This window comes from Mercenaria mercenaria, chromosome 9 (assembly GCF_021730395.1).
Source record: "Mercenaria mercenaria strain notata chromosome 9, MADL_Memer_1, whole genome shotgun sequence".
Lineage (NCBI taxonomy): Eukaryota > Metazoa > Mollusca > Bivalvia > Venerida > Veneridae > Mercenaria > Mercenaria mercenaria.
In genome coordinates, this window is record NC_069369.1 from 74,979,399 (window position 1) to 75,051,487 (window position 72,089).

The window sequence follows — 72,089 nt, forward strand, 5'->3', positions numbered from 1 at the left end:
AAATCTTTTATCAGTTGAGTAGTAACCATCCAAATAGATAGATAGATAGATAGATAGATAGACTGACGGACGGATAGATTAAGATTAGATGGATGGATAGATTAGATTAGATTAGATTAGATTAAATTAGATTAGATTAGATTTGATTTTTGCAATAATGATTTAGTCTATTAGAGCTGTTGTATTTCGATCTCTTTAAATCGTTCAGCACGACATTTTTGCTGTATAAGTGTACTATTTATTTTTTCAGCTTGAACATTTTGGACTTGGTGGTTCCAATACTCCCGCTTTAACAGCTTTGGGTATTGTTACCCCCATTGGATATGGTGCCTGCTTTGTTATTTTGTCTTTTGATAGTTTCTGTGATATGCAAATAAATCGGTTGCATGTGTTTTTCAACAGATATTGATAGTAGTTACTCAACATTGTTGTTACCATGTGATATGAGTAACTAATGTAAAATCGAACTCCAATAAACGTCAGATTTTGTTTTAAAAATAGATATCCTAAAAGAATACGTGATCGCAATCACGCTATTTTCAGAGTTACTTCTAACATTAATTACAATCTTCCAGTAGTATATTTCTAGGAAAAGTCAGATATTCTGGTTGTATATACATAAATAGAAGGGTCAAGTCGGATGAAAGTAGTTAGATAAAGACTATCACAACTGGAATTGAGAAACTGATTGACACACACACACATAAGCCTTTATTCTTACCGTATCGTATACATTTTATACGATATTCTTACCATATTAGTTTTTGAGGAAGAAAGATATAAAACAAAAATTGATAAAAATGAAGTTATCATTCCCATTCAAGTTTGGGCAATAGTTAAGCTCTCCTCAATTTACTTACAAAATATGTTCGAAAATGTAACTATTGTCATAATGTCCTATCAATGTGTACAGCAGTTAGAAATATTAGGAGACAAGTTTTCTTATTTCGTAAATTATATCAGAAAATAATCAATGATACATGTTTAAGAAAGCAAATCCTGTTAAGTTTTGTTCACAGAGAGAGTGTATCATTTTATTTTCAATATACGAAGCTTTCAGATATATTTCAAGGTAATTTAAGGTATATAAGAAGTTGATGTGTGAGTTTTACCATGTATTTATGTATAAGATATAATCGTTTTGTTTTAACAGTAGACTTAAAAGCTCTCTATAGCGTGCGCCAGGCAAGTCCCAACACCACACCTTTTATTGAGTTTTTTTATCCTCTAACATGTTTCAGGATTATGGGTGCATGGATGACAGTCATTTAAAATTACAGATATTAGGCAAATCAGATATTAAATATAAATAAATCATCGGTTAAGACAGGTTGCATACAGACTATTGATTAGGGAATTCATCATAGTCTATTTTTATCTCAATCAGAATCAAGCCTTGGTTCCAAAATAAAGTTGTGTAATATTGTACTTATACTTGATTTATATGCTTGTGATGGTTAATTGTTGATGAAATACATTCTGTTCTATTCTCCACTCCACTCCTACCGCTCCACTCAGTACCATCTAGGCTGTTTATCAGCCAACGGATGTAAGAACTGAATCTTCACTTTTTAAAGTCAGATATTGGGACTGGCTCTCATATTTTGCATGCAAAATACGGTATCTATTAAATTTGGAAAACGAATGGATTGCATATTCTTACATTACCAAACACCCCCAAAACAAAGAATATTACATGTTTTCAAAGGACAGTCACTGCTCAACACATAGTGGCGAACTATACCTTATAGCACTGTAGTTGTAATTTCCAAAATTGACAAAATCAAACTCATTTACACTAATACTAAAATGAATATTAAACTGTAAAGACATATATCCGAAAGGGTGTTTTGTCAAAACTAATCGCAGCTAAGTCAGTTTGTAACTATGGCAATTATGTGAAGATACACGAATTCTTCAAGAAGACCTAACCATAAACTGTTAACTAAGTATTTCAATGCCACAAACGGGGAGGTGGTCGCACTCTTTACTTACTGAAATATAATACATGTAACATATGAATAATACTTAATAAAATCTTAAAGGCAAACTGGTAATCATCACGTATTGTGGTATTTACGAGAATTCATTTACTATATGCTTATAGATATATCTCATGAAATACATTAGTGAAATATTTTGAGACCGTTTTGTTATTTATATTATTTATATTGATTTCATTGTAATGCGTATTTTATTGGTAGAATAACAGGAATATATTTTTCATATATCTGAAAGAATATTTGTTTATCAAATAATATTTTAAGGTGCTGATTTTTTCCCCTGATTTCATTGTAATGCGAATATTATTGGCAGAATAACAGGAATAACGGAATATATTTTTCATATATCTGAAAGAATATTTGTTAATCAAATAATATTTTAAGGTGCTGATTTTTTTTCTGTATAAAGTCATACATGCTATTTGCACTTCTTGTCAAGAGTTTTCTTTTTTTTTGCCTTTCATTAAAACACATATTCTGCGTAACTGACCTACCTTATTTAGTTTGTGGTGGTCTTGAGAGGAAACAAACAATTCGTGGTGAAATTCATTTGGCAAGTGTCGATAGCCAGATTGCTCTGTAATCAATATGAGGATTATGTCAACCAGAGAAAAATGACTGTAACGAAATGATATCTCAGCCTAATAATCCAAGTCCGGACTCGTAACGCATTATTGTATTTTGGCTGTGGCTGATGTTTCCAAATATCAGACTGGTCACCACAAATAAGTTAAAACGAAATATAAATCATTAAATTACGAAAAAAATCTAAAGGTGACCACTATTATTGCCAGTGATTCTATTTTGCAAACAACAACAGCAAAAAGAGCATTTATTTATTTTGTTTTGTTTTTGTTCGGTTTACGTCACAACAACACGATTATACGTCATATTGCAACTTTCAAGCTTTCCATAGTGGAGGAAGACCCCAAGTGTCCTCCATGCATTATTTCATCATGGGCGGGTACCTTGCTACCATTGACCTTCTGTAATCCAGCTGGATGACTTCCTCACATGAATATTTCAACTCCCCGAGTGAGGCGCAAACCCACATCTATGAGGGGCAAGTGATTCGACCTAATCCACTCGGTCACAGAGGCCCCGAGAACTTTTATAATAAACGATATAAATATAAGCCAATGCGATCATAGGTTATCCGTTCGTCGTAAACTTTTGCAAAAACATTATCTCAAATATCACTTGACCATTTTGTCTGAAACTTCACCAGATTAATACCTCGGTATTTATAAAATAAGATCTAACAGAAGGAAGTATGCATGAAAACAAAATTCAATACTTTTCAACATTGTTATTACTTGAAACATACCTAGGGTTAGAAAACTTGTAACAAAATGGATGAAATGTATGTTTAATCTTTAGATTATAAAGACATGTGGCAGTTTATCATTAATTTGTCGAAGAATTTACGAGTTTACCCCTCAGTTTAATTCTAAATCTAAGGAACACAGCAGGGCACACCGTTGGAAAAGTCAGTTGCAAAAACAACGCTTGAGAAGTTCAAGTTAGTTTACTGGCGTCGAACCCTAACTATGTAACTCCTTTACAAGATAGTGTTAGTTACGCTCAAAACGATGGCACTCTTACATCATTCACAGTAACCACATGGATGCTAAGGCTGTTTTAAATCATAAACAGGCTCATGTGAAGATAAAGAAATCAAACCCCGTACACCAGTAAACATATGTACTCAGTGATTTAACAAAAGCCATTGTATCAACTGAAACACCATTAAGGGCACGAAGATGCAGGACAAAACAAATAATCAAGCCGCCCCACATCGGGAATTTTAGAGATAATTTCAGAGATAATTGGCACGGAGACCCCGTCCAGACTCTCACCGCACCGTCTTAGTGGAAAGGGTAGTCAGCAACTGTAAAAGTGTTAAACACTTGACATTCAGTGTGTCTGAGAAAAATAAAATGGATTATCAATTTGAAAAATAATTGTCAGAAATTACTATGCCCGTGGACTTCACGAAGTTTGTAAATCAGATCTCATAAATGTTTTTGATTGATTGCGTTTATCAAATTAAGAGAAAGCTTTGCTAGTTTTACAGGAAGCGTTTTAAAATCATTATTTTACGATGGTAAAACTCAATCATGACGACAGGCTCTGGCCAATCTTATTAGCTGTGAAATCCCATAAGATACTTTGCATGGATATATCTAGCAATTGAGCATAAAAATTAGTCTTCTCTCTTGTCGTATATTTTGAACGAGGCGAAAAATCCCAAGGGTGGAAGTCCAATGCTTTAACCACTGAGCCAAAGGGTCGACTTTCTGATGCAGTTTTAGATTGGTTTTAAACTTACAAACTATGCGTAAGCGATCGTAACACCGTAAGGAAGAAATACTGGTATTTCTGTAATATATATTAGCCACCATTGAAACAAAATACGGTTTATCCACGTGTAAATAATCGTCCAGATAGTGTGAAGCGTTGATACACGTACATTGTATTGATGTCGTCTGTCTGCATACCTGGCGATAAGCCACGCTGTATCCGTTCTAAATATTGCTTGTTTTTCATATTAACTAACACAACATGATAAAACTGTGTCCATAACGCTGAAACATTGATCACTACAAAGCCTGATAAGGAAAATGCGCATTAAAAAAAATCCAACCATTATTGAGCTCATACATATTTCTGTATATATAAGGCCGTGGGGAAACGCAGTGGAACTAGAACAGCCATAAATTGTTGGACAAAGTATTGCAAATTGTCAGAATGATATATGGCTGTATAAAGAAATTGTTTATGTCATGTAATATAACGAGGTTTAGGGAAGCCTATGTGTAGGAAAAATGGAGAAGACAATTTTATTATATGCTAGGATAAAATCCGTGAGGAGTAATAAATTTGTTGATGTTTTATATACCTATGTTATATGTTTCCGACAGTTTAATAAATAATAAATCAATGTTGTGTCTTTCTAATGTAAAAGTTATTGTTTTCAATCAAATCAATAATAATAATTTTTGACGTGTCAGTAATAAAACAATTACAGGAGAGTATGTGCCATTTGTACACACAAACACAAATACATGCGCACGCGCGCAACATGAAAACAAAACAAATATTTGTAACAAAATAGGATGAAATTGCAATTTTATTGTCTATCATATTGCACATATCAAAACCAAAATGGGATCTGAAAAAAAGTCGAATTGAAATGGATGTTCGTGTGGGCAGGTAGGGTGTTTGAGATTGATTTTTGTGCGGGAAAAGAAGAAAAAATGACTGGAAAAAGACCCCCCCCCCCTTTAAATCGGGGGTGTTTTATGGGTGTGAAGGTTCATTTTTTGGTGCACATTTGTTGCTGCAGATGTTGTCATAATGAAAGTGAGATGGAGTTGGAAATAACGGGTGTAAAACCTGGCAGACGTGTTGAGTTCCAGGATAACTTTGGTCCTAATATTTCTATATGAATGAACTTTAACCCAACGTTAAATGTTACTAGGGACTGGTAATATGAATGATTTTATCAAAATGTCGGATGGCTTCAATTTCCATATCCTTGTGACTTAATGATACCAATTTTTGAATTTTTATCTTCTCTGTGACTTACCATGTAATGATAATCATCCTATTGCCATCCCAAACATATAAATTAATCATACTGTGGTTTCATGGCAGTGACTACGCAAATATACGCGTAAAGAAGAATATTCATCTGTTCAGTACGGAAATAAGAGGTAAAATATTTTAGTATTTCAGGCATGGGTGGAAATCTGAGTAGAACCACCTACCACAGTGAAGGACTTCCTTACATTGAGAATTCTATACGTTAAGCGAGGTTTGGAGGGGCAACCTTACCTACTAGATCACTTATAGGTCCTTTATCAATGTATAATCACAAATTTGATTTCACATGTAACTTTTCATGCATTTATGAAATACGGTTCTGCAAAATGCAGATAAACCTAACCCTAAATTTCTTGGATTCTGCACATTATATACTTTTTTTACTATTTTTATACTATTGCGTACTTCAGACTTACAAACAGAGCAAGCTTTGAGTCGTTGTAAGATATGTTTTTCCTTTATACCCCAGTCACACATACGGCGCGGATAGCTACGTCCAGCCACGGATAGAAACGTAGTAATCCGTATCGATCCGTACCTGAGCCGTACCTTAAAGTAGTAACCCGTATCAATCCGTACGGCTCAGGTACGGATCGGTACGAATTACTACGTTTCTATCCGTAGCTAAACGTAGCTATCCGCGCCGTATGTGTGACTGTGGTAATACAGAAAAAAGTGTGATTTACATATATAAACATGACTATCGTACAGAGAAAATCACATTTTCTTTCCTTATCAGAAATAATCGGAGATATTTAAACACATTTATATTCATGGAAGTCACGGCATTGTTATTTGATAAAAATATGAATACTTTCTACACAAATGCAATTACAGATAGGAATCTTTAATGTCATTTTTTTCACGAATTGAGATAATTCCGACTGGCATTGAACAGAAACTTTTCATTTAAATGCAATCATTACTAGTACGTCGGCACGAACGTGAATCCTTCAAATTTACATGGCATTTGATGAAACACCATACAACATATCATTAAACTTCATATAATCATACTTCATGTAATCGTACTACATGTAGTCATACTACATGTAATCGTACTACATGTAATCATACTGCATTTAATCGCACTACATGTAATCATACTTCATGTAATCGTACTACATGTAATCATACTACATGTAATCGCACTACATGTAATCATACTTCATGTAATCGTACTACATGCAGTCATACTATATGTAAGCCTACTCGAAGTAATTATACTACATTTGATCATATTTTATGTTATTACACTATTTGTAATATGTAATATTACTACATTTTATTAATTAATTAATGCAATTATACTTCATGTTATTATACTACATGCAATTTTAGTTCATGTAATAATACTGCATTGAATCGTACAAAATCTAATTATACTACTTCTGGAATTTCACCACATGTAATTATACTAGATGTTTCAAGAAACATAGAGATGGTTTATACACATATTTCTGTCTTGTAACCAAAACTAACTATTTAAAGACTTATTAGAACACACTGTGTGCACAAAATAAGGTGTTGTAATTTCACATCTTATTTTTTTTTCATCCTAACAGTACTTTTGTTAGACTGAATAATTGCTGTATTGTAATTTTACCTGACGTAGTGTGAATTGTACACTGCTTTTACATAGAGGATATTGCACGAGTTCATACTGACGTCAAACATGTGATAAATGGCGCTTTTCCTTGTTCCTCTCATTCGAATAATTTATTCGTGAAATAAAATAACCCTGATCCAATGATATAGGATTGATTTCCAAGATGTCTACTTCAATTATTTAAACACGTATAAAATGTTGCGTGCCAACTTAACACCTAATTGCAAACCCAAGGGATCATGACTGTGTTACACATTGTTGCTTGTCTATATCAAACTATTATGAAAAAGTTTAATGCACATTATACCCCGCTAACAACAGTATCATCTGCATACTTTATTAAGTCCTATCCTTAAATCAGTCCCTACTAACCATAAATACATTAATATATCAGATTCTTTAAATTGAATACGATATCTGATTTAGACGGACGCCTCTATTGCTTATTAATTATCTTTAATGGCTATGAGAAATGAGAGACAATAGAATAACTCCCGTGTGTACATTTAAATGACAAAAACAAATTATACACAAAGAGTCTGAAGGTTTACCTGATACATGTATCATGATTAAAAAAAATGCAAACTCATTTCAGTAACCTCTATTTGATTTTAAAGGTCAGAGAGAACTTTGAATGAAGATAACAACCTCGGCAATCAGTTACAACATGCCTAAGCGCAGCCATTAGACAAATGTTTTCGTGGGAGGCTTTGGAATAGGACAAAAATATAAAGAGCCTTTTCATATGACAACTGCGGTACTGTTTCTGCAGATATTATCCATATAAATATTGATTTTAGGTTTTACATTTTCCGTTTTGGTGTATCTTTAAACTGCAATCATTGCAAAGATCCTTTGTTGGGTTTAGAGTGACATCAATTTGACTTAGTAAGCACGGAGACTTTTAAAGCTTTTAGTGATGGATACCAAGTTCTCCCCTCCAGCCATTGTTTCATGCATGGGTGTGCACCTTGTTTGAACTCCCGACCTTCCGTAAACCAGATACTAGTAGATGGCTTCCTCACATGGAGAATTCTAAACCGAAAGCGAGGTTTCGAACCTATATCGGTAAAGGGCATTGTCACATAGTAAAATGACCTGACACAGATTCATTTATCCATATAATTCATTTTACATCTGTAAACATGAATCGATTTACATTTGCTAATTAGCTGACATAATATATAATTTATAAGGATAAGGATGCTTTAATCTAAATCATATAGTTACACGGCAATCGGTAACACCCATGGATGCTCCCCGAAACTACAGTAGCATAAGGGATTTTTCAGTCAAGGAGGTTGTGTTAAGGAGAAATGAAATAAAGTGTCAAGTCAGTACATTACATTGTATGGACAAGGGTTTCAAAAAAGGGAAATAATTAAAAAAAATTCGTTATCACTGCACTTCCTCTCAATGAGCTCTATCATTGTATAAATTTACAAGTATGTACCTTTATTACTTTGCACCCCCCACCCCCCCCCCCCCCCCCCCCCCCCCCCTCTTCGGGCAGCATAAAAACATTAATATGTAAATCTGTATGCTTGGAAGTTTGCTTACAGCGAACCGTTAATAGTTCAAAAGAGAATTGTTGTTTTGAATCATATCGGTGTCTATATGTCTTTAAATTGTTTCATTTTCAGCATTCGCATCATTTCGATAACTTTGTCATTTACTCATACTTTACTTGTAAATTAGAATAAATGTTCACGACTGTTTTTCTTTGTCTCGTTATAACACACACATCACGTATGCAATAGGACGAGAGTCTCTAGCACGAAAGAAATTCTCTGTTAAAGACATACATTCAATGTGTTGATTTTGTAGAAAGTATGTAAGTAATGAAAATAAACAGCTTTGTTTCGCTAAATAAAACTGAAAGCTTGTGAGGTTTTGGAAAACTATGTGTTGTTTGTTAAAAGAAAAATATATTAAAGCAGCATGCCTCCAGATTTAGCTAAAAAGTAATCTTTCTTTCAAATTGAAGTTTGGTCATATTATGAACATTAGAATATGAATTTTTGTTTCTAAAATATTTTAAAAGTTCCAAATCAAGAGAAAAAATCGCGTCGGGAATCGAACCCCGGACCGCCGCGGCAATAAAGACATTTTCTCGTCGTCGTAACCAATATTGCTATAGCTGAAGTAGTGAATAATGACTTCAAAATATAGATATTTATAATCGAGACAGTTTACCTGCAGTAAAAGCGTGACAAACGCTCTTCGATTTTCACCGTAAAAAGCAGTAAAAACAGCAAATTCTTATGTGTGTCCGTAACATAAAGTTTGTCAGTAATTAAGTTTTAAAGCCTTCTAAAGAAATATAGCATTTATTTCAAGATATCTAAAAAAATTATTTATTTTTTATTGCTTTAAAGCACGTACGTTTGTTTCACAAATTCACAAAACAATGTTACAGAAATGCAGTATTTAAGCAAACAAGACCCATTCGTTAGACAGCAGTCTTGTTGTCATGCTCAATTTCTTTAAGTGTCTGTCCTTTTGCCATCACTATTGAAATTACTACTAGCAAAATGATATAAAGCTATTATCAGTAGTTTTAAATTTCTAGATGTTCTAATGTATTTTCGACGTTTTGAAAATGGAGTGAAGTCGTAAAATAAATAAATTTATAAGATGTATGTGATTTTTTTTTATTTTGTTGAACTTTTGAAATGTTATCAACATCCTACTATTCTAAGCGCAAAATAATGTTTAAGGAGATTAAGAAATGATGGGTGAGCTTTTTTTGTGTTGAAAAGATTCGACATCTACGCGAAATAACTTTACAAAATTTGATTTGTCAAATTGAAAATTGAGAAATATGAGCAATCGAAGCTACTGCTCATTGTATCGAGAAAATGCCCTGCTCGTAATTTCTACAAACTAAATCATTAGAGAATATAGCATGGAACATTGTATTAGGTATGTTTAGAATGTAATATTTAACATATATAGACAACAGACCCATTACAATGTATCAATGAAATAAAATCTGAAAAGTAAATCCCTCGGAAGCATCGAGAACAAGGCAAACAGTGAAAATTACAGACTCTGTTTGATTGAGTCTGTTCATGAGCAGTAATGGAAAATGCAACACTGCCCACGCCCCCTAGCACCGGCTTAAGCAGTATTCAGTCTTCAAATCAAAGAGTTGAATTCAATGATTCCGAAGGACAAGAAAATATAACAACACTGAGATGAAGTCGGAACCCTTGGATGGTTTACTCTGACTTGAAATGAGAACTCTTACGTGGCAATCTGTTTAGGTCCATCAATAAATAAATATGAGCTACATAAAATTAAACATTCTAATCATTTTATTATACGCCCATTTGAAAAACGGGACGTATAATGGGAACGCCCCTGGCGGGTGGGCGGGCGGTCAAGGTCACACTTAGAGGTCAAAGGTCAAATTCAAGAATGTCTTTGTCCGGAGCATATCTTTTTCATGCATGGAGGGATTTTGATGTAACTTGGCACAATTATTCACAATCATGAGACAGAGTGTTATGCGCAAAATTCAGGTCCCTAGGTAGAAGGTCAAGGTCACACTTAGAGGTCAAAGGATACAAGAATGAAAACTTTGTCCGGAGCATTTCTTCTTCTAGCATGGAGGGATTTTGATATAACATGGCACAAAAGTGGAATCTGTCTTGCATCTAGCTTGGTCGTGCCCTAAAACCGTTGACTTCAGACAAGTTGTTGAGTACACTGTTGTACTGAAATATCAACCAAATCTATACGTCTTATTTATCCTTGTTTTTACTTCATACATCCTGAAATTTTGTCACTAATATTAAAGCTTTACACAGCGGGGAATCATTTTATATAAACTGTCTTGTCTCACTCGTTGCAAATTGTGTACGTGCAAGGTTGGCATAACTAAAACCTCGAAGTATATTTTCCACTACAGTTTTAATTCTCGCCTCGCAAACATTGCATTGCCTCAAATTATATATATATATATTATATATGCGGGATTTAACGATGCTCGCGAGGTTTTAAGGGCGATAATTATCGTCTTAATTATCGCATGTCTTTCTAGATTGTTAAATCTTGCATGTATATATGTTTTCGGACAAAGCGACAATGCATTGTCGTGTGTTGGTGAGGCAAGAATTAAAGTGGCACGAACAGGATTCCGTAGATAGGCCTGCTTGGCGATGTGTTGCTCTGGCTTCGTTTGCTGTGCAAGGTGATTCAAGGAAATCTAACCTTTCAATTCAGTTTTAGACTAGCTACACATCTTTACATAAAGAAATGCAATTTAGTTTCAAAGCAGATTTACCTTTTTTATATCATTCGATCCGGTACCTACTAATCGTTTCTATTATGTTTTAGTGCACATAACAAAAAGTTCTTACTGTATATTTAAGTAAACACAAAGTCAGTCTCTAATACAGTATTCTAAATGCTGTGTTCTTCATGCATTCATATATTTTTTATATGTTTTTGACGTTTAACCTACATCAAACTATTTGACAATAAGTACGACATCTTAACCGGATGCAAAACAGACAAATATAATAAGGCACGCATCCAAAGTTTCTTCTTATAGATTTGATGATTGATATGTTTACTGGAGATTCTACATTTTCTGTGATTTTGCAGGCTTTTTTTTTGAGAAATGACAAAGGGTAATGTTCGTTCTATTGAATAGCAAAACATGGCAAGTAGGACATATAGTGTAAGAAATCCGTGCATAAAAGGGCGAATTGTACACCTTCTGTGAAAAGCATGAAACTTAGCATGGTAGTAGATGAAAAAAGTACGCTTCATTTACGCCTGGGAAGTAGTTTGTGGAAATTTAAGATGGCTGACAAAATCCAAAATGGTCACCATAATTCACAGTTTTATAAGAAAATGGCAAAATAAGTGCGAGTATTATGCATGAAAGCTTTAACATTGCAATAGTAGTGGAATACTATAATAGCCTCGAATAAGTCAACAATTTATATTGAAAAATCAATATGGCCACCAAAATCCAAGATGGTCACCAAAAATCACGTATTATTTGAAAACAGGAAATAATTGTTTACATTAGGCATAAGGGATATAAATTGGAACAGTAATATTAAGAAATTTATACCCTTACATAGTCTTTAGAACCACGTTGAGACAAAATCCATTACTGCCACCATATTCCAAGATCACTAGCACCATGAATCAGTTTATGGATTCACTTCTGACTTTATTCTTTATTGTATTTTTTTTTCAAAGTATAGAAGCCATATTTTATATATTTTCTGGACTGAATATACACATTATCTTATCTAATGTTGGTTGAATTCTTCGATATTTAACAGTTACGTAAAAAAAATGTTTCCATTTTGTTTACATGAAAACATATGAATGGAACTTGTCCCCGTTTGTATGACTGCGTATCTAAAATGTCAACCTGTTTGTAAACAGAACTGCCAAGTATCCATCTCAATGTCCTGCAAACCTGAATCCAGGGAATGCAGACTTTATGAGAGTTATACCACTCAATATATATTACCAAGGCTGCAGTCTACCACCACAATCTCGACTAGACATTAGATACGGCATACGGCCACCTTCTATTCGAAATTTCCAAATAGATAACGTGGAATAGACCACGGACATTCGGCGAGCATATAATTTTGATCACACTGAGTGGACTTCATTATAAAGATGGCTGCTTGGAAGCCTATTTGTGACCTGCTAGACAATAGTGGACGAACATCTGCTTTGGCCCTTTCAAATACTGTTACGATAGGACAGGCAGTTTCCTCAAGAAATGTAGTCGTATGTCCAGAAAAAAGGCATGTCCATGAAGTTACTGTATATGGTTTGTGTAATCTACATTACAGAGCATACAGTGAATTCGTAGTATCTCTCTTGGCTCTCCATGTGATGAAAATTTGTAATATTTCAAGGCACTGAACGTAAAACGAACCAACTAATTGTTTGTAAATACATACCGGGGGATATGTTGAAAAATCTTTCGGAATTTTGAATTAGAATTGGACCCTTCTGATATTTGTTAAATCAGTTAGAGGGAAATTCCACGCGCTTAATCAGTTCATAGGACTACACCTAATTATGCAAGAACTGAAGATGGTTACCCATTAACATCGGAGATGCTGGCACCTTTTCAGACAGAATCCCGACAAAATTTGTGATTTTCTACAAGGAAATTTGTGATTCTGCATAGTAAATTGAAAAATCAAAATTTATTTCCAGTCCTCTCCACGTTGGGTAATTTGTAGTCAGAAACAATGTCGGATGTACTGTCAACACTTGAGAATCTGTCTAAGACCATTACTGCCACATCAAATAAAGCATCCAGTATTGTTTGAGTTATTGACTGGGGACGGAACTTTGAATAGATTGAAAACATGACATGGAGTATTCAACATAATTACTTTTACCATATTGTAAAGGTTCTTCCCAGAATTCTCAGTGTGACATCGTATGGGATATCTACTTATAAGATATTCTCAAAGCTAGTTGTGATCAGACCTCATTCTTCTTCAGGGAAAAAAGGTAAGAGACCTGCACTTCTCGTAAAAATAAAATCAGGGCTTACAGAATGTAGCATCTGGAACTTCCCAGGACAAAAGTAATTGTAATTCAATAGGTAGTTTAGAGGTGACAGAAGCATTGTGTCAGAGCTGCAGGTGCGGAGCTGTTTACCCCGAAGGACAGCAGAGTGGTCACATCCTTCCTATATAGGCAGCGATACTAAACATAGTTGTCTGTCCATCTCCACAATCATTAGTTTGTAAATATTTCATCAACTGCTGAAATAATACATGTTTACACTGAAAGTGCAGGTGAAATCTAGGACCAGTCAATGACAGCAGAACAGGATATACCAATTTAAGGGAAGATTATTAATCTAATGGAATTTACTTTGACAAGTTGTAGAAATACGAGATCAAGTGTGCCTTATATTACTATATACTATAATGCTAACTTTTATTATTTTCTCGCCATATATACAAAGTTCCAGCGTTTTCGTATAAAATCTCAATTTTGGCCGCCATCTTGAATTTTGGTGGCCATTTTGAATATTCTTAACATACTTTCCAGGCTTAATGAAGCATAATACATCCATTTACAATCATGCCAAGTTTCATATTTTTCACAGACGGTGCACAATTGTTTCACAAATTCTTGCACTAATACATTGATTATAATCATATTAAATGCTGTTATGTCGATATACTGTTACCACAGAAAATTGGTTAATTTTAGATTTCTTTTCAAAGACAGTACAGTTTATTTATATTATATAGATATCATTTTTAGAAAATAAAACGCAGTTTATTTTATCTTTGTTGTTTTACCCACAATTTACGTCAGATCGTTAATCGTCAATTATTCGCAACTACAATATTAATGTAAAACCAAACAAAAGTATTCTACTCAGGTGCTTTCCTCTTTTCAGTTAGTCTGGATGTCTTTAACGTATTTTACTCATTGTACTTTCAATAAAAGCACTCTGTTTTGCAGAAATAAGGTCTACATAACGGTGCATTGTTCTGTGAATGTGCCAGCCAAGCACATTCTACCGAAGTCGAAACTGTGATTCTTCTAACTCCTATTCAAAACCACTGTTTATTGGCTAGTACCGGTATTTAATGAGGGGGAATCTAAAGTCCAAGATCTACCTCGTGTAGAGATCATCCACTCTTAATACTGCTGCTGTAGCAGCAATTGTAGCAGAAGATTTCCCAAAATAGCTGCATCAGTGGACATTTCATTGGTAGGTGTTCATGAAATTCTGACTAAACACTTGAAATTATCGAAGGTGTGTGTCAGGTGTAAATCCCATCTTTTAACAAAAGGGCTAAAAGCCCAAAGTGTGCAATGTTGCAAAAACTATTAATAATAAAAATGCAGATGAAAGGAGGTTGAATGAACTTCTCACAGGGAATGAGACATTGGTGTATTATTTCGAATCTCAAAGACGGATAAACAACAAACTGGCCCAGCAAAGGAAAGAGTGACCAGTTTTCGCATAGAAAGAGCTCAAAGTTACAAACGGGGATCAATCTTCTCCAATTCAAAAGCCTTGTTGTGCAAATACCCAGTGCACCCCTGAGATCTCTTACCCGAAAGTTTTACAGGGGCAAGGTTTTTACAGCAGTTAGAAAACATCACGTTAAGCGTCGCCCACAGACGGTTTACGGGGCATTTGTTTTATTCATGAAATTCATCTGCGCAGAAAGCAATATTGTATAGTGTATACATTTAGTTGAATTTTCAGGACCAACAGATGAAGCAATTACCGCACCCTACATATTCGTTCGAGCTAAGTCCCTGTGTTCTTTTTCTCTCTCCTTTGCTGAAAAAATGCTGTCTGGGCATAGCTACACTTTTAGAAGCGCCCTTGGCAGATGACAGATTGTTATAACAAAACATGTGGACTTAAGCTCTGCAATCAATGATTTTTCCTGATTGCACAGCTGAAAAGGCGATTATTGTTTAATACTACAATAAAATTATAAAGTCAGCTTACTGCTCAGATTCTAACAAAGTAACACAACACCAAAAGGAAACTTCACTTCAAAAAATGTATGCCTCATAAACGAACCTATGTGTATGTTCATGTACAGTATATGTACACGATAATATAGGTCAAATACTGCAAATAATTCACGATCAAATGAAACTGATAATCGCGCATACAATGTAGTTTAGTATTGTCCTTGTAGGGCAGTGACAGTATCAACACTGGATAGTTCATACCGTAAAAACTAGAAAATTTCACTTCGAACGTTTAATAGTCATTTACAAAAAGACTTTGGCACATGTGTTAAACATACGTGCTTCTGTCTTAATTATATGCACTTTAGTTTTATTCGTTAAATGAATTCTACATTTTTAAAAATCTGTTACTAGCTAAAGTTTTACAACAATTGATGGCACTAAGTTCTGAAACCATTCGAGGAAAATATTTGGATTTTGATATTTTAAGATTTCTGCAGTGACAGCTGAAGCATTTTTTTTGTCACGACAGAGAACATGTTAAAATATTTTATGATAAACGCGTTGAGAGTGCTAAGAGAGCAACATCCTGGACAAATGTTCTTACTGGACTCAGCATGATAGTTGCTGTATTAACTGTTTTCATCAAACAAATTGTTCGAAACCGTACACAGAACAATATAATTACACGTATATAACTCGTTTCATTGTGGAGGTTTAATAAATTTCATTAAAATTGAACGTCACAATTTAAGAGCTGAACAAAAGATATTAATTTTCACTGTTTTATGAACAGGTAAAGCTATTCACTCATACCTTCGTGGGAGTCCGCGTTTGAGACGGCGTCCTGTTTCAAGTTGGTAAAGTTTTGCATTTATTGTGGTATCTCGGTAACCACTGTTTGGAATGGATTTAACTTCACATACTAGTATGTTCACTGTGGTAATATGGCATGCACTTTATAGACTTTGCTTTTTTCACAAAGTTATGCCCCTTTTATGGCTTACCGATGTTTGGTTGCAACTTGTTGGAAAGAATTGAAACTTAAAATAAAACAGAAAAGGAAGAAAGAAGAAAATTAAATCGCATAATTGTAGAGATACTTTTAGAAACATAGGCTTGCCATTTTGTGAACAGCGTGGCAAATATCTGTTTTTTATCTGTAAATATTACAAATTATAGATTTCCGAGATTACACACACTCTAATATCAGTCTGATTGGCAGCGAAAATGACACTTTTTAAGTAATATAAAATTGACTCAGAGTTAATGACATATTAAATTCCTCTTCTTCTTAAGAATCTTTTCTTTGAACAGTAATTACGAGAAATTACATCAATTTTACGAAACGCTGTTCAGTTTAGATGAAACTGCAATGTAAATTGTCTCGTTTAGCTGTGTTAGACCTGTGTAGCAGCAATAGTTTTATACAACATTAAAGTAGTTTTCGTCGAGTCTTCATTCTTTATTTTGTGCAAATACTCGTCGTTACTTGTTAACTTACAAAAGCAAAAATGATACAGTAACAGTAAAATGTAAACTAAGGTACGGAAAAATTAACAACATATAGTAAACAAAACAAAAAAGGTATTTACCAAAAATATGCGTATTAAGGTTCCTGTTAAGTGTTTTGTAACTTCGTGTCAAGACAGTTCATTTTAAGCTCACCTGAGCATTGCTCAGGTGAGTTTTTGTGATCGCTCGATGTCCGGCGTCCGTCGTCTGTCTGTCGTCTGTCTGTCTGTCTGTCAACATTTAGCTTGTGTATGCGATAGAGGCTGTATTTTCAACTGATCTTCATGAAATTTGGTCAGAATGATTATCTTAATAAAATCTAGGCCAAGTTCGAAAATGGGTCATCTTGGATCAAAAACTAGGCCACTAGGTCGAATCAAAGAAAAAGAAAAAGCTTGTGTATGCAATAGAGGCTGTATTTTTTAAATGGATCTTCATGAATTTTGGTCAGAATGATTACCTTGATGAAATCTAGGCCAAGTTTGAATATGGGTCATCTTGGTCAAAAATTAGGTCACTAGGTCAAATCAAAGGAAAAACCTTGTATATGCGATAGAGGCTGTATTTTTCAACTGACCTTCATGAAATTTTGTCAGAGTGATTGCCTTGATGAAATCTAGGATAAGTTCGAAAATGGGTCATCTGGGGTCAAAAACTAGGTCACATCAAAGAAAAACCTTGTGTATGCGATAGAGGCTGTATTTTTCAATTGATCTTCATGAATGAGTCAAGTTTGAGTATGGGTCATCTTGGGTCAAAAACTAGGTCACTAGGTCATATCAAAGAAAAAGCTTGTGTATGCAATAGGGACTTCATTTTACATAGAATCTTCATGAAATTTTATCAGAATGTTTGTCTGGATGAAGTCTAGGTCAAGTTTGAATGAGGGTCATCTGGGGTCAAAAACTAGGTCACCCGGTCAAATTAAGGAAAAATCTTATGTAGGCAATAGGGGCTGCATCTACTCTGGATATTCATAAAATTTAGTCAGAATGATTGCCTTGATGAAATCTAGGAGGTGTTTGAATATGGATCATCTGGGATAAAAAAAACTAGGTCACTAGGTCAAATCAAACAAAAACATTGTGTATGCGATGGAAACTGTATTTTTCAATTGATTTTCATGAAATTTGGTCATAATAATTGCCTTGATAAAATCTAGGTCGAGTTCGAATATGGGTCATATGGGGTCAAACACTAGGTCACTATGTCAAATCACAGAAAAACATTGTGTATGCGATAGAAGCTGTATTTTTCAATTGATCTTCATAAAATTTGGTCAGAATAATTGCCTTGATGGAATCTAGATTGAGTTTGAATATGGATCATCTCGATTTAATAAGTAGGTCACTAGGTCAAATCAAAAAATAGAGGCTGTATTTTTCAATTGATCTTTATGAAATTAAGTCAGAATGACTGCCTTAATAAAATCTAGTTCGAGTTCGAATATAGGTCATCTGGGGTCAAAAACAAGGTCACTAAGTCATATCAAAGACAATACTTATTTAAACTCAAGAGACCACATTTTTGGTCCAATCCTAATGAAAATTGGCCAGAATATTTGTTTCCATAAAATCACTAGGTCAAACATGTTTACACTGTTATGGTGTGTTTCTCAGGTGAGCGACCTAGGGCCATCTTGGCCTACTTGTTTATTCTTCATAAAATATTGTTTTCCATATGTATACTTAATTGTTCGGAAATTGTAGGAAAAACTTAAATACAGACGTTATTGTGTTAAAAAACAAACATGTTGTCCTTTGTAATAAATACATACCGTGATCTATTTCGTATGATCACTGAGCCACGCGAAAAGTAGAAAACATCACCAAAAGATCTAACAAATAACTTATTCAATAATCAAATATTCCCTTTCCGAGCGCTGTTGAAGTCAACAAATATTGCTTACATATATATTTCATTTCTCTACCCATTTCTATGTATTGCGTAACAATAATGCGTACAACTTTTAAGTAACTTAAAGATAGGCTGAATCCCTCTTGTTTTTTAAAGGGCAAACACCCGCAGTCCCGTGAAGATTTCAAATTAATATAAAGCAGTACTAAACTGTTAAATTATTGTTTCATCAAACTATTATCACTGAAAAGGTAATAATTACGACGTCCGAAATGATTTTGTTTTTGTTTAATCGGATGAATTCTTCTCAGTTTGGTCTTGGTCGTCTATCATTTTGTGCTGATCTTCGCTTGAGCCGTTTCCACGAGAATAAGTTATCTGTTCAACTTTTGGTACCAACAGAAGTTTTATCACCAAATAAGGCCTCTCTTCTCTTCTGGAGCCTGTATTGACGTTTCCATCGTCATCAGTGCATCTGTACACGACTACTGTGAAAGAAAAACGTCATATAATATTTGTTTGTTTGTTTGTTTTGGGTTTAACGCCGTTTTTCAACAGTATTTCAGTCGTGTAACGGCGGGCAGTTAACCTAACCAGTGTTCCTTGATTCTGTACCAGTACAAACCTGTTCTCCGCAAGTAACTGCCAACTTCCCCACATGAATCAGAGGAGGAGGACTAATGATTTCAGACACAATGTCGTTTATCAAATAGTCACGGAGAACACACGCCCCGCCCGAGGATCGAACTCGCGACCCCGCGATCCGTAGACCGACGCTCTACATATAATATAAAGAATCATAGGAGAATGTGGTAACCGTTTCTGAAACAAACATTACGTTTTGGTTATAGGAACGCTCTTGTTTGCGCTAATTCATTTCTAGGTAATCTTCGTAATCCTACATTATAACAATCAAACCGAACCTGCAACATTTTACTTTATGTCGTGCTGGGCGACCTGTGGTTTTCTACTTTTTAATTTCATATATCGTAAAATCCAGTGGAACAGTAACAATTTAAAGAGTCCTCAATGAGGCACGCCTCATAACAGAATTTTTATTTCGAAATTTTGACATTTATCATGTATAGGGGAATGTTCTAAAAAAACGTAAACATTTCAAATATATATAGTCGGTTGGAAAGATCGAGTATGTATATTTAAAGACTCTTTGCTGTGTTTGTTGTGCTAAATATGTGAAAGATCGCCTACGTAATCTACGCTGTATATAATTATGATAACGAGGAACTGCTAACATTTATGTCATATTTTTACTGATGCTGTTTTGTTTGTTTCGTTTTGTATCCATTTTGTTTGTTTGTTTTTGGTTTACCGCCGCTTTTCAATTGTATTTCAGTTATGTAACGGCAGGCAGTTAACCTATCCAGTGTTCCTGGATTCTGTACCAGTACAAACCTGTTCTTCGCGAGTAACTGCCAACTTCCACACATGAATCAGAGGTGAAGGACGAATGATTTCAGAAACAATGTATTATATCAAATCGTCACGGAGAACATACGCTCTGTCCTGGGAACGAACTCACGACCCAGCGATCCGTAGATCTGCGATCCCTATTGAGCTAAGCGGGCGGGTTCTTTGTATCCATTAGACACCTATAACGTATTTATGTGAAATCGCGATTTTTGCATTTTACGCTTCCACAGAAACAACATGCATTGCCAAGCCAATGTGTTTTTACCAGCATATTAACGGTGTTTCACCGAGTCCTGCACACACAACTACAAACCTGGCTTATATGGAATCATATGAAAATCGGTATGTAGACAAATTCCCCCGGTTTCATACGACGCCTTTTGCCAGTTCAGGAATGGTGAAAGAAATTCAATGTATGAATTATATGAAACTAAATTTCATCTATTGATAACAATGTCAAACTATAAATATGAAGACAAAGGAAGGGTATAAACTATAGATGAATAGCCGGTCTATTTCGTGGTATCATTGTCAGCATGTAAAACTTGTGATTAATTATTTACGATAGTTTTGTTTTGGAAATGTCGAAAAGTCAGATACCCACTTTATTTTGTATTTGTGTATTTTTGTTAATATCTTTTGTCAATGTTATTAGTCTATCACCCCATATTTAAAATATCCATAAACATTTCCCATATATTCATTCGTCTATCACCGTTATTTTTTTAGGATTTACCAAAATGCCGGACCTTAAACAATTTTTTCTTCACCGCACTTTAATGTCACGCATACACACTTGAATATATAGAATATGGTAAATCACACAATTTTCTTTGTTTCGTTTAACGTCATTTTCTAGCGTAATTTGCGTACATGTAAATGTTCATTGCAATATGTAATAGTCATTTCATGCTATCAATATATTGCTTGCGCTTGGAAATATTACACAACTCGAATAAAAAAAGAGAACATTTTGGACTACGCCATTTTCTTCGTCTTTTCTAACGAAATCTATTTTGCGTGTCTTTACTGGCTGATCATGAAAGCCATTACTTGTGAGGCCATCAAATCTGTGAAGTAAGAATCCTGCCATAGACATACTGCCGGTTAACAATCTTTTACTTGAAACTCAAAGGTTCCTATACGTTTATAGCATTAATTGTGGTAGGTTATTTTTTCTTTCTTATTCATGTCTTATATTTGACAATATAATATATATTATTCGATACGTTTCTGTTTCTATAAATGTCATTCATGACGACTTCGTCTGTCTCGTTGAGTCATAAAAGAAATGAATACAACATTCAGATATGTTTAAATGGAACTTAAAATACTTACCTGGGTTAAGGACATTCTCGTTGCAGTTATACCTAGTTGACATTGTGCCTTGGTACCGATGACGTGCATTTCGTGGCAATACCTTTCTGAAAGCCATTTTGAATTTTGAAGACGTTAAACTGTAGATGATAGGATTTCCTGCACTGTTGATATACATTAGGATTCTTGCCCATGAGATCAGGTTTAGAAAAGCCTCAAGTCCAATCTCTGTGACGTCATCGCTTGGTGTAAATATAAGCCATAACGTAATTACCCTTATTGGGAATAATGACACAAAAAAGAGTAATATTATAATGATAAGCATATTAACTACCTGCTTTCTGGAACGTAGAGTCTTAAGAGCAGATTTATCGTTCCTGGTCATGGATTTTAACCTGTCAGATGTGAGCTGTTTAATTATTTGAGAATATATTCCAACAAGAACGAAGAAAGGCAACGCAAAGAATAATATTGTTACCAAGATTGTGTAGAAATAACGCCATGTTTCATTAACTTTAGTTCGGCATACTTTTACTGGGCTTCCATCGTAGAAGCGTGCATCCTCGTGTTCAGTCATAACCCAGAATGGCAATGTTAAAATAAACCCGACGATCCAGATTCCAGCGATTATTTTAATTGTTGACGAAATAGTATATGACATTTTACGTTTGAAAGGATGACACAAGGCAGTGTATCGTTCAAAAGTCACCGCCAGCATTGTCAGGATTGATACGTGCAAGACACCGTTTTCCATCAAAGGCACAAGCTTACCTGAAAGACGAGAAAAAAAAATAAAAGATGTTAAGTGCTAGTATTTGACGTGAGGCTTAATTGGAGTGTTTTCAAATATAACAATTATCTGCAATCAAAACGACACTTTTTGGAATAAATTTGTAAAAGTGCAAAACAGACTTATGTAACCTGTACAATGCATGTCAGCTCACCACAGTGGTTTCAATTTATTCTTATTAGTCGAAAAAGGGGTATAATTTTGTAAAAATGCAAAGTCGAGTTATGAACCCTGTGCAATGCATGTCAGATCATCACAGTGATCAAAAGTGTGAAATTTTAATCCATTGCCACTAGTGGGTACTGAGATACTAGCTTACAACTTAATAAAAAAAACCCTGCTCAGTCGAAGAAGATGCATAAAAGTACGAGGTAGAGTTATGAACCTGAACAATGCATGTCAGATCATCACAGTTAACAAGTGTGTTAAGTTTCAATTCATACCCATTAGTAGGTACTAAGCTTACTTACAAACAACTTAAACAAAATTGCTTTGTCGAAAAAGGGGCATACTTTTGTAAGAAAGCAAAACAGAGTTATGGAACCTGTGCAGTATAATACAGTTTATCACAGTGAATAAGTGTGTGAATTTTCAATCCACTCTCAGACGTGGACACTAAGATACCAGTTTACAAACAAAAAACTGTTCAAAATCGTGACGCGGATGCGGACTCCGACGCAGGGGTGAGTCCAATAGCTCTGCCTATTCTTCGAATAGTTGAGCTAAAAAGGAACCCGTGTTCGTGTTTAAACGATATCGGAAAACACAATCAAAAAAGTATTTTATTCCGACTGTGTTTGTAGGAAAATAAGAAGATGAAACCACACTATTCACTTGCTGTTTTAAAGGTACAGGTTCTCTCATTTAATCACTTTCGTTTTTCGAATTTTTTCTCTAACGAAACAAAGCATATTTTATGCGAGGAAGCATTTCTTCGTAAGTACATAAGGAAATTCGAATAAAATATTTAAGCCTGACATATAATTATTTAGAGCTATGTAAGTTTTGTGTTTTAAAGCAGTTTTGAATATTTAAACAATTGCTTGTAAAAACATATTTTTCACTTTCAAAATTACTTACATACTAGTCCCTTTACAAATTCTAATGATATTTAAAAAAAAAATAAGAACAGATATTGGATCTACGCTGAGTGGCATTATCGGCAAGGGTAGGCAGGTTTGTCCCTTTAATTAACAGTCTTGTTCTGTATTATCACGCGTCCATTAAAGCGACAAGTTCACAAATGTTGGCACTTCATATATGTGTGCGTCTGTGATATATGTCAAGGTACACTTTTTGAAAGGTCCATTATGTACTTGTTAACAGCACCGCAATAATTTACAGCCTTTTTTGCGGCTAACCTAACATTTTAGTTACCGTGCACATTTTCTTTTTGTCCTCGTATTCCGACCAGTATCGGAATAATCGTTCAACGAAAATATAGTGTTAAGTCATACCTTTCCTACTTAACGCAGTTATTGCAAGGTCTAAACTGGTTTGAGCTGGATAAAACAGGATAAGTCAATCTAGAGCATAAATATATCGACCTGGTATTTTTCTGGGAATTGGAATACCTGTTGATAAGGAAATGTGACACATAAATCGGCTGTTAAGAAATTCTGGCGCATGGGCGGGCACATATGCTTACAAAAAAATCAGTTGAAAAGTGCTCTATCATTTAATTTCTTCAGAACAATGCTTGAATTTCGGATAAGTGTATGCTCGTTTTAATATAACTGAATGTCCCTCCTCTGCCCGTCGTCATCTGTTTGTCCGTCGTCTACGTATACCATTTCTCTAGATAACATCTCTTAAACCACAAAAGCAGTTTCAACAAAATTTAACAACCACGTTTTTGGAGTGGGCATATTTCATATTTCTTCAAATCTAGGCCATGCATGCACAGTTTCGATTTCCATGACAAAACCTACACAGCTCTTCTCTTCAGCAAGCCCTAGTCCAATATAAAAATAATTATCAGCAATGCTCATTAGATAACCCTTTATCAGATTTCAGCAAGCCAGGTTATTTTTTTTTTTTTTTGGCCAGGAATTGGGGTTAGTTTTCACTTTACGGCTTTTTGGAAAATTTAAAAAAAATGTGTCCGATTTTAAAATGTTTTCAGTCATATGTTCCTTTAGTAACCATCGAATTCCTTCAAGCCACGTGATTTGATAAAAAGATAGCTGACACCGGCGAGGTCAGATTTCTCTATATAGATATATAATATCGAAACCTTAAAACAATCTTCTCTTACTTGCTTACTAGATTTTAAAATATTTTCTAAATAAATCCAAAGTCAAATTGATTTAAAAAAAAACATGGCCACCTGCGGAAGGGGCTAGTTACTGTATATTGCTATATGAAAAACTTGAACAAGGTTTTGCTTGCTTTAAAACGCTTCACACAAAAATGTTTATCTGTAACATTTATGCCAGTAAATGGTAAAACGAGACAGCAATTAGAAAATCACAGGATGTGATACGGATACATTTTTCCTAGCCAAAAATATCTTAAAATGTTATCTACTTTTAAAATAACATGTAAGATCTTTTTTTCTGTTTATGTATATTTTTAGAACGTTATTCAAATTTTGTGTTATGAAAAATTCACCTGACAAGAAAAAATATACTCAGTTCCAAAAGAAAGTGTGCACTATTTAAGTTTAAATATTTCAAAAAATTCCCCGACGTTTTTGTTTCATTTTTTTCATACACTAACTCTCAGGTATAACTCAAAATCTAAAATGCGCACCAATTTGTTTACGAACTGATTTAAATTTTGGTACCAAACATTATAAGTTTTCATGAAAATAACCGAGAAATAGAAAATAATAACAGCCTTTACGATTTTAACTTAACAACTTGAAATGCTGGACTGATAAATGAGTTGATTTTATTGAATTGTCATGATACTAACACAAACGCTCATACAAACCATTGCATAAACATACTCATTATGTAGTTTTTCAAAGTACCTTACTTATAGTAAAGTGGTTTGATGTTTTACTACTTGTCTTTTAAAAGTAGAAATAGTTTTACCTTCGATTAATTGCAACAGCAGAATATTAAAATATGCAAAATCAGTCACGCATCATTAAATATGCGCGGTGAAATTGAAATCTGTCACTTTTGGTAAAAGTCATCACATGATATATGAAACTCCTTTCTGGATATATAGTTTTCTCTTTTCAACATGGCGGCATATGGTCTTCTCCAAAATTGTGCATCTACTTATGAAAATGCGAAGTAATTTTTCTAAAATTCTTATGTTAAACGTAAAGGGAATTGTTATAAGATATATTTTAAGGCGTACATACATGTTTTTATTAGAAAATGATAAATTTACTACTGTTCAAATTATAAAAATAATATCATATAATTTTATGGTTTCTAAGACAATATTATATCACCGGTCCTGTTTGATTATGTAATATGTTACTTAATTTACTACAGCATGCTTTGAGTTATTTATACTAAATGTTCACTTTCGCATCGCAATATCGATATGATAATACGATGCGAAAATGCCAAATAACGATGCGAAGGTGCAATATGGATACATGTATCACGTCTTCGTATAATGTTTTCACGTTTTTGCTTCGTTGTATCGCACCGACGGATCGTAATATTTCAAGTTAAGGACGTATGCTAGAATTTGGTGCGAAAATTTTCCCAATAACAGAATTTCTTCAAACTTTGGATATTGAAGGACAATAATCTAAGAAACAAAAAAATGCAATAAAAATCATAGGTCACCAGTATCGAAAAAGAGTTATCTGCCCTTGAAAACCGCATTTCCCCCAAAAATGGCGTTATTGGGAAAATTTTCGCCCATCTCATATACAGGGAATTCTAGCGTACGCCTTTAACGCTTACTGAGGTTAATTGAAAGCATACGAACGCATACATTGTCTGATGATGTTGACGTCATTTAGTTAAATTGCAATACAGTTAGATAGCAGAAATGTGATATTCAAGATTGTTTAAACGGCTTAAGCCGACATATTGCAAAGCGGATTGTAATTCTTTGTTGTATTTCCTTGTTGACTTGCTTTTTTCCCCTTTCCCCAAGATTCCCAACTCTTTCTCTATCCGTCCCTGTTTTTATCTTGCATATAGTTGAAATGTACTTGTTTTTGGATTTTTGAAGCAACTCTTCTGCTAAATCTTTCCACGACATTATCTGTTGCCGGACTACTTTGCAATGCTTGGTCTGGCTGTGTTTGCTGTGCTGTGTTTCCTGGAAATCAACTCTCACCATTTAAATTTTATGAAAATACTTATCAATAAGCGTACCGTAAATAATTTATGATATCGATAAATTGTTCAGGGAACACCAATATTTTTCATCTTGTCAGTATTTAACATAATGTTTTGTTCATGCTTGCTGTAGGCACCACTTTGCAAAACACAAAAAGCACTGACAATTTACATTTGATTAATACTGCAACTTGTTTGCACTTTTCTTTCAATATATGTTAAATAATATAAATTATTTCTTTAAAATAATTTCATTTATTCCTCGAGACTTAAAATGTTTGTTAGTTGCTAAGGATTCGGGATTAATCGGCCTTTATTATTCAGTTGAACTGGTTCTCGTTTTATCAATACAGTACTGATGTGCATGTTCAGCGAGCCGAGAACACAGCCAGTTGTTCGATATAAAAGCAAAAAGCCCGTGCAGATTTCTCACATTGCGTCTGAAAGGGCGAATAGACCGTTATTATACACTGACTGACAGAATCTACTGTTCTTCTACATGTCGTTCAGTAAATATAAACTTAAAGTAATCTTAAATTGAGATGCCGCATGAACGTGTTAGACCTAAACGACAAGGCCGGGAAAGGAAGGACGAAGGTCACAGGCAAAATGTAAGAGCAAAATCGTCAACAACAGGAATATCACCATAGGACGAGAGGAGAGAAACAAAAGGCCGGCCAGGAACGAGGTGCGGAATCAGATACCTCCACATGACCTTGGAACACGAGGGACCGGTAATTGTACAAACGATATCGAGAAGGAAGAAACAGACAGTTACAAGATAATGCTGGTGGGTGTATTAATAATATTATTGATTTTTAAGTATTTTTACATGGTCCGGGTATTTCACAAGACTATGTCATGGTTAGAGGTAAAATTTCAAGGAGGGTGTGGCGGTGTAAGAGTTTAGGTCATCTATACTAGGCTCGTCTGTATGGTCAGCATGTCTAATATTGAACAAAAAGTTACAGTCTGTGGGAAAATGCGCAAATTAAATCATACCTTCTGTTAGTCTTACCAGTGTCTTATTGGCGGCACATCTGCTTTCCTCCCTTGAACAGATTTTCAGAGACGAATATATCAATTTGGCATTATTGCCGGTCAAAGGGGGCATTTAGTTATCAAAACGTTATTTGTAAGAAAGACATTTTAGACTGTCTACCGACGGTCAGGCTGAAAACACTTTGGCAAGATTAATTCTATATGCAGTGGTCGAAAGCGTTCATTATTTATGCGGCGACATATCTAACCAATCAGTGATAAAGTTCAGAAAATGCTTTGTTACATGTACAAGTTTTAGCATGGCGTGTACATGGTGGGCAGTTTCAGTTGCGTCGGGTGATATCGCCCGCATCCTTGTCTTAAAACATAACAGACTTGTGGTGGCGATGTGTGCAGGTTAATGACTCAGCGGAAACGGTTCGGGCGAGTACACGTCACTGCATGTGCAATTACTTCATTAATATTCAAATTTTCCATATAAAGCACATACTTCGCTCCACATTCGGGAATGTCCTGCAGTCAGTATAACTTTTCAGTGAAGTATCAAAACCCACATCCCGGGATAATTTGCAAGTAGAACCTTTCAGAGACATTTTAGGGATCAAGATTGGGGTCGCGCCCGGAGATGAAGTTCAAATGAAATTTCGTCTCAGAGCTCAAAAAAAAAAAATATATATATATATATATCGATATAGTTAACTTAGCAAATTCACCGGTCAAAGTAAACTATATCGACCCAAAATAACAGCTGTTAAATTTTTAAAATAGGTCAAGATCTAGGTCAAGGGACTTGTCATCAAAAAACGCAAAACGCATACCGTTTAGTACGTTTAATAGTCTTCTCTGCTAACACAAACACTGGACTGACACAGAAAGTTTTTATTTTGATACAACACTTCCTTTTGAGGAACGGATAACATTGCAAAATTTGCTAGTATTTAAAGATACGCCACAAAATACCTGTATTCTTTTGTATTTCCATGACGGTAGTTTTACATGATTAGCATGAAAAGATTGAAATATACAAGTATTTAGTAACAAGTTAACGGTGACATAGATTAGGCCAAAACAAGGTGTTTAATGACTTAATACTATATTTAATCAATGTAACAGTATGTACAGAAATTAGTGTATTCAGTTAAATTTCGAACACATTTGGTTTCTTCAGTGTAAAGTAGTCATTCTATGCTATGCTCTTAAAACTATGATGATAAGAGATTGATTGAATAAGTTTTGCATATGAAGCTGTAAAACTCATTTATTTTAGGAAGGGCCTTAATTATCCATCATGGCTGTATATTACTTGTAATTTAAGAATGATTTTCATGAAGTTTCCGTGGTTGAAAAAAAAGAAGGTTACTAGGTCGTGGTGGGCATTAATGAGCAATAATGATTGAAATTTTGGGGTTCAGAGCTTGATTTGTAGACCTACAGATGGTGATCCGAATTCTGACCACTACACTTCAGAAAGTAAATTAAAAGAAAAAACAAAAAAACATCGATTGTCTCACAGAATAATTTTTATTCAGGACTGCAGATGTATGTGGATTGTTTCGTCTCTGCTTCATCCGACTCATTCTGTTGATTTAGCAAGCCTATCACCACATAAGGGTTGAGATTTGTTTAGATTTAACAATACTAGGATTCTTGCGATATAACATTCGGTATACCCGTTTTTTTTCAGGACTATTTTTGGAATACCAATCAGGGTAAACAGTTGTTTTTTCTGCAAATGCTTGGGGTGAAGGTTTGGATTAAAGGTCATTGGTGTCACGCAAACTGTTGCCTGACACGTGGCATAAATGTGGCATAACTTCCGATAGAATTGTTCTAGAACTATTATATTATTCCCCATTTATCTGGGGTACCGACTTGTCGAATAAAGAAATCAAATTCAGTGGCGATTATGTTTGGTGCCTTCATATAAATATCTTATTCAAAACCAATCACGTGCCTGGTCGTTTTGATGGCATTTGAAATGGCCTGCTTCGCCTTCGAATTGAAAAGTTCAAGACATTCTTTATTTAGAACAAAGAAGTATAAAATACACATTTTATTTTATTGGTCGGAAATCTCTACCGATTCTCTGATATAATGTGTAGCACTGCTTTTAAAAGCATTTGAAATATTTCGACAATTATAACCGGTAAAAGTATAGCCTATACTTAGTGAATACGTCATCATGTTTATTCATGACGTATGGTTTAGTGTAAGGGTTCTCATCAAAGTTTATCATACCTTACGAGCATTATTTTTCATTAGTTTTTATATGAGAGTGGTTTTAAGTAATCTATTACAGGGTTGTCATACGGAATCAAATTCATTTTTGCGGCGGTAGATATAAACCTGTTTTATTGCAGATTTATTATAACTACGAATAAAGGATGTTTACAGTTGTTTTCATATTAGCCTATTTTGGCAGGCCACCTATTCAGATTAATTAAGTGTACTGGTAGATTCAAGCGTCGGTGGGATCCGGTATTTAGAAAAGAGGCTGACCTGTCTTTTACGGACAGTATTTGGTTATACGTTTAATAAAATTCTAAGACAAATCAGAAAGGGGGTTTTATTTGTTGAAAATACAAAACGAAACCAGTGTAGCTTGCCATAATTCAATTAATTTAACGCGATTCTATGAAAATTAAGATACTATTTTCTTATGGCAATATCCCCCGAGTCAAACATTCAAAAGACCAAATAATTCAAGCAATTTCTGAGAAAATGTTCATCGCTACTGACGCTTTACATGCTAGAGGTTTAAATTTATGACGATTATTTCACAATTTGGACACAAATTCAAATAAAACTTGTGTGTGCCAAAAGTTGATACAATTCTTCATTGATTTAGGTAAACTATTAAACAATATCCGAAATTACGAATTTTTGGTGATTTGAAACTATGTATGTACTTTTACCATGTATACACGCAAATAAAACAAATAACTTTTCATGACTACTTACTGTGATTCAGTAGTTCTGACGTCACAAATAACCTAACATTAAATTATTTTGTTAAGATCTAGTTTGCCAAAGATTTTTACGGTTAAACCAAATCACACTATGTGTTATGCCACAGCAACTTTTTTCCCGGTAAAATGTTGTTCAGATTTATGCTATTAGGGATAAATGCATCAATACGCTTAATTAGTTTGCCCTGTACGTACTGATCATTCGCATTAGAAATATTACAGTATCTTTCGGTAACACCGCATGATATTTTCGACTCCAGCGATTTGCTGGCCGTGTGGATTGAATGTTTACCTATATTTTATGCGCACGCTATAATTTCTTTCGCGCGGATTCATTGCATTTTACTTGAGATTTGCCGCGGTCACAGAGATGCTTTAATAGAAAATTGTAAACGTCTAATTTTTCTTTGTGTTGATTTTTTTGGGGATAAATCTTTGCAAAATTTATTGTGGCGGAAAAATTCAATAAATCGAGAGGAGACGGGACGCATGGTGTTTGTTAAACAGCTTTCTAGCACTGAGTGTTTGGTAGCAGCTCTTGACTTGCTTCGTGGCATCGTTTTGGTGCGGAGCCGTGGTGAGCTGAGGTCTGCTGTCATGCATTCGGGTGTGGTCCGTGTGCTGGGTGCCGTCTGCGGTTTTTAGGGGTCATCGCATCGCGTGTTGTCTCATGCTTGCGCCTGGTCTCCTCTCGCTTGAAGATAGAGCGGCCAAAAACATGCCAACTTCACTTTTCAATGTTTTTCTCAGATCTATTGATGCATTTACCTTAGCAGATGTAGAATATATTAATTTAGAAATCAAGTATTTTAAGTCATTTGTTCGTCATAATGTGTTTATATGATCTTAAAACATTTAACAGTATAACAATCAGATAAAATAAAAGACAAAGAATGGTACATGTTTTTATTTTATGTCGAGTAATATGGAATAATATAAATTATTTCTTAAAATAATTTCATTTATTCCTCGAGACTTAAAATGTTGTTAGTTGCTAAGGATTCGGGATTAATCGGCCTTTATTATTCAGTTGAACTGGTTCTCGTTTTATCAATACAGTACTGATGTGCAGTTCAGCGAGCCGAGAAAAACAGCCAGTTGTTCGATATAAAAGCAAAAAGCCCGTGCAGATTTCTCACATTGCGTCTGAAAGGGCGAATAGACCGTTATTATACACTGACTGACAGAATCTACTGTTCTTCACATGTCGTTCAGTAAAGATAAACTTACCCTCCCGCCACACCCTAAAGTTGCTAATGCAGTAATTTTTTATGGTTAACTTAGTTTTTTTGGTGAAAGACCTGACATTCTGGAGAAATTTGTGTCAGATTTGCTGCGTTTTGTATTATACTTTCAGGTACAGATTTCTATATGGCATTTATTGAAGATGTCAGTGAGCTGTTAGTGCAACGTACCCTGTAAGTCTCCGATATCCCAATTATAATCATACTCAAAGAAGTTACGAATGAATGTTCTGTGATAGAAGCCAAGTCGAAGGAACTTCAAAGTACCGTAGATACTTCCTGGAAATTAACTTTTGGCTAGTTCCCGATTTATGGAATTCAGGTGTATTGTGTTGATAAATAACAGCATTCGTTAGAATGTTTTTAACGGGAACTGTGTGCTTTTTTAGGATATCGGAAATTAAATTAATGTTTAAGACATTTTCTGTAAAAGAATATATAGGAAAGAAATTACATGAACTTGTGTATTACTTAAGCTGAGGTATTTTCATTTATATCTTAGCTTCTAGATAAAAGATAAGGCTCACTGGCAGTTATTTATGTGTTTTGTAATTTTTATGAATCGGTAATTATACCTTAAATGTTAGGGCTGTCGCTCAAATAATGTTGAATTGAGGGGATCAGGCGAGATATCGAGTTAATTTGATTGCCAAACAATAACCGGTTGGGTGTTTGTTTTGTGGCGATTTATACGATAGACGCCGAACTAGAGATATATCTATGCGTTTGGTGTGATGAATTTTATTCGGAACAGTTCAGTGTAATTAGCGTTGTCGTCTGTCAGTTATGGACACGGTCCGCTCAGTTTGGTGAAGCTATGTTTGCCTTTATCGGGCCTATCACAAGGGCATTATTGTCTTAAACAGTGCACCAAAGGTTGTTCATTGCAAAAGATGCACCTTGCTATTTAAGGTTGGTTGACCTGAAGTTGCTTCGGGTCACTAGGATTTCGTCCTTATAGTACTGGCGAGTCCTAGATTGCATTGCGTTGCGTTGCGTTGCTTGCTTGTGAAGTGGTTGTGGTGCACCACTATAGGTTCTGGTGATGCCTAGGTTGCTTTGCTTTTTGCGTAGTGAAGCTTTTATAGTGAATAATTACAGTATTGGCGAAACCTAGGTTGTGTCTGTAATGTATCACTATGGTACTGGTGAGGCCCAAGTTGCATTCCGTTGCCCGTAGTGCTTCACTATATAGTGTTGGCAATGCCTATGTTGCGTTGTTTCTTGCGATATGAAGTGTCTGTAATGCATCACAATGGTACTGGTGAGGCCCTGGTTGCATTCCGTTGTCTATAATGCTTCACTATAATGTTGTGTGGTGCCTATGTTGCGTTGCTTCTTGCAAGGTGAAGTGTGTCTGGGGTGCATCAGTTGGTGTTTTGTGTGATAGGCCCGGTCAGTCCGTATTTTAGTTCTACTAGCTGAAGAATTGGGCTGTCTCATGAATATTTAACGCGTGCCGTTTTCGTGGACAATAATGCCAATATTGTCGTTCTTATTTTAGCACAGACATATATCAGACAGCTTTCTAGCACTGAGTGTTTGGTAGCAGCTCTTGACTTGCTTCGTGGCATCGTTTTGGTGCGGAGCCGTGGTGAGCTGAGGTCTGCTGTCATGTATTCGGGTGTGGTCCGTGTGCTGGGTGCCGTCTGCGGTTTTTAGGGGTCATCGCATCGCGTGTTGTCTCATGCTTGCGCCTGGTCTCCTCTCGCTTGAAGATAGAGCGGCCAAAAACATGCCAACTTCACTTTTCAATGTTTTTCTCAGATCTATTGATGCATTTACCTTAGCAGATGTAGAATATATTAATTTAGAAATCAAGTATTTTAAGTCATTTGTTCGTCATAATGTGTTATATGATCTTAAAACATTTAACAGTATAACAATCAGATAAATAAAAGACAAAGAATGGTACATGTTCTTATTTTATGTCGAGTAATATGGAATAAATATAACTCATTGATTATATTTCGTGAAAAATACTGGATACAACAACAGTTAATATAACGTCTGAATTACCGCGCGAAACGAATATGCACAAGTCTCTGAGAAAATCATCAGGAAATAAATTTGCAGTATCTTGAATATCCGTAAATCAGCACATTTACATCTTTATGTCACTACGGCAGTGATTTCATATGTGATTAATTATCTGTACTTTTCAGAAGATCACAGCCATTTTCTGCCAATTTTACATCCTCCTTGCACCAACGAGACCAAACAGTTCTTCCTTATTAAAGAAACATTCTTATAAAACTATTGTAAAAGGATAGAAAAAATACTTTTAAAGAAGAAACATTACTGAAGACCATCTTTAACGATTGCATGTTTTGACTTGAAAAGCTCTAAGTATTATATCATTTATAGTCAAACTTGTCCTTGTTAGATATTACTGTTCATTTTATAGTTATTATGACATTTAAAAAATATATATATATTTGTGATAAATGCTTTGTTTGTATGTATACAAGTATTTTTTGGTGTTATACAAAGTCATGTATAAGCATATGTTACTGTCCAACCAACAGAACTGTAAAACATTTCTCCAAATTTCATTTTAGTTTAACTATATCTCCCACCTAGAAAACAGCATTGGTAATAAATACTTAAAAGATATTATTACAAATCTAACTATACAGAATTAGTAATTAAATTTAAAAAGTCATTAGAGATACTGAAAATTGCTATACTTCTGTTGTGCTCTTTGTGAATATTTAAAGACTAAGCAGTCTTATTGGGAAATGTGGAGTAATTAAGCCTTCCAGGACACTTGGAAAAGGTTAAAGAACTATTTACTATCTATTTCTCAGCACCTTTATCAGTCTTAACGAACATAATTCTATAAAATACTAATAAACAGTGTAATCAAATCGCCAGAAGCTGATTACAAAGTCTTTTATTTTCCGTGATTTTGTTATTCTAAGATGTATCTGCTGTAATTTTCCGACGTCCAAATCAATGACATTATTGGTTCCAGGGGACAGCCTAAGATTTTACTAGTTCGGAACGCGTAAATAGTTTGATACATTTATATGGAGCCTTACACAATTTCTCTTATAAAATGTTAACAGCTTTCCAATTGTCAAAATACTACTGATAACCATGATAGTGGGTGTAAGAATAATACACTGTCAAGTGTTCAAGATTTGATACATATTTCATTATTTGATGACAAAATATGTTTCTTACACACCACATGAAACTTAAAAAAATTGTATCGCGAATTCGCGCGCTTCAAAATTCAACCTATTTTACAAGAGTTTAAAATGTCGTCGGTATCCTTTTTAAGTTACTCCAATTTATATATAAGAAATTTGTCATTCCATGACTCTACTTATTTCAAATAAAAAGTTCAAATTCAGTCAGTTCAACTGCTGAGAATTTGCCACTCTGTTTGATACTAAATTCTGCATTTGTTATTTTCTCCTGACGTTCTCAATTTTGAATCAACTTATGTTACATGAAAATAATTACACCAAATAAAGGGGAAATACATTACTTTAACATGCTTCCAAATTGTAATTAAAGTTCTTTGAGTATTGACGTCAGTAGAAATACTTTATTGCTTAAACAGACACCAAATGCTTTCACGAAAAGAGGAAAAATATTTTTCGTAAAAATGACTTCCTTCAATTCAGCCTATTTAACCATGAACTGACGATCGGCAGTTTATACAGGAGAGAACATTTTGAAAAATACTTACCTCTTAAGTCAAAGTTCGGCTATCACGAACTAAACCGATATGCTGAGAGTAAAGTATGTGTGTTAAGAATTAACGTTGTATAATGCTTGGGTAAAACAGAGCTAAAACGTTCCTCTACCATGTTAAAATGGGACATTACATTAAGGGGACATGTGCTTTAGCTGAGTGCATAAGAGGAGCTATTAAATGACATTGCTCACCTTTAATATAATGTCTATCAAGTAATAAAAAAATGCCTGTCAAACTAATCATAATTGTTATAATATAATGAATTGATGCGCTTGTATATTTTAACAAAGAAAACTAATGAAAACGGTAATTTTTCAGAATTTCGTTTTTCTGTATAAAACCCCATTACCGTAATGTCGTTATTTTGTATTGTATACATATTTTGTACACATTATCAGATTTCTTTTTTTAACGTATGGCACATGAGTTTAGATAACTGCAAAATAATAAGGAATTTGGGAAAGAATTTCTTTGAAATGTTTCTCTGTGAGGCACCGCATATAAATTTGAAATACACGCTTAAGGTCAGGATATATATACAGGTTAGAGAACCATTACCGCTCTATATACACGACTATTTTTCTATAACTATTCATTATTTACTAGTATATGTCCATTCTTAAAACGATGTTATAAGACTTTCTAGTAATAATGAATAACAAAATATTTTCTCGTAAAAAAGAAATTTGAAGCCATGATAACGAGGAAAGATCTCATAGTTAAATGATACGGGAAATTTTCTTTTATTAATGATAGAAAATTTCGTTATTACGAGAAAGAAGCTCATTTTTTCACCGAATGAAACTTCACCGACTTTTGTAGTTTGGTGATTGCTGTCAAAATTCCATTTCCTATTTTGTAAACACCAGATGCATTTAAAATTGCATTTTCTGTTATGTTTGGTATTGGATTCTCTCATACCATCTAAGAAATGAAATGTACAAGTAAAATGTTTTTTTTTTTGTTGTTGTTAAACTTGTAATATTCATAAAATTTTCTTTTAAAAGTACATTTGTTTACAGTACATAAAAATTAAAAATGTCTTCAGAATTCTAAAACTATTGACACCTTTCGAGTTATGTATCTTCTTATTTGGTTCTTGAGGATGTAATAAAATGCATAAACCCTGTTATAGAATTTTTAAATCAAGCAGTAAGGTTTTTCTCCTCAACATATTAAGAAAAGAACGATTTTTATGATAAAAGAGCACTTTTGAGCGTGTCTGTTTCATTGTTTTATTAAAAATGCTGAGTAAAATATATTTGACCCATCATTGTATTAAAATTATTGAAATATATAAAACTCAGAACGAACTGACAAAGCATGGACAACAGTCACTAATATTTCGTCACAGGCGTACTCTTGAGTAGAATCACCGACCTTCCGTAAGCCAGATGTATACATATATAGCAGAGAAAATTCATACGAACTAAATCACCACCACAATATACCAAACCAATTACGGCGAAGCGCCTGGCAGTACAAACGAACGCGCATATGCCACAGCAATTCGATTAGTTTCGAAGCTGCTTTATATATGAGCCCGAATTGTACTACACATTCGTACTGGTTGAACATTTGCATATATATACTCAAATCTCTGTTTTCATATCTCACAAATCAGTAGTAACATTTTAGTTTTTTTAACTGATTGGGATCAGAGAAGCTCTATTTTCTCTCTCTGAAAGTTAACTGGATCTCGAGGATACACTGAATATATAATATATATACATTATCGATTCTACGTAGGCTGTACTATCAACTTTCGATTATGCAATTATGCAAAAATAATACATATTTTGCAGTCTTTTTATTTTCGAGTTCATAATCGTTAGGATTGGCCTGCAAAAATAAGGAAGTTTATGTCAAATGAAAAATGGTTATTTATATATTTTCTCATAAAGTACAAACAGCTCTTTAAGGAAGATCAGATCAGACAGAACTAATTCCAACATAGAACTTTGTTATTGATTTCTAGACCTACAAAGACAGAATGTATTACCTTAGGGATATATAGAGGTATTATTTCTGTCGTGTTTTTCGTGTCCTGAACACTACGCAAGAACTTAAATAATAATCATTATGCAATATATCAAAATAACACAGCTTTAAACAAGTTAATACTGTATGTTAACATAATGTCATGTCTGTTTGATAAGATAATATGGTCAGGAGGCAAGACAGTACAGCATCCAGCTGGCCTACGGAAGGTCGGTGGTCCTACCCAGGCGCCCGCTCGTGATAAAATAATGCACGGAGGGACACCTGGGGTCTTCCTCCACCATTAAAGCTGGAAAGCCGCTTGACAAGATGGTATGGTCAGCAGACAAGACAGTATAGCAAACGGACAATATAACACAGCTTTAAACAAGTTAATACTGTATGTAAACATAATGACACGTCCGTTTGAAAAGATAATATGGTCAGTAGACAAGACAGTATAGCAAACGGACAAAATAAAACAACTTTTAACAAGTTAATACACTATGTAAACATAATGGCATGTCTGTTTGACAAGATAATATGGTCAGTAGACAAGACAGTATAGCAAACAGACAAAACAAACTAGAGCTATCACTAAAGGTGATGAATGTACCCCCGCATACACTGACACAGTACATTGCAATTTGACGCACAAAAGATTGCATAATCATGTGGACTATATGTATATAGACTGTATGTATAGAGTATAGTAACAAAAAACAAAGTCCTATAACTATGTAGAATATTTATCTAAAAGAACGTAACCTGCACCATGCACAATTAGTGTTGGTACTGATCACTTGTGTGAAGTTTCATTAAATTGTGTGCAAGGGTTCGGAAGATTAGGCGCGCACAAGATTGCATATGCAGACTGTATGTACATAGTATGTTAACAAGAAACAAAGTCCCATAACTCTGCAATTTTTGTTGTTAAAAGAACATAACATGCTACTGATCACTTGTGTGAAGTTTCATTAAACTGTGTCAAGGGGATGAGGAGAGATGGTGCGCACAAGATTGTGTCTATGTATATAGTACAGTAACAAAAACAAAGTCACGTAACTCTGCAATTTTTTTTTCTGAAAGAACCTAACATGCCCCATGCACAACTAGTGTTGTTACTGATCACTTGTGTGAAGTTTCATTAAATTGTGTCAAGGGAATGAGGAGAGTAGTATATACGAACATATATAATATTCTCAACTAGTTTTCTGTCTATCTCGTATTTTGTGTTGCGTATGTTGTCTTCTTTGTTGTTAGCGTTTCTTTCTTCTTTCTCCCCACTACTCCCATCGCCCCTTCCCAGCCCTTGCATTTGCACCCCCTCTCCCTCCTTTAATTATGAGTAATTTGGCCACCGGCCGTCCGTAGGCGGTGCCCGGCTGTTGTTTTTTCTGCTTGTTTGTGCGTGCGTGCTTGGGTGGTGGTGTGTCTTGGGCGGTGCCCTACAGTGTTGTTTTTTTTACTTGTGTGTTAGTTGTGTGTGTATGTTTGTATTTTGTACGTGGATGTTTGTGCTGCTGTGGTTTACGTTGTAGGGTTATTGCTTTTAAGGAATGTGGCTTTCCCTTTTGAATATTCATCCTTGCTCCACTTCCCCACCCCCGCCCCATCTATCCTTTACCTCCGCCCCCCCCCTCCCCCACACCCCTCACCCCCACACACCTTTTTCTGCATTTTGCATATAATAAAAATGTACTTGTTGAATTTTTGGAGCAACCCATCTATAAAATTTTTCCGTTACAGCGTCTTTTTGTTGTGTGCCTACTTTGCGATGCATGGCTCTATGGCTGTGGTGGGGTGGTCTGTACTTCCGGGCGGGAAATCTACCCTTACCTTTTTTCATTCATACAGCCTGTCAGATGCATTACATATTGTCAACATTAGCCTAATGCTATAAAATTATACAAGCAGGCCAGATTGTTACTATAAATTGCAAATGCACTTATACTGTAAAAAACATTACTACAAATGTACAACAGTTGTAAGATTTAAGAATGGTGTTTCAATTTCAGAAGTTGTTCTTTATATATGTAGAAGGAATCTCTCGTGAGCACTAACAAAATATTGAAATTGTAAACATCCTATGTTGACAGAACTGAAACGTATCGATACTGTTTGTGTCCAGAATTAGTTTATCAATGTAAAAGGGAAACAATAAACCACACTCGGGACTGATCACTGGGATCTACATCGGGAATTTCACAGCCACTATTTTTTGTGCATTTATTACTTATTTGAATCTTACAATATGTCAAGATCAAATCCAGGAGAGAGTATGAAATCAGCCCGGAAGCTCAGTCAGTAGACCCTAGGAAGATTCGAGTCTTTGTGTGTTTGTCAAACACGGTGACATAATTATAAATACTCATAGTGCCTTTGTTTAGAATGTGGCTTCAACATCTTTGTTATGACCATAAAATTCTAAACAAATATATGCATGTCCTAAACATACCACCGTAAAAGTATTATCGAATCCATTATTTTTTCCTGCCTTTACCATTTTAACTGTATAACTTCATTAGGCTTTCCAGCGTTTCTACTTTTTCCTACTTTTTTGTAATGGCTGGCTGGAAGGCCTAGTAATTTTGAAACTGGTGCTTTCTTAACCATTCGATTAAGCATTCTTGCTATTTATCTTATGTAACATAAATTTAAAAGTAGTTTGGAACTTTTACTGCAATATTCTTGATTTATTTGTTTTTATTACGCTATAGTACTTGCTATCGAATTCCTGTCAGATTAGCATTACAGAGATAAACTACAAAATATCTCACTCATGTCATAATGGAAAAAGTAAATTTGACATTATGTTGTCAGTACCCATATATTTTCATGTTTGGGTTGCTAGATGACCGTAAATACAGCATGAGATCCAACGGTAGGGTACTTAGTATAGTCTACATTGCATGTGAGAAACCTATGGATTTTGTCAGCTTTTGGTGGTAAATGGATAAAAGTGTAAGACACTGAAAATTCGTGTACAGTATTTATTTAACCTCTGCATTAAGAAACAATCTACGTTTAATCTATAGCTTATTTTGAATGTTTCTAAGACTTTAGAAGTCTTTGTTCCTATACATGAATATATACCAGCATAATATATAACTTATAAGTAAGAAATAAGTATATAATTTCATTCGGCTGCAGCAAAAATGTAAAAAAGAGGACACATTTTGACAGGAAAAGCAATATTTAAAGAACGCTGCCATCCATTACAGCCACCAACGTTGAAAAGCGGTACACGAAATGTATTAACGTGAACGCCGGTCAAGCACGTGCAAAATTAAGACAAATATTAATATTCACTATACATTTTCGATAGAAACAAAAAGCATGTATCGGCCTCTTCCACGAGACTGCATGCGCAATCTGAGGTCATTCACAAGAAACATAAACAAAGTCGCTTCGTTCGATAAATTCTTTCAAAATTGAAAGCCTAGATTTTAAAAATAGCGTAAAATGTAAGCTTAAACTAATTTTTTGACGGAATAGATAAAAACTAAATCGTTACATCTGTATGATCTTCTTACTGGATTTAACGATATTTTAAATAAAGACCATGAACTGTATTTTTATCGGAAGGCGAATTACAAGATGTTGAAATAATCGATATCCTGACATTTATTGTGGTTCTCTGATACTCATGGAAAGCAAACCACTTATTTTTGCCTACCTTAAAATGTAAATATAAGAATTATCATTTAATTCTTAAATGAATGCAATAATAAAAACATAGAAGTACTAAAAAAGGTATAAACATACATGAGAAAAAAACAGAGCAGGCCACTACCAGGCATAACCATCGCTGTGGAGTTTAAACTAGTTAATTAGCGCAAAACTTCACCCATTTACCCCACTATCTTTCTTTATCGCAAGACAATATAAATATACTCCTCACCAAATGAATCTCTTACACACTTAAAATTTAGCACAGCGACACATCATAAAACTGAAAAATTCGCACGTAAAGATATTAAAATCAAAACCAAGGAAACTTAAATTGATATAAGCAATGAGGGGGATTAAAGGTGTCCTCCGTCATTGCACAAATTAAATTAGAAAGTTTACTGGTAAACGTGAAAAATGATGGAAAAATGTGTAGAGTCTGCAAACACTGTACGCAATCCCTCCAACATGGGCTTTTGATATTACTTAGTACAAATGTACCCTATAATAAGATGATGTGTTATGCATTACCTTCAGACCCCTAGCTTAAAGGTCAACATCACATTTGGTTATCAAATGTTACCATGGCATGAACAGTGTCTGCTTTGTGTCCAGTCCAGAACTCTGTCATCCAGCAAAGGATTAAAATATTACTCGGCACAAATGATCCCTACAATTAGACAACGAGTCATATGCAACACCAAGAACCCTAGCTCAAAGGTTAAGGTCACACATGGAGATCAAAGGTCAATATTAATATGACTTTTTTCCTGTCCGGTCCATAGCCTTCTCATGTAAAAGGGATTTAAATATTAATTGGCAAAAATATGCCCCTGGATGTGACGACGTGTCATGCGCAAAACCCGGATCCTTAGCCTGAAGGTCAATGCAACACTTGGAGATCAAAGGTAAACAGGGCTATTTTCCTGTTTGGTTTTTAACTCAACAATCCGTAAAAAGATTTTGATATTACTTGGCACAAGTGTACCCCATACTAAGTTGACATGTCATGCACAACACCCAACCCCTACCTTAAAGGTCAAGGCCACCTTTGGAGGTCAAAGGTCAAGAGGGCTTTTTCTGTCTGGGCTGTTACTCAACAATCAATAAAGGGATTTTGGCACAAATGATCCCCATAATAAGATACTGCAATAGAGAAAAATAGCTGCCTTCCAGAAGGGGACTTTATAGTATTTTATATACTTATTTCATTTGTTGCAATGAAGACGAGAAAAAACTAAACCTAAATAAAAATTCTAAAGAATTTTCATCAGTCTTATAATACCCGATGCATGTACTCATATACTCATAAAACTCTTAATTCCATCGTTTATCTGGAGCGTAGAAAAATATCACAGTGCTCCCCTTTCAACTGTACAGTATACGACGGCTAGTACTTGTTAATAGTCTAAAATGAAATTTATTCTTTTAGAATGGAATGGTACACTTTCAGGATTTTTATTCTGTTAAACATTATATATATTACTGTATATCATTATTACGTGCAGATATTATATATGGGCCGTTCCATGACAAAACCTGTAATAGTGTCAAAAATCAAAATTGAGGTAACAAAATATTCATAAAGACCATTCTTTTAAATTTCAAATCTGTCTTTACTATTTCAAGACTTACAATGATTTTAACTAAGTCACCGAAGACATTTAGAGACATGACGTCAAGAAAGTCATGAAAGCAGTATGACGTTGTCGTGCATGGCATGTATTTTTATGTCATATATGCGACAAATTAGGCCTATCACAAACTAAACATCATACAACTGAATATTTAGAAACAGTTTGAAATGATTTTGCTGATAAATAAACTTAACCGTGTATTTTTGGTTTCATAACGAGCCTTTTTATCTATACACCTCTAAATTTTCATGGTGCATGTATAGTTTAGAATTTTGTTTGCCATGACAACGCAAATAACATTGATTTGTTCAATACGATTGCATTCGATTTGCCATAAATAGATGATTTACAAAATACAAGTCTCTAGTTTCTACATGAACATAAGAAAAACAATGATTTTCCAGAATTTTAAACTATTTTTATGCAATAATTATATTATTTCAATAAGGCCACACCAAATTAAAAAGTTGTCCATCGGATTTGCCGATCGTATATTTTCAGAAACACAAATAAAATATTTTTTTTTGTTTTTGACTTGGGCTCGCCCCTTTGAAAAAACTCAAGGCAAAATGTTTTGGTGCGCTATTTTTTACGGACGTAACAGTGTACAAATGCTTATAATTCTAGTCCCAAAATTGTTCTAAAATGTAATTTGATCACAACTGAATACATTTCGTCTATAATATACCAGGGCACTTATATTTAGTTACGTTAAAGTTATTTCCCCGTATGCAGTTACGCCATTTTCTTCCAATGTTTACCAAATTAATTTGCTACTAAAATCGGACTTGTTTCATTTAAAATTGGATGAAAACACACCCTAATTTATTTGATAACACCAATCTACATTATTATTGTAAATGTAAATACATGTTGATGCATTGCTGTTTTCTGTTTTTCGGTTTCCTGTCAGAATGATCAGCATTTTTATACGAAAGTGGGTGGGGTAAGGAATTTACATTGATATGAGTTGTGTTCAGACAAATTTAAAGCTCAAGTATTTTATGCCTCGAGAAGAATAATGTTAATGCACGTTCACCACCATTTCAGACCTTAATTGAGACTTTGTTTCAACAAATTTAAGAAAGTTTAAAGTTAGAACAAAAGGGAGCTGTCCATAAGACAGCGTGCTCGGCTTTTCTCAGTGCTTCACTCTGAATAAGAGCTTTGCCAGTAAAAGGGGAAAAATAGTCAATAGCTTTGAAAATAACAGAGATACTGGACATTATATAAAACTTTTAACAAAAATATGTAAGTTAAAAAGTGGCATAACTCAAAATTCAAATCAGAGTTATGGGGAATGTTTTTCTGGTGTAGACTTATGCACTGTTGTTTAATACATATTTTCTAACAGCATTTACAAACGCATACATAACTTGATTACACTGTACTGTATGCCAGTGTTATTACCTTTACATGTGTTCGCTTTGTTGTGCGTTTACAGGTCAAAATGTACCCAAACCAAAGTGTACCCATGTTTTCTCAATCCTTGGTAAATTATTTCTAATGTAAAAGGGCTATACATTTTATTTTAAGGTTTTTATTACTTAATCGAGAGCCGAAACAAGACAAATATATTTCTTCGCTCTTCGCTCGCTCCTGATTTTCTCGAAAACAAAAACAAATATTTAAATTATTTTTTCGCTCGCCGCCCCAATGTTTTCAGGAAAAAATCCTATGAACAACTTATCAATTTGGTGTGGCCTAATGCAGGTTTGCTCATAGAACGGACCATATATTTACAAAAGCTAATGAAAATCTTACCATTCTAGAAAGTTCAATTGAAAATTTTCTATTCTGCCTCTTAAATATGCATCAGTTGTGGTGAAAATCAGTGGTATCGTCAAATATATTTTAAGACGAACTTAAAAATTTCACTTTTATATTAGTTAAATTTCTAATCATTTTTTTCATATTTAGTATTGTTAGACTTCAGTGCATAGGGTAATGAATATCAATTTAATTTTCTTGTGTTAAATTGCTAATTATTTATGCATATTAATTCCGTTTAAATTTACACAATTGATGACGTGTTTTCGCTTAAATACAAGCGAGCGTCTGTCTGTCGAACTGATTACATGGATATAACATTTACACAGTGTATCTTTGATTTTTAATACAAGTTTAGCACAAGTATTTTTTTTGAAAATACAAATGACTGTAAGCATGTTTATAACGTATTACTGAAACATCAGACTGAAATAGAGTTGGAAATTTTGAAGTGAAAAATGTTTTTTTCAATGAATGAAAAATACAAAATAAAAATGTTTGTTCAAAACAAGAGATAAACATAACCTTAAAAAGAATGTGTTTATTTTATGTACGATCAAACAGCTTTCAAATACGCCATTTTTGTAGGTTCTTCTTGTTACCATAAATAGTAAATCTGCACTCATGGCTGCACCAGTTTTTTAACAAAATATATATATATATAAATTGGAGCGTTGTTTTTATAGTCCCTTCCTACAAATATTTACTGCATTGGTATTAGAAGCTGGGGCTTTAATAAACAGTCAAAATTGTTGACGACCGTCCTCGGAGCACGATGGACGACGCACGACGGCGGACACAGGGTAATCACATCAGCTTACCTTGACCATTTTGTGTAATGTTGAGCTAAAAATAAATGTCGTTCAGCATAAAACATACAGTATTTGAAAAAAAAATGTCGTGCAGAAAAAAGACAGAAATGCGATATTCGAACTTTGACATTTTACAGAAAAAGGTTGAATATCGTGCAGCACGCGCCATACGACAGAAAATTCGACAAAAATTGAATGTTATTCAAAAAACATGGGACATATTTCATTAATACTTTTTGGAATGTCGGGCAGCACACACAAAAAAAGAGATTATTCTGTTAATCTTAGAATGTACTCATTGTATCATTCTGTAAATCTTAGAATGTACTCAATGTAGTGGAATTAAACGTCTACCATTTCAAGTTGTTTTTTTTCTAGCTAAGTGTGGTAGTTAGTTCAACTGAGCACAAAATGCTCATGGCGAGCTATTGTGATCACGCTTTGTCCGTCGTCCGTTCGTCAAGTCGTGCCCGCGAAATGATGGTTAAGTGACTGCATAACGGTACTTTCTCTTTGATGTCATTCATTCCGTTCTGTTTATGTGACCTTTTTCTTTTTATGTGACTGTTAGAACAATAGAGAGAACAATGGGGGTGTCACATAAATACCGTTTCGTTAGAACGTCCGTCCGTCCGTCGTCAACAATTGTGTTTAAATGACATCTCCTCCAAAACCACTGAATGGATTTTGATGAGACTTGGCCTTGATGTTTCTTTGATGGTTCTCTACCAAAGTTGTTCAAATGGTTCCGCTTGGTTGCACATAGGGGCCACAAGAGCTATAAATAGAAAAATCTTCAAACGACATCTCCTCCTAAACGACTGGTCCAATTTTGAAGTAATTTCACAAAAAATGGTCCTTATGCACCCTCTTCGAAGATTGTTCAAATTTTACCGATCCTTAAAAAAACATGGCCACCAGGGGGCGTGGTCACTTTTCCCTATATCTATATAGTGGAAACTTTAAAAATCTTCTTGTGTGAAACTACTGGCCCGAATTTAAAATAATTTATCAAAAATGGTCCTTGTGTGACCCTCTACCAAGATTGTTCAAATTATTTCGATTTGTCAAAAAACATGGCCGCCAGGGCACGTGGTCACTTTTCCCTATATGTATATGGTGGAAATTTAAAAAAAAATCTTCTTGTGTGAAACTGCTGCCCTGATTTTAAAATAATTTATCACAAATGGTCCTTGTGATACCTTCTACCAAGATTGTTCAAATTATTTTGATTCGTCAAAAAACATGGCCACCAGAGGGCGTGGTTACTTTTCCCTATATGTATATAGTAGAAACTTTAAAAATCTTCTTGTGTGAAACTGCTTGCCCGATTTAAATTTTTTTTACACAAATGGTCCTTGTGTGACCCTCTACCAAGATTATTCCAATTATTTCGATTCGTCAAAATACATGGCTGCCAGGAGGCGCGGTCACTTTTCCATATATGTATATGGTGGAAATTTAAAAGTTCTTCTTTTGTGAAACTGCTGCCTTGATTTTACAATAATTTTACACAAATGGTCCTTCTGTGACCCTCTGATTATTTTGATTTGTCAAAAAGCATGGCTGCCAGAGAACGTGGTTACTTTTTCCCTTTATGTATATAGTTGACTTTAAAAATTGTGTGACATGTATATAATATAGGCTAACATAGAAGAAACCTAACTCTGTACTTGTACCATTACATTATACAAATGCACTTGAAGCCTTGTACAGGTGAGCGCTTTAGGGTCAATGACCCTGTTTTTTTTTCAGTGCGAAAGTCGTCATTGACACTTAATTATAATTTATATTGGTGCATATATATTATAAGTGATTACCTTTGAATTCAAAACAGTTAAGAAGACTTTATAATCGTTCAGATTTATTTTTTGCAAGTGAAAAAAAAAAGCAATTTGGAAAAAGTCAGATTTCAAATTTATTTTGCTAACATAATATGTAATGTTATGCGCAATATATTACACCCCTGTATTAAAGTTACAATTTTGTACAAAATTTGACCTGACTGTTTCAAATGTGTAGACAATGTAAGTTGTATATTTATATTTTTACCGTCAAAATGTTACCGACTGTCAACGTTTTTGCATCAAAACGTTTTCAGAATTAATTGTATATATGGGTACAAACACTGAAAGAGGTACCTTGTAAAAAAGGAAATAATGGAGTTATTGACGTTACTATTTTCAAACATATTAATTACTGTGATATATATTGTACTTCACACAGAACTTATATAATCTTGAATTTGAAATAGTTCATTGAAAATACTACAGACTGAGTAATAAAATGCAAAATTTGGATGTAAAAATGGCAACAGGAAGAACCTACAAAATGGCGTATTTATAGCTTACACTAGTAAAGGCAAGTGAAAAAAAATAAATGCAAAGTTATCATAAACCATTGTTTGAGCCTTCGTGCGAAAAGATTTTTCGTCGTGATTCAACAAGGCATAACGGTTTTTTTTTATAAATCTCAGTTTTTATTTCATGGTATATGATATGTGAAAACAAACATTTTAGTCCTGTTTGGCAACATGTAACGTGTAACAGACCCGCGACGCATAACCAAAATGAACATTATATACAAATGTTTGAAATTTCAAGAGGGCTTAGCATGTATCGGTTTGATTGTCTGAAACGTTAAAGAGTAATTTTGCATTATGTTAGATCTTCCATCTTCTTGTTCAGGCGATAACTGGTTAATAATATTCCAAGCGCACGTAATGATCTCAAAATTGATGTGACAGTCATGCGTTCCAAGGGGAATTTTTGTAGATGTTGTCGGGATAATATCGTTCCAATTAATGCCAGAGTACTGTTCTGGCTTGTTTTATTTATACGTAATTGTAAAGGGAAATGCTGATATTAGAATTATAGATAATGATTTGATCGTGCATACGTATAACTTTCTGTTAAATTTTGCGTTAGAGTTTCACATTTTTATCAACACAATGCAGTTTCTCCAAGAAAAAAGGAAGCTTGACGCAATGATGAATAAAAATCTTTGCTGGAATTTTTTATTTATCTCTATTACTGTAATATGATTCTTCCTGTTTGCATAAACAAGAGTCTGTCATGCAGACATCATCTTCAGATCTGACATATTAATAGATGACAATGAAAATATGTGCAGTACAGCATCTTCATTTCGTTCATATAATTTATTTTAGGTGGAACAAGTTCTACATAGTTTAATAATCACTCCTTACTGACGTCATCCATCGACAAGACATTATGAGAGAAGAGGAGCCACTTAAGTGAGTGAGTGAGTTGGGTTTTACGGCGAATCGACACAAAATATATCGCCGAGAAGAAGTCATATTGCAAACGCCAACTGTAAAGCATTAACATTGATGTAAAAATGTAAAGCATACCCAAAAACATCCATGTAAAAATGTAAAGAACACTATGAGTAATGTAAAACATATCTAAAAACATCCATGTAAAAATGTAAAGCATATCTAAAAACAGTTATGTAAAAATGTATATACGTGTGTGTTAAAATATCAGCTGCAAACATAATAATATTGCAAGATGTAAACAAAAATATGAAATGTTAGATTTTTTGATATATTCCTGTCTGCTTTAAAAACGATAAAATATTTCCGACTGAAACGTTTTCAAATAACTCTTTCAAAGATTGAACGTCATAATATGTACCGCGCTGTGTAGCAAAGTCCACACAGTCGATTAGAATATGTTTAATAGTTAGCGGTGTTTGACACGGTACACATTCGGGTTGATCTTCTTTATTCAAAAGATAAGAATGAGTCAAACGGGTATGACCTATTCGACAGCGAGAAAGAACAACTTCCTCCCTGCGAACAGATCTGTTGCTTTGGTGCCATTCCCCTAGAGTAGGTTCGATATCATGAAGTTTATTGAATGAAGCACTGTTCCATGACGATTGCCATTTAGATAAAATGTATTTCTTTATATTGGGCCTAAAATCGGTATGATGTAATTTCAAATTAGATGGAGATAATAAAAGGGATTTCTTTGCTGCAATATCAGCATCCTCGTTTCCATGAATACCAACATGACTAGGAATCCAACAAAATATAATAAACTTTTTAAAAGATAGTTCATGAAACCTGAGAAGAATATTTTGAATGAATGGATTTTCCATATTTCGGTTATGAATTGATTGTAAAACAGAAAGCGAGTGAGAAAAGATAATAATTTTTTCTTCACTATGTAAAGCGCCTTTGAACGTGAAATTGATCATGAAAAGGGCGCTATATAAATCTGGTATAATAATAATAATAATAATTTTTTATATAAAATTTAGAGCTAAATCAATAGCTTTGGCCTCGGCTGAAAATATTGTTGCATTATTTGGCAAACGTAATTTTGATTGATGAAGGAGGCTGACAGCAGCACAGCCAACCTTTGATTCATCTTTTGAACCGTCTGTGTAAATTGGTAAAAAGTCCTTGTAAGTTGATTTGATTTCATGATATTTGGACTTGCATATTTCAGGGTTTGTTTGAAACTTTCTAAAGGCAGTTTACAAATCGAAAAGAACTGTAGGGGTATGAAGGGTCCATGGTGGTGTATCTGGAATTGAATTTTCTTTAATACTATCGAAATCAAAGTCAGTTTCATTCATAGAAGATTTTATGCGAAATCCAAACGGTTTGATTTGTTTTGATTTTTCCTCATATGAATCAGAGTACTTTGGTTTAAAAATAATTTCATGAGCAGGATTGGATTTGTTGGCAGCCACTCTTAAAGCATATTGCAATGAAAGTTTTTCTCGGCGTGTGTAAAGAGATGGTTCGTTTGCTTCAGAATATAAACTTTTAACTGGCGATGTTCGGAATGCACCAAGAGCAATACGAAGACCTTGATTATGGATGGTATCTAACAATCAGTATTTGAAATTACCTTTAAAAGATTCAATGACTTCAGACATTTGGCTTTCAAGTATTTATATGTGGCACAAACGAAAGCTTTTTATCAAAGATAACACCAAGAAATTTTGCTTCATCAACAACGGGTATTTTTGTACCATTTAGAAAAAGTTCAGGGTCACAATGAGGAGCTGTTACAGGAAAGGCCGTACCGGCGACAGTAACCATCAGAACAAATCAACACCCTTTACAATATTTACAAATTTATTTACATAAGATGATTATTAACAATGAATAGATATGAAAAGAAAAAAAACTGATTATAAGAAAGAAAAAAAAAGAAAGTTCAGTATCTCTAGATACAAAAGTTCTTATAGTCCATTCTAATCTGACGTGACACAGGTCTTTAATGTAATTGTGAACTTTAAGTAGCACAAACAAAACATATCTCAAAATCCAGTCCCTTTAAACCGTGAATACGTTGATTCCGTATTGGCTCCCTATGGTGGTAGGTGATTGCATCCCTGAGCTGACTTCAGAGGATAACAAAAATCATCGTCTTTGCGGTTTACGGCACAACCATGGGACGAAAGCTCTGCGCTGGGAATATCACATCCAGGCGAGTGAAGACAAGTGAACCTCGGGCATTGTACTTCCGGGTTATGACATCACCAGGTAAAATCGTCTGGCGGAAGAAGCTAAAATATATAACATATGGTAAGCACCATAGCAAAACAAAAAGTCAGGGCATAAAACTGCTCCTTTGGGTACACCATACCTCCGTAGGCTCCCATAAATAATACGTGCTACTTATACAAAATATATGTGCTACTAAGTTCAAACGTCACATGATTAAAATACGTCACTTATTACTTCCATTATTACCAAAATTAATTACTTACTTAAAAGACTAAAGTTAAAGTATGAAAAAGATATGAAAAGTATATGATGAAACATTATAGATACGGATATGATAAACTGCAGCTATTATTTACAACTACAATTAACAAAATTCAATATAAATCAAACGTTATATGAGAGTTGGCATCCATATAATATCTAATGCCATACACTACAACGGACATTAATTAGATGTGCTATAGACTGGCACACAATTACAAATTACAATAATATATTACAAACATGGCACTAGACTTGCCATATAAATTTATACATAACAATACAATGCAGTAATGGCGTTCCATAATAACGAAATGTTTGACATAAGTTTTTGAAACAAAGTACTTTATAAATATCATGTTACAAATTTCAGTACAAATTTTACATCTTATATAAATGAAACATTTTAGATTCCTCTTTCGAAATAATTTACAAAAGTCTGAAAAATTTAATAAATCATCCTGACATACCGAAACTAGCTAAAATCATATGCCGAAAAGTAAATGTTACAGAATTCTGTAGAATGACCAAAAATTTACCCAAAAAAAAATCGTAATGCAAAAATCATACAAAAATCTAACAAATAAATTTCTTACCTCGATCGAGCATAAATTTCTAGCAAGAAAATAATTCAGACATAGATTCGTCTATAAAGTCGTAAGGTGGTGTGCGCAAGGCATATCTAGTCCAGTCTATTTAAAGGATAATGTCCCGCCAAATACTAAATTTCATAGGATTCACGGCTAAGCCGTGGACTCCGACTATTGTCATTTTCACGGGATTCACGATATAGCCGGGGAATCTAACTACTTTGGCGCGAATTTAAATTGACAATTTGAGGCCCATTATAGTGGTTTTGGGGATAAAAACATAAATTACTGAAGTTTATAAAATATCAACTTTCTTATTACTGAACAGAATTTAATGAAATTTACATGGAAATTTAAGTTATGAAATACAGAAAAATATGAGAGGTATTTCATGCGTGAAATCTGACATTTACCTCAATAACTCAAAAATTTACAAAAAGATGATGCAATACCTGCATTTACACTACAGATAAAATAAGGCCCGTATGTCAATTTGTGACAGGAGCCGCTTAATGTTGAGGGACAAGAGATGAAGTTACTGATACATTTTTCACGTCTTTGATACGACACGGCCTGTGAGCGAACTAACGGCGCGAGGAGATCAGGTAGAAATTGTGGCCTTTTGAGTGTTAAATTAACGAGGCCAATCTATGTTATGACCTAGCAACCTGGTTTTGACCTAGATAATCGAGTTTTAATGATCGTGTGGAAAACACGACTTCTTATAAATGTAGAAACAATGACTTCATCTATTGATCTAGTTTTGACCCTAGGCAACTCAATTTTCAACTTGGCAAAATGTGGCATCTATAGTTTTAACAAGCCTTTTCTATGATTTGAACTAGTGACCTAGCTTAACTCCTCTAGTAATCCTTTTAGACTTACTCTACGATTCATAGAGACTCGATTCTTTAACCCTGTGTTGAACTGAAGCAAGATTATAAGAACCAAATATTTTGACAAACTTTATTGAAACTGAGGTAGAACATGTAGCCTGTAGAGTGTTCACAATATTTTTCTATGATTTAAGCATTGACATAGTCTTTGACCTCAGGTTACTCAACATTAAACTTGACCTACACTTTATACAATCAAAAATTTTGACAGTTTGCAAGATAAATGAAAGTCAAGCGGATAATGTGATATTTAAGTGTTAACAATGTTTTGCTATGATTTGACCAAGTGACCTAGATTATGTCATTTGGTAACCTAGTCAAATCTTTATAAAAAATAGAAAATGTCTAGGACTTACTTTGATCTGAATTAGCGATCTTTGTTTTGACACCATATATCAAAGCTTCGAATAAGACCTAGATTTTATAACGACAAACATTCAGACAAAGATTTAAAAAAATGACACAGAAAGTGCAGCTAGAGTTCCTATGTATTGACCTACAGACCTAGTTTTGACAAAACATACGCCAGAAGACGGACACAGAGGTATAACAATAACTTACCTTGAACTTGTTATTCAGTTCAGCTGAAAATTAAAGTTCAAATGTCGTTTGTCTAATGTCGATTTTAGCACCACTTTCAATCTTTTGAATATGAATAACATATGCCGAGTGCTGCACGACATTCAAAGTAAAAGTTCAAATGTCATACACCCAGCGTTGTTTCTTTTGTGATATTTTTAATACCGTATGTCCAATATTGATTTTAATGCATCTTTTATACGGTATGTCACATGCTGCAAGACAATCATTATTTTCTGTAAAACGTCGAACTTCGCATGTCGTTTGCCCAGTATCGTTTGTCGCATGTCATTCGTTTTTGACTGTCATATACCCTATGCCACGTGATCCATGACATTCAAATTAACCCGTAAAAAGTAAAGTCCAATTTCGATTGTCGTATGTCCAATGTCGTTTTTTTTCTTCACTTCTACGACATTCGAAAATGATTTGAATGTCGTATGTCACGTGCTGTACCACATTCAGATTTATGTGTAAAAATTCAAAATTCAAACATTGTATTTCGAATTTCGATTTTTGAACGACGTTCATTTTTTAATGTCGTTTATCGCGTGCTGAACGACATTCAATATTGTTTTCAAATATCGTATATAGAATACCACGTGATGAACGATATTTAAGAAATAATAAACTTGTTCCTATATTTTATCAGTTAATAAAATATGGGCAGGAGTTAGGATGCGTAGTAATTAAATCACGAGTGCGTAGCACGAGTAATTTAATTATTCGCTACGCACTTGTGGTCCGAACGACTGCTCATATTTTATTAACTGATAAAATTGTTGGAACAGATTTATTATTTCGATTATAACAACGCAAATAACTCGCATTTTACGGTACTACATTTTTAGCGTAATACGTCATTCGGGTCATATGCTGTTACAATTTACCCCCATGGTTAGAAAGTGTTGCATAGCAAATGGAACGTATAGATATTTGTTTTTTTTTTTATCAGAATTTTGAGAAATATTTATAAACTAGTAATCTTGTTTATGAACAGAATCATCAAATTAGGTAGTTGACCCTGTGTTACGAGATAGCAGCTTAACTTTTATACGATGTCACATCATTATGACGTCAAACTTTATGTCATACATTTATCACATCACCGCTGAATCATAATTGAGCTAATGTATTTTGCTCGTAGAGATCAAAACGTGTTTTACGGCCCTACACATAAGTCAGATGACTTTTTATCATAATTATGTTTTTGAAATGTTCTTTTCAACCGTTTGATCCTGGAATAGTTCGTATGTAATGGAACAGAAGTAGCATCTCTTATGTTACAATCTTAGGGGGCAAAATATATCAGCCAATCATATTTTATCAAAGACTAATGTATAGGTGATTTCGCTATATGTTTATATAGCAATTGCTGCGGATCGTGTTAGAATCATTTTTTAATATTGTATGTCGTATCTCGAATGATGACTGCCTAATGCCGTATATCTAGCCAACTTTACACAGCTATTAAATAGTTGAAATTTACTAATTATTCAAACTAAAATCATTGTTCTCTTTATACTGGCTTGTTGTAAGTTAAATACACCCATGGACTTTAAAATGCATTTGTAAAAAATGATCCGAGAAGAATTTCTCAATGCATATATTTATCAAATATGCAAGATAAATAATGGTATTTTTCCTCTGTTAGGAGAAGCTTTAGGCTCAAAGCCAGGTAAGTTTACATTCGGATACACATACTGGTTGCTAGGAATCAAAAGGTTTATTTATACGGTGCATACGCCAATATATGTGACGTAGTTGGACGTAATTTAAAACGGTTACGTGGCGGCGACAAACGCGGAACTTAAGAGCTCCAGTAGGCTGCATGAATCGCCCATACCGAAATAACAGAATGCTGTTTAATGTTATCGCATTTTTGCTTCCTTTGTTAAAAATAATAGCCAATACTGATTTTAATAAAAATGTCTTTAATGTAAAAGAATTCGAGAAATCTTGAAAAGATGTTTAAGTGGTGAACTCGATTTCAACATGCAAGGACATTTAGTTTTTGCAGTGAGCGCTGTAAGTTTTGAATAAAATGAATTACAGCACGAGCTACGTGTACAAATGTGACAATATTCAGACTTCAAGAATCACAAAAGAAAGGGGATAGTCACACAAATTATCAGAATGAAATAATTGCCATAGGTCGATGAGGCGTTTCAGTCATTGAGTGTATCTTTTACTAAATCTGGTATATAAATTTTAAACTTGGAGTCCTTTTCCTGATATGTAAGTTTCTAAAATTAAGTAAACTTATTTCTCCAGGAAGTTATTGATAAAATATTAACTAATTTCTTTTTTCCAAACCTACAGTATTGCGATTGCTTGGTAGGTATAGTTCAATGAAACAAGATGAAAATTAAGACAAAAGATTTGCAATTATAATGGAAAACAAAATCAAATATAGTTAGGATAGAACCAATATCCTATTTTTGCTGTTGTTTCCTTTTTTCTATCATTTTTGTAAATAGATTAGATATGCTTACACATGACTTTTCCAAGAAACCATATGTCCTTCCCAAAGAATTCCAAGAGGCCAGCAGGTTGGCAAATAAGCAACACTAAAACATCAGCAGCACTAAGATTCAGCAAGAACACATTGGTAGGCGTCCGCATCTCACGTACTTTAAGCACCACAGTAATGACTAGAATGTTTCCAAACGTACCTACGATAAATATAATTGCATTCATTAAGCTTATAACTATATAAATATATAATGGAATATACATTCCACTGTCAGTTTGTTTCAAACCATTTCCTGAAGAATTAGATACATTATGTTCAACGAATTTCGTGTCAAGGTAATTATGTTCGTAAGTTTCCATTTGTTGTTTATTTTTTTTTGCAGTTTCAGTAATAATTATCCACAAGGCAAAATTTTATTATTTTATTTTCATATATCTCACATTAGTTTTCTATCAAAACCACTAAGTTTAAGAGCAATTTTCTCCAAATAACGTTATCAGAGTTCGTTGAATATTGCATGAATTAACGTTTCCCGATGAACAAAGACAAACGGCGGAATAACAGCTTCGCATCGTTCGTAGTCTAGTTTTTTGCCAATAAGATTCAGTCGTTCGGAAAGTCAATTTGATAATCCCCTTTCAAAATCAATGTGCAGTTCTGTTGCTTGGTAAATGGAGGATTGGGATTTCTAATATAAAAAGAGTTGATCTAAAAAGGCAAATCAATTGTAACCAAGAAGTAAAGCTACAGTCACACATACGGATGGGATTGGTCTGTGGGAGGATAAGTACGGAGCAGTACGTCTTAGTACGGGAAAAATAGTGAGAAACGGGGAACAAACAAAATAATAGAGGACGCGAATAAGTACGGATAGGTACGGGGTAGTACGTTGAATTACGTTTATCTGCGCCTGGCAACTTGCCTAGCGCTTGGACGGGTCTGCGATGAACTACGTTGAACTATACTTAATTACGGGCAGCCCCGGATAGCTACGTTCAGCTACGTCAAGGTACGTTTCAGTACGGATACTACGTTTTAGTACGTTTAACTACGGATGAATAAGTTTCAACCAAGTTGGACTAAAGTCACGCTCAAATGGCTACGGATCGCTCAAACTTTTGTGCATGTTCAAAAGTTGGAGAAACTTGCAAGTTTGGGATAAGTCTTGAATACGTTTTGACCAAGTGTTGGTACGGATTGATACGGATTACTACTTTGAGGTACGGCTCAAGTACGGATCGATACGGATTACTACGTTTCTATCCGTAACTAGACGTAGCTATCCGCGCCGTAAGTGTGACTGGGGTATAAGACACAACGGAGAATGACATCTCCATTTTCTTTTTTCTCATGTCTAATCAAACAGCAATTTATTGGTGATAGCAAGAAAAAAAGACAGTGACAGTTATTAAAATATCAAGTACTGAAGAATCTGGATATAAGCAATGCAATGACACATATATTGTGACATACTCAGTGCAAATCTCTTACTTTGGTAAATTTGTCCTTTCAGATTAGTAAAACTACAAACATTCTTCGTGAACTTCGCAAAGTGTACATTGCAAAACATTATCAATCAGAGAGATTGTTTAAAAGATTAAACATAAGTAAGAAAATGAAAATCGAACAGTATATGTTAAGGTAGCAGTTATTTAAAAGCAATGGATAGTTTCTTTACCGTTCTTCCCTTAGAGTTCCAGTTCTGATAATGCACGTTTGAACGGTTAGAAAGACAAAATATTGGATGTCCGAATAAAGTTAACGCATAATAATACAAAATAAGGACGAACATGTCAAGCTGAGCACATTCCACAATTTGTTTTGTCGTTATATCATTTTTAAAATGCTATACATTTTCTTTAGTTTAACAAAATGGCTTTTCCAAAATGCCCTTCACTTACTTGTATAAGGTATGTTACTTTTAACCGAAAAGTAAATTACAGACAAAATACACAAGGCACGCTATAAAATCATTTCTTCACATTTTAAATATGATTACTCGGTATCATATACATACATGCATTAACTCTTGAATTACCCGTTTTATTTTGTAAAATGGCATATTAAGCTTACGTCAGGTTGATGCCCACCCGCGAAGAAATAATGCAGTGAGGAGCACCTGCTGTCTTTCCCCACCATCAAAGCAAGAAAGTCGCCATATGACCAATAACTGTGTCGGTGCAACATTAAACCCAACAGAAATAAGAGATATTCAAAACAATGAAACTTGAATACATTACATTTGATCTCTTATCATATATAACACATGTATGCACCATCAAACTGTTTTTTTCTACTATGTGCAGTTTGTCTTATTCAATGGTTGAAACATGCATATCTATTTTGAAATTAATAAATATGTGAAACGAATTACTGAAGAAACACGTTACTCTTACTTATTCCACGAAACATGAACTTAAGGAACGTTATCCTTTATAATACAGTTAAATTATACTTTATGAATTATTAGGATTTATCTATATCTTTTTCATATAGCTTAGATTGGTTTAAACAATATTTATTTTCAGCAGATATACAGCAAACATATATTTACACAAATCAAGGATTGAGTAGAAAGCTAAGCTTATTTAGAAACTCGATCCTTAGCTTAGATTCAGTCATACTTATTAAGTGTTTGTGTTCTATGCAATAAGTAATTTAAAACTGTTTTGAAATAGTTACAGAATGAAATGTGTACAGTGGGCAAATTTTGTATTTACACACATTAAATTATTAGATTGCAAATTGAAAGAATTGCTCTAATTTTAAATGAAGAATTCATATTTCGAATTTTCTCAGAACTCTTCAGCTCGTCATATAGGGTTTCTGACATAACAGTTTCTTCAAAGTGGTCAAGGTTTGTCCGCCTTGAAATTTAAGCAAGAGAAGTATTGTCCTCTACGTCAAATGTCAGCCCGGGAGGTTTTGTCCAGAAGGAGTTTCGTCTTATACCATTTAATAAAGTAACATAGTATTTTCACAACCTTTAAGTAGAAATACATGTTAAGATTTAGCAAACTTTGTAGCATAACAATTTGATGAAAGTATCGCCAAAATAAAAAAAAATGAATTATCTAACCTACTTCTGATGGACTGGAAAAAATACATGCTTTAAACATATGAATTTCAATGTGTGAAACTGATTTATTTGATTGAATTCAAAGATAAAAAAGAAGGGTTGTGAAAATATATGATTAGCAAATTTTCATCTTCAAACATTTTTCAATACCTATCATACAGTCGCAAAATAGTGGTTATTTCTTACTTATTTAGGCGTCACGACGTAATATTTCAAGACGATGCATGCTTGTTAAATTATTTCAACCATGAATTGCATTTAAAACAATTTTATCTCGTTGTTTTGATTTATTACTAAACTTTTGAATATCTGGAGTGATCATTTATATTAAAATCAGGAAAAACTAGAAAAGATGTGAACAAATGTGCATTGACATTTAAAATGTTTTGACTTTCAAATTAGTTTGCAAATTATTTAGGGTTTGTAAAAAATTTAGGTCTTCAGCCGCAATGGATGTTTTTTATTCCATCTAAGAATATCTAAAAATCACGTTTAAATTCATGAACATAATCGAGCATGGGAAATTGTATAAACTTTGCTTTAAATGTCATGACCTTTTTCGAAACAGCTGACTATTGATACGGGATTTTTACAATTTCCATATCGTTTGCAATGTCTTACAGTAGGATGCGAACAACAAATCGAATTACCATGTATATTACTAGTATATTGCAATGTCCCACACATCTATAAATCAGCACACTCAATTTTGTATAGAAATCTAATTTTCATTTTGATTGATAGGATAACTTGGCCTTTCTGAAGATTCTTAGCTCATTTGCAATGAATAGTATTACTTAATTGTACTTAGGAGACCAAGAACATGTTCCGCATTGGATATTTTATCTAACAGACTAATGTACTAGCACAGAAAACACAGAATAACCAAGAACTGGATGTCATGTCTGGTCGTTTCTAACGATTAAGAATTTCTTGGATTTACTTTATGGTCAAAAGTTTGGACATAATTATTGTTTTGGTTTATGTTTGAGCCTATAATGACCTATGTGATTTTAACACATTTGTATTAAATTTATTTATATTTTTATATATACACACACACCTAGAATCTCGGTTGTATATTTGAGTTTCCACATTTCATCGTCCAAAACAGTACTGAGGGGTATTTCTAAAATGTAATTTTACACAGTTTATTAAATGTATCCAATGTGCATTTTTCACTTTAATGTTTGATATTTAGATATCTGATTCCAATGTAGAAAATCCGATTCCAATGTATTTATCTTTTCTTAATATTTAAAGAAATTGTGTTTGTTGAGCTGCATTGAAAAATGTCATGCAATAACAGACGACTGTTAAAAAGACTTCCAGTTTTTAAGACGCACGTATCTAGACCGTTGACATTATTTGCTTCTGGGGAAAACTTAATCTTGTCCCCTACTAGTCACAATGATACATTTCTGCGCCGTCTCTAACGAGTTCCAACGCAAAAGTTGTCTCAGATAAAATAAACCACTTCTATCTACAAAAAGATACTGTTGTATATTTTTATAGAACTTGTTATGATTGACTTAAGCACAACGCACTGACAGTGAAAACTGAAATTTAAGATAATTTTATGTCCATTTATACAATAATACCCTTGGCATATATTTGTTTTTATATTTTACATCTTAACTTTCATTTTTATAATCTGAACGATTTGACATTGCATATTTTTATATAAAAGGGAAATATAGATATCCACATAAAAAACAATCTGACTAAAGTACTTGATCTTCTAAACGAACATCTGAGGATGACCTGTTCACATTCATCTTTCTGTATATTTGGATTTCCGATATTGCTATTTTTATTTTCGCAAATCTGTTTTTATTTGAAACAATCAGACGACTAGTTTCAACAAGCATTTGGCTGAACCATCAAAGTGAGAAAAATGTGCAGTCAGTCCGGGGGTCGAACCCGGGACCCCTCGCTTACAGGGCGAGTGCTCTACCCACTGAGCTAACCGACTGCCTGACACCTTACGTGACCAAGTCCGTACCGTGACATATGAGTCCTCTCAAAACACGAGGGCACAGTCATGATGTAGTCGCATAAAAACCCAGGCTAAATATAGATTTTTTAAACTGTTGAAAGCAAGGGTCTGATTGGCTAGCGAGAGGGTAGTCAGAACGAGGCTATCAATAGCACGTCTTCAGATCCAAAGCGTAGCGTTTATTGGAGATGTACTTTTGTCAGATTGCATGAAAAATTACAATCATCGTTTATGCAAATTCTTAGTAATTTATTGATATCCGCTTCTTTATATACTAATACATGTAATTAAGTATCAGAATGATTGAGGAGTTGACAACCGTTTTCGACACTATTTCAACATCGAATGGATGAAATTTAGAAGTACATACAATCAGTTTTGCAAAGAACGTCTCTACTTTTCTTAAAACACCAGTAAGAATAGATTTGTCCCAGAATTTTCATATACTTTATGGCAATACTTTTTTTCACATGCTCTTTGACAGCTTTGGGACACGTTGTAAAAGGTTGGGAAAATTGGTAAGTGTAAATGAACAACAAGTGATACAAATATAATTTATGATGTATAATTCTCACCTGCAATGTAATAATTGAAATGTCATATACCTAAATGCAAATGGGTGAAAAGTAACTCTTTCAACATACCATAGAATAGCATTTCCTTCCTGACTCTTTGACAACCTTGATATTGTAGAATCGTTTTGTTCTATTCAATTATGTTATAGTAAATGCGTTCTCTCCTCAGAGAGATATGTTCGATAATTGAACGATATAGAGGTATTGAAATGTGCGAGACACATCACGTCCCCTAACACTGGAAAAAGCGAAATCATAATACTATGATTCATAACCTTCGGATGAGTTCGACTATCCTCAGATCCTAATGGAGCAGAAAATTTGTCAGTAATGAGTCTAATTCAGGGAAACATTTTACAGTCGTCACACGACTTAAAGATTTGCTTTTGTGACAGTTAGGTCAGTTATAACTGTATTATACAAAGAGGATAGTACATGAGTGACTCTTCGTATTGGATTTATCAAACGAGCAATCTGACTAAAGTACTTAATCTTCTAAACGAATATCAGAGGATGACCTATTCACATTCATCTTTCTGTATGTTTGGATTTCTGATATTGCTATTTTTATTTTCGCAATTTTATTTTTATTTGAACCAGTCAGACGACTCGTTTCAACAAGAACTTGGCTAAACCATCAAAATAACGTCGAATGTCACAGGATGAGACAAATATGCTGTTAGTCCGGGGCTCGAACCCGGGACCCTTTCGCTTACAGGGCGAGTGCTCTACTGACTGAGCTAACCGGCTGCCTGACACATATTCTCCCCTTACGTGACCAAGTCCGTACCATGACATATGATACCTCTCAAAACACGCAGTCATAAGAATTATTATTATGCACATGAAAACCCAAGGCTAAATATAGATTTTTTAAACTTCTACTTTCACTTTCAAAATGTTGAAAGCAAAGCTCTGACTGGCTAGCGGAAGGATCGTCAGAACGAGTTTATGAATAGCATGTCTTCAGATCCAAAGCGTAGCGTTAATTGGAGACTGATGTACTTTAGTAAGATTGTCAAACGAGTTAAATAAAATAATGAAATACGAGGCTCTGTCGAGCATTTTATTAATTTTATTCAACGTCTTTAATAAATTCAATGTGGAAAGACACAAATATAATATTCTTTTTATCACATGTAAGCTTTTCAGGTTGAAACATCAACATTTCTTCTTTTTTACCTATTGTCGCAGTTGCGAGAAAAACTTGTAATTTTTACTCTACTAACCTAAAATCCAGCTTACAGTTTTTTGACAAGTTTATAATTAGTCTTTTCAACAGTATTACTCATTGGTAATACAGCTTTGCCTCTCTCCAAATTTGGAGCTGCTTTCTGGTTTGCACACGGCACTAAATTTTCTGGGATACGAAGAGAGAATATATAATCTGTATTTAGGCCAGACAACATCTAAAATGTTACAGAGACTTTAATTTGAAAAAATTAAAAGACATTTGTTACAAAAAGGGAATAAACTGTAGAAAACTATCTCTGTTGTTTAAAATTAAATGTTTCTAGTGTAGCGAAAAGGAAAGACAATCACGGGTCGCTATACCTATTATAGACCAAGTACATTCGACCAACGTCACCTGTAAATAAACAAATTTATGTGATGGCTTTATTTCACTCCCACTACGTCAAACATGTGACAAGCTTAGCTTTGTAATAGAAGCTAGTATGCGGCCCGTTGTTGATTTAGTTTCGTAAAATAAATAGTTTATTTAATATGTTTAAAACTTATGATATGAGGATTTGCTTGATTTAACCAGAAATATCTATCGACGCTCATCGATTACAACATATCAGACGGTTGCTCCCCTTTAAACACCACGAAAATCACGTTACTATTTTTACACTGACTAATTCAAGGTGATTCCTTCAACAAATACTGACAATTTAGACATCAGTATCCACATCGTATTCATTCGAGTTTTGAGCTCCACAGGAGAGGGAGACAGAGAGAAAGCTAGAGAGGCAAAGAGACAGAGACAGAGAGGTCACAGTTTGGCAGAGTGGCTGGTCCAGCGAAGAGAAAGATAGATCTTCAGATGACGATAAAGCTTTGCAGCTGGTCCGACGCAGAGGATTTATTCTTGAGAGAGTGTCTACATTTTACAATAAAGCACATCTGCTGGTCCAATGCAAAGAAATTATTCCTTCGCGGGAACCTTTTAATCAAGTTTCCTTTCTCCACAAGCGAGATTTTCTGACTTTATCGTAAGTTTTCATATAAAATTCCTATCGTAATATCGTCCTGAAATAAAGTTACATAATGTGAAGAAACGTGTAACATTTTTACGTAAGAAGCTACGGCAAAACGTCAGGAAGCTAATTTTGAGACCGTGTGTAACCTACAATTCAAATACTTAACAATTTATAATGAAGTCAAATCAAATGTGAGATTTTTGCTTTCAAATTGGTCCTAATTTTAATTACGCACCTTTGTCGTGCAGTATGCGAAATTGTGACTGTGAAAATACCGTTGTTTAGAATACGTTCATATAAAACGTATCTACTTAGAGCATAGGTTATTAGATGTTCTCTTTTGTGAAGAAATCAAGAAACTTTGCATATGGCTCTTAGTACGCTGAATCCAAAAAATGAAGATACACAAGATTGGTTGATATTTTTAGCCTAAAATGAGGTCCCAAAAGGGGACCAATATTCTGTTTATTTTAATCATAACATTTTGAAAACAATTTACAAAAAAGGTCATTTATGACCTTAAGCAATACTCATTTTGACACAATAAATATTCTGTTACCTTGTGTACATAATTTATGTATGAGAAATGATGATGCCTTTAAGAGGGAAATTGACGATAAATCAATTTATTTTAAACATAAATATCATATCACATCACTTAGGTAAACAAAACTAATTTTAATGTGTTGCAACATTTAATGATATCAAAACATTAACTCGTACTTTTTATACTTGAGGCTCATTAATTGCATCTTATAAGGCGAGTTAACATACTTTTACATATATACCATATAGCGGGTTATTTCTACGGGGGAATGTGTCTGCGTTTCTGCGGTCTCTCGGTAGAATCGCAAAAATATTTCCAGCAGAATATTCATCCAGTAAAAATTTAAAACGCAAAAAAAATCTGCATTTTTTTCTCCAACGTTGTTTCACGCTATGTTACCCGAGGTAATCCGAAGTTCACAATGGCATGGTCTAATTATTGGAAATTACTGCCGTCATCTATCAATTACCGATAATGGTATAATTGAGTATGATGGTCAATCAAAGTCCTAACTGTTTATCCCTCAGAAAACGTTTCTTTTTTATTGTTTTCTTTTTTGTGAATGAAATAAACTGAGTGAATTACACTTGAGTTGTTCTTATTAATCCCTTGTGAAGATCATCCGAACTATCCTTTAGTTGGCTTTATACATGTATAACCGTTCTGCCGGTATACCGTAGTTTGCAGTTGTAGATTGTACAATTATTGTTGGATATATATATTTTTTTTTCAATTTACATGTTATTATATTCTACAATGTATTCATTAAAAGCAAAGTTACTTTGCAGTAGTTACCGGTAATTTAGTTTATTGTTTTTTACACGCTAGTCATTCTCACGACGCCCGATCATGCGGGGAACTACTTCCTCCTTGGCATCAAAAACGCAGAAATTTCTCTTCCTTTTGTTTGAAAACGCAGAAATTTAACACACAGAAATTTCTTCCACAATTTTTGGGGCCAAAACGCAGAATATTTTGACCGCAGAAATAACCCGCTATACGGTATTAGTGTGTATTAGATAATAAGCTGCATTTTTGTTCCTTACTATTTTCAGTCTCACATCAATTTTACAGTGCTAATTCTATATTTGGGGTACTGATAGTTTAATTTTACTATGAATATATATATATAATTTAAAAGAGAGGCTTCACAAAAAGTGATGTTGTGTATCTATATCTAATCTAAATCTCTGCAAAATTTATTATATAAAATAGAGAAAAGTGGAAGCTTCACAGGTCGCCCAACATGAAAAAAAAAACGAAAATGTTGCAGACTCGGTTTGATTGAGTCTGTTCATGGACGGTAGTGGAAATGCATGCTACCGTCCACGCCCTCTAGCCCCGGGTTGAGCAGAACTCAACATTTACACATGCTAAATGTACAAACATCAATTTAGAGACATCCGCAGATGTATTCAAACGGTGGTGAACATGGAACCTTCACTGATACACGTGTTGAGGAGTGTAATTCCATGTAGAGCGGCGTTTGGTCCCCAGATAAAGTAAAGGGTTTGCCCCAAACGAGGAAACAATGGGCAGAACTAAACAGACTGGAATTTAGAAAGGGGATCTGAGGTTATGGAGCCTGCGTATCACAGGAACTGTCAAAAGACCAAATTAAAAAGCAGGCACCATATCCAAGGGGTGGTTATATAATACTCAAGGCTATGAAAGCGAGAGTATTGGAATCACCCATGCCGAAATAGTCATGTTGAGAAACTAAACATTACCAATATAAACCATGTTTTTGTATAATTTTCTTGCAATTAACGATATCAAGCTAAAGCCTGCCAGCATCATATTGCGTCTTTATCAACAAAAGAGAAAGGGACGTGTATTTATTTATTTTTTATTACTGTTATTTTATGCCACATTTAATAATACTTTATTTAAGCTTGATTCAAATGAAAGCTATCAACTTCCAAATTTTAGAATTAATCTCGACGCCGCTTCTTGAAAAAAGCATTGGTATTTAACAGACTGAAAATATTCCAGCCCTGAGCAGGAATTGAACCCGGGACCTGTCACATCTAAGGCGGACATACTACCACGTCACTATATAGCTAGCTCAGTAGCAATGAAGTATAAGTGCATCCTATCAATCTACCCTACTACGGCTTCAACCAACGACTTTCGTATTGAAGCGGCAACAATTTTACCACTAGACCGTCTCTCCCATAGAACCCTCCACCTTTGCATAGCCCTAGGTTAATGTTTATAATAATACACATTTTCGCAGTGCAGTGTCTTTCTCTACACATTCCACACAGTTACATATATAAATAAGTTAAATTTAAATATATAAAACAGGCATAAAGGAAAAACATGTAAAACAGATTTAAATGTAAAACAATGGGACAAAATGTATTTTTATCTTACGTTCTTAATCATTCTGTATGACTTATGTCTCTAATATAGGCGTCACTATTATCGTGCAGAGAATTGCACGTGTTGGTCAGAGTTTTGTATTATACTCTGTATCGATTGAGCTCATTTAACACAGCGGTAAAATGACCATGGCAGAACATCCTAAGTATAATGTTAATTGATCTGTGCTGTTTGTCAAATATATCGTTAGGAATACCGATTCTCAGTGCAATTATAAGATCTAGAGTAATTGTTTGTTTAGGGTAAGGCTTCCAAAATTAATTAGAATGACAGGTTGGCCTTTTATTTCATTTTTTGTAGAATATCCAGAATGTCATTGTTACATGTACATTTGCCGCAACTTAAACTGTCGGTGTTATACATTTAATATTTTCTATATAGGAACATAAACAATTGTATTTTACAATGCTAGCGTCCATTTGCTTTTATTCTTCTATTCTCCTTTAAATATCCCTCTTGCAAATTTCTGAAAATTTTGCTACCATACTGGAAAGAAAATCTAAGGTGTTTTTGACGTAACAACCCTTTCATTATTTAACTGAAACTGTAATAGGTTTGCCAGCATTTCACTTTCTAGAACAGATACTTTAAGAATGACACATCTGTGTTCACAGTAAAGATACATTTATATCTGTCTGCGTCTGTGTTTTGTAATTACATTTGCGAGTTCCCTACTTGGGAAGTTTATAAAGTAATGGAAACAAAGTGCTCCAGTTCTATAAAGCCAGTATGTGCATAAGATGTCTGTCCCCAAATACATCATGCTTGATACAATGCTCTATGCTAGATAAGTGAATACCTTTTTCTTCTGTTTTTTTTTTTTGGGCGGGGGTGCTGTTCAGAAAATATTTTCTGGCTTCTATAACTCTATTACTCATATGTTATTGTATACTTGAAAAATATATCTTTCTAATCGTCGCATTCACATGACAAAACTTTAAACAAAGCACTGCACATGTAAATATGTAATATAAGATATCCCTCGTGCCCATCAACATGTAAACCCTTGTTTTAGTTTTCTTTTTTGATACCTTATCAATGAATTCATTTCAGTTATTCGTTTTAGTTCATAGAAATGATTATAATAAATTGATCTGCCCTTTCCATGAGAATATTTATTTTAACAATTTCCCCCTTATAGCACAGCCGTATGAATACATCTGTGGATGTCTCTAAATTACATTCTGGTACTATAACATGTGTAAATGTTGAGTTCTGCTCAACCCAGGAATAGAGGGCGTAGACGGTAGCTTGCACTTCTACTACCGTCCATGAACAGGCTCAGTCAAACCGCGCCTGCAACATATTTGTTTATGTCGTGTTGGGCAACCTGTGGTTTTCCACTTTTTCTTTTTTTTTTTCTCATATCATTTTTCTGAGTTTTGTATATTGAATATAGATAAAATGATCGAATAAATTTTGCGTGATTGTTATAATTGCTGAGGACATGAATTAACTTTTTGGAAATTGTTTTAAACATGTTTGATCGAAATGAATAAAACATAGTTCCTCTTTTGGTGCATACTTTCAGGGTTATTTAAGCCGACTCGTGTGTGTAATACTGTTTTGATTCAGAATACTTAATAGTTAAATACAAATTCTCATGCTTTCTTCGCAAAAACATCTTTCAAACCTAGTTTTAGATTTAAACATAGATACGCACATGCAGTATATATGTCTGATTACGTCCCTTTTTAGTATGTATCTTAAGGACTATGATTATTGTAGGACAAAATTTGTATATTTGTCAATATCAAGTGGTTGTCAGTCCATGCCAGTGATATATTATCTAAATTTAATACATATAAAACATTACTTTATAGATACATTTCCACTTAAAGAAAACGCAAACGTTTCCAAGACCTTTTTCATCCCTTTTAAAATGTACTTGAAAGAAGGTTCCAGGGTAGGTAGAGCGTGTCATCTCCTTTTACAGGATTTTAGGGACCTTAAAGTAATTTCAGTTAATTTTTGGCGCTTTCTTCCCAAACAGGAACATCTTCGATATATTTTGTTCCATATCTTAACTGTTTTATTCACTAACCTATATAACGTCAGTTTTTTAGCTCACCTGAACTTCGTTCGAGGTGAGTTATTAGTGTAGGTGGATAATCTGGCGTCCGTGGTCCATCGTCTGTCGTCCCTGCGTCCACATTTTTACATCTTATCCTCTGAAACTACTGGTCAGAATAATACCAAACTTGGTCAGTAGAATCCTGGCATGAACCTCTATCAAGTTTGTTCAAAATGTTCACCTTGGTCCCTCTTAAGGGTCGCCAGAGCTAAAAATAGAAAGATCTTTAAAAGGACTTCTTCTCTTGAACGACTTGATGGATCTTTATCAAACTTCGTCTGTAACATCACTATAAAGTCTTCTCCCAATTGTGTTCAAATGAGAGCACTTTTCTCCTTTTATGAGCAACTAAAGCTAAAAAAAACCTTTAAAAGACTTCATCTCAGGAACTGTTCAATGGATCTTTATCAAACTTGGCCTGTAGTATCGCTGTAAGGCCCTCTCCCAACTTTCTACATATGGAGACCCTTAGCCCCTTTATGGCCCGCTAGAGCTAAAATTAGAAATACCTTTAAACGAATTATTCTCACCTCTGAATAGAACAAACATGGTAGGTAACATCATTATACGGTGATCTCCCAAATTTGTTCAAATGGGGCTACCAGAGCTAAAATTATAAATGACTTTAAATGACTTCTCCTCATGAACCGCTCGATGGATCTTCATCAACCCTGGTCTAAATGATTATTATAGGGTCGTTTCTTAAATTTGTCCGATGAGGGGTCGGGTGGGGGGGGGGGGGGGTCACTTGCCCCCTTTTAGGGACTGCTAGAGTTAAAACTAGAAATACCTTTAAAACGCTTCTTCTCATGAACCGCTTGGTGGAACTTCATCAGACCTGTAGCATCATTAGAAGGTTATCTTTTAATTTTATTCAACTGGGGGCAGTAGGGTCCGCTAGAGCTAAAAATAAAAATACGTTTTAATGAAAACTTTGCATGAACCACTCAGTTGATTTTCAATAAACTTGGGCAGTAGCATCATTATTATATGCTCTCAAAACTTTGTTCAATGGGGAGGGGGTGGGGGACGAGGGCGCTTGGCCACTTTTAAATGCCACTAGATTTAAAGCTAGAAATGCTTTTAAATTACTTCTTCTCATGATGCATCTTCATCAAACTTGATTATTTGTAACTCATTATAATGTCCTTTAAAACATTTGTCCAATTGGAGACAGTTGGTCTCGTTATAAGGGCTGCTAGAGTTAAAAATAGTAATGCCGTTAACTGTTCTCTTCCCAATAACTCCTGTACGTATCTTCATCAAACTTTGTCTAAAGCATTATTATAAGGTACCTTACTATGTTAATTCAGTTTGGGGCACTTGGTACCTTTTAGGGGCCACTAGAGCGTAAAATAGAAATACCTTTAAAGTACTTCTTCTCATGAACCAGTCTTGGTCAGTAACATCCTATAAGGTCTTATGTCAAATTTGTTCACATCGGGGCACTTGGGGTTAGAAGAGAAATACCTTTAAATGATGGTTATGCGTTTTTGGTGCATGACAACAAAATATAGATTCTTATTTTTACATAACTTTTGTTTTAATAAACAGCTTAAAGGATTTTCACAAAAACCTTGTTAGAAGCGAGGTCAGATGGTCAAAATTTTGTTCAGGTGAGCGACTTATGCCCATTTGGACCTCTTGTATTTATAATTGCGTATATCTAAATACTAGTTATTGACATATCAGTCTGACACTGGGGTAATATTTATGCCAGTTTCTTGAATAAGCCTGGCTAAATCTGTGTCTCGTCTGTCTAATGAATGTTAAGGAGGTATTTATTGTCTGATCTCGATACCATGGAGCAAAAAGATCAAACAAAACCAATATGTAATTATTCTTGTATGGTTATATAATATGTATAATTTTGTCTTGGTATGACTTGTATAATGATTTTCAAAGAAGAAAAGGTAACATGCGAGAGATATACGAAACAAATAATTGCTCTTGTCTACTGAATAACTAACATTAGAAAGCTGAATATTAAATGCTAAATGAATAAGATTATGATATATTTTGAAAGGATGTCAGGATACTCAAAGCAATATATTCATTAAAATAAATAAATAGCTTTTCGATAATATATTGCTAGCCGTAAAAATGTTGTATTGTGGCAATGAAATCTTTAGATTTTTGCCAGACAAAATCTTGTTTCTAAATGAAAAGGCATTTCATTTAATCCAGATGAAATAAAATTTAGCGCATACTTTTAACTAAAATCCAACTTAATTATGGAAAGTATGACTTTTATTTAAATCAAAGAGAGTTAACTCATAGGAAATAAATCTTGTACTTACTGCATGCATTCGTTTAGCTAAAATTTAATTTGATGTTGGAGAGTATGACTGTTATTTAAATCAAAGCGACTTAACATAGAGAAAAAAACTCGTACTGACTGAGGACATTCTTTTAGTTAACATATAACTTATTTATAATTATTTTAGAATGTCTCAGGAAAATCTCGACATTTGCTGTCAGACTGAAACACAATTCATCCCAGCATCTCGCAGAGAAATTCTGGTTAGTTTCAACAGTTGTGTAATTCAGTTGAGTGTTGGATTTTGTTGACGAGCCCACCGGATTTGCCGTAGGCTATTTCAGGTATGAAAGGAGCAAATAACTTTACAAGGATCTAACATGAAATGCTATATTCTTGCATTACAAAATGTACCTAGCGGAATAGTTTATACGAAACACATGTTTCTCTTAAATAAGCTTGCCTGCCTGCAAGTACACTTTGCCTTTTTTAATTAATGAAACTTTATGTCCATACAAGATTAAGCTTACCAAAAGGTTCCTTCTAGCACTTATAAAATATTCTTTTTAAGGGATATTGTTTTAGCATAATGTTACAAATGTTTAATAATGCAACGAGGAAAATATATTTTGTCATTTTTGTGCAAACTTAATTATATCTATTTAAGAACTAATCTAAGTATTAACTGTTTTATCATAACCCAAAGCTGTTTTTTTAATATGAGCAAGTGCAGTACATATTATGCTATTGGAAGCATTTGTCTTGTAGTCTGTATTTCATTTCCGGATATTTTCATCACGCGACTACACCAGCGAGTACCCGCACACTTAACACAAAGACATTTTGTACATGTATGCGTTTACGATTCGAAAAGCAAATCAGGAAGTAAAAACGTACGCAAAAGAAATGACTAGCAAATTTAAAACGTTAGAGGCTAAAGGAATCACGTGACCAGGGACAATTTTATTACGTTTTTTTTTTTTTTGGTGGGAGTCTATTTTTAGATGATGCAT

General features: G+C 34.2%; 1 protein-coding gene and 1 non-coding gene across 2 annotated transcripts; both read right to left on the bottom strand.

Annotated features, from left to right (window-relative positions):
- Positions 1-18,624: 18,624 nt before the first annotated feature.
- Positions 18,625-56,500, bottom strand: LOC123546305 (QRFP-like peptide receptor). The gene is made up of 3 exons (XM_045332504.2): positions 55,970-56,500; positions 21,826-22,575; positions 18,625-19,544 (listed from the first exon to the last, which is right to left on the bottom strand). The coding sequence occupies exons 1-3, from the start codon at positions 56,307-56,309 to the stop codon at positions 19,345-19,347; spliced, it is 1,290 nt and encodes a 429-aa protein (XP_045188439.2). The 5' UTR covers positions 56,310-56,500; the 3' UTR covers positions 18,625-19,344.
- A 4,431-nt stretch (positions 56,501-60,931) lies between these two features.
- Trnat-ugu (transfer RNA threonine (anticodon UGU)) lies at positions 60,932-61,004 on the bottom strand. The gene has a single exon. It is a non-coding gene; the product is annotated as a tRNA-Thr (tRNA).
- Positions 61,005-72,089: the final 11,085 nt, after the last annotated feature.

Excerpts from the sequence above, each read along its gene's own strand:
- LOC123546305 (XM_045332504.2), bottom strand. The coding sequence starts at position 56,309 with ATGGAAACTTACGAACATAATTACCTTGACACGAAATTCGTTGAACAT. Across the intron at positions 22,576-55,969 it reads GTTTCTTGGAAAAGTCATGT|GTAAGCTTGTGCCTTTGATG; the intron begins GTAAGCATATCT and ends CTCGTCTTTCAG. Across the intron at positions 19,545-21,825 it reads CGAGAATGTCCTTAACCCAG|TAGTCGTGTACAGATGCACT; the intron begins GTAAGTATTTTA and ends TTTCTTTCACAG.